Raw genomic sequence first — 71,357 nt, forward strand, 5'->3', positions numbered from 1 at the left:
CACATTTACCCCCATCTCACTAGCCACATAGAGAAGAACGCAAGTTCAACAGATTATAAATCTGGCCATTTAAAAAAATATATTTTTTCCTTTGTCTGTCTTATTGAACTGACTGCATTAACAGCAGCAGTCATGCTGCCCTTTGCCACACCAGAAGATGTATCACTAGATAAAATAGCTTGATGTTTATAGTCAGACACTATAAAGCCTGCGCTTCACGTTCTGAGATTTTTTTTTTTTCCTTTTTGTTTGTGGTCCATTGTCTCTGAAATAACATTGCAAGCATAGGATGTGCTCGTTTAAATACATGTGGCTAATGTGCTTTGCTGATATAGGGTAATTAGTGAATGGTTTAAGTGGGATTCATAACCTGTATGCTGCGTACCGCGGTTTACGCAGGGTTTTATAAATCTGGTTTTTACTTTTTGTAGGAAGGGCACTTTGTCGTAAGATCATTTCCTTTCCTGCAAGAATTTACTAACATTCTTTATAAATGAGTCTCCTGGTTCTTTCTAAAAGAATTGTGGTGCATTTATTAAATGTAAGGATTTAATCTAAGAGTTGGTTTCAGAAAAGAGGGAATACAAGAAAAAAAATGAAACTTGTCTATGTGAAGAGATTTATTTTGGCATGTTAATATTAAGTATAACTGTGCTTATAAAATATTGCAAAATATTATATGAAACTTGATCTTGGCAGAACACAAATCTAGGTAGAATTGAATAGAAAAAAAGTACTGTGGGAAATGTAACTCAGCATCCTAGAACGTGAACATTAAATGGAACCACATTTATCAAGTTCCCACTGCGCTACTTTCACATTTCTGCCTTTGGGAACGGAGGCTCTAGTTTAATCCGTCTAGGAATTCTTCTGTGGCACCTTGATGGTAACCTGAAATAAACAGTTACATTTATTAAAACGTACTTGATAGCTACACACTGGATGGCAGTTTGGTGCAGGTTGATGTGAATAGGTGTCATTTTCATGGGCAATTGCTTTGTCTAGAAAGTCTTTGACCAAAAGTTTGTTTTAATATCTTGAGTATCTGCCAATCAGTTTCACAAAGACATGTATAGCTAAAGCTACAGCTAGTTTTTTTTTTTACTCCTAGCAGTTTCACAGAGGTTTCACGTTTTCTTAAGTTGCATTACTCCATATGAGCATGTCTTATTCTTGGTCTCACCGTTTTCACTTCAGTGTAGTTGTCCAGACCATATTCTCCCAGTTCTCGGCCATTCCCAGAGGCTTTGTAACCTCCAAAAGGAGCCTGGACCCCAAATACGTCATAGCAGTTTATCCTAAAAAAACACAGGAAAGACGTCAGTTCAGTGGACCACTTGATGTGTGAATGGAAATGGATGTTCTTACCCAACAGGTCCAGTACTTAATTTGAATAATCTGGAAAGATGTTTTTGACGATGTTTCAAACATTGCTTGCCAAAACTGCACAATCCCGTTCAGGGAAGTGCTGATTTTTTCAACTGATAAAACGTTGGAATGGAAGACTCGTTTATAAATGCACAAAAGGCCAGTTCTCTGGCTCTCAGTCGCCTGGCCTACCATACAGTGCCTGCACGGAGACTCCCAGAGATGTAATGGGCTTTCTCTATGTCTTTGGTGAAGACAGCAGCCGCCAGTCCATATTTGGTGTCGTTGGCTCTCTCCACAACTTCTTCTATGGTCTTGAATTTCAGAATCTGCATCACCGGTCCAAAGATCTAGAGGAGGAAAGAAGTGATGCAGGAAGAGAGAGAACTTGCTCTTTAAAAGGTATAAAAGAACTGTGAAAGATGGAGGTTAAGGACATGAAGGACAGCAGTTCCGAGGACAAAAGGGTTATTTCTGTTGTACCCTTGAACAAGGTAACTAAGTTTCCTCAGTATACATACAGAGCTGTATAAATGGATATCCTTTTAAGTTGACAGCACAAAATTATAACTGCAAAAGCAGCAGAGAACAGTGGATTTGAAAGGAAGACAGCAGAGATCAGAAAGGAGGCCTGGTACCAGACAAGGTACCAGCCGCTCTTACCTCCTCCCGAGCGATGGTCATGTCGTCCTGGACGTCCCCAAAGATGGTGGGCTGGATGAAGTACCCACGGTCAGCTGCCACTCCTCCTCCGCACATAAGCTTGGCCCCCTCACGCTTCCCCGAGCTGATGTAGCCCAGAATTTTCTGGAACTGCTCCTCATCCACCTTTTCAGACAGGCAGAACTGATGAGGAGGAGGGTTCTATGACACGGTGAGGATCCACACACACGGCCCTGGGGAGCCCATACACAACCCTCACCTGAGGCCCTTGCTCTGTGCTGAGGTTGAAGGGGTCTCCCACCACCCTGCGCTTGGCTCTCTCCACGCTGCGCTCCACAAACTCTTTGTAGATGCTCTCCTGGACGAAGGTGCGAGAACCAGCACAGCAACACTGGCCCTGGTTGAAGAACAGAGCAAAGTGGGCCTGCTCCACCGCCTCGTCCACTGGCAGTGAGAGATGGACACAGACAGACACACAGACACAGAACCCGGTCAGCTACCCTGTGGCTAGTGGCGGCTGCCAACTCAAATCATTCTGTAATGCAAAACTCTGACCTGACACCCCCATATAATCTAAGATCTGATCATATACAGAGATGAGCAAAAATACATCAAAATGTATTTTGATACAAAATACCCTAATTGTAAGTATACCAAAATAAGTTTCAAAATACAGAAATGATGCAATGCATCCATGTTTTTTGTATGACAGGATTAAGTTATGGCGTACAGTGAACCCCCCCCCCCCCCATCTGCAGTGTCACTTCCTGTGGTTTGCTGCCCGCAGTCAACTGCGGTCTGTAAATTGACAATTCCAGAAATAAACAATTCATATGTTCCATTGTTATTTTGTATAGTTTTTTTTTAAATATGTATGTTTAGACAAAAACATGGTATATATAATGTTAAGTACTACTGTACAAGTAAAATTAATTAAGTGACTTGATTAAAATATGAATAGGCTACACAGCTTTACGTTGCCGTTTTGCTCTACATTACTTGTGGAACATATACACACAAACAAATGCCATAACACTGTCACAGCAGAGAGCACATACATTAAGTACCAATAATTTTTTCACTATCATCATGTCCCCGAAATGCCAGTTCCTATCAATCCTAGAATGATATTGCATCAACCAGCCTTTTCAGAACCTCAGTTTTTTCTCACTGTGTCATTTTATTTGGCTAACTGGAGATGCACACCTTTGTTGATCAATTTATCAATCCTCATTTGAGTTGCCACTTTCAACCTGAAGAAATAAGGTATACGATTCCCCCGATGGTATAAAAAAATCACGGCCCATATTGGTTCTATACAGAATGATTCTGTAATATACGGGATAGGTGCAACTCTGATTTTATTTGCAGTATACATACAGGATTATCTACAATGAACAAGAACAGTATTTACAAATCAAAATATTGGCTCTTTTACTTCAAGTACATCAACACGCTGTCCACAAACCGAGAAGGAATACAGGTGAACAACTGAATTTATCTTGCCTGATGGCTGAACTCAATCATCTTTGAATCAAAAATGTGTGAGAGCATACATAACTGGCAAGACTAGGTGAGGAACTCCTCACCTACACACACACACACACACACACACACACACACACACAGCAATCGGTACGAAGCAGGAGCCAACCAACCACTGCAGAGTGCACAGGCTGTCACACATATCGTCCATTTAGGCACTCTGATTCACTTACGTTGCATGTTTTTGAACAGTGAAAGGAAACCAGAGGATCTGCCGAAAAGCCACACACACACACTCACACACACACACACACACACACACACATACACACACACACACACACACAGGGTGATCATGCAAACTGCACAGACATAATGCGATGGAGTTCAGTGACTGCACTGCCCACTGTGCCACCCTCATCTAATTGTTTTTGCATGTTAACATCGATATGGCATTTCATGCACATGCAACTGTCATATTGCACAGACCGTGATAGTCTGCTGGTTTCAAACCATCAATAAGTTGCTCTAAAACATTTTTACGGTCATAGGAAACAAGATTAATTGATACTTTATTGATCCCCCAACTTGCTCTTTGTAGGGAAGAGTAAGCTGTCCGCGAAGGGCAGCAGCCTGTTGCGGCACCCAGGGAGCTGGGGGTTAAGGGTCTTGTTCAAGGACGTGCCGAGGCTCGAACCGGCAACCTTCCGATCACAGGCACACTGAGCCACATGCTGCAACTTTGGCATTTTAATCATGGTTTTCAACATTATGTAGTACGTTTAAGAAAACAGTCTAACGTTGACCTCCACAGCGTTTGCATGAGCTCAGCATGTGCCCTATGAGACAATCATAATCTTTCTTGTCCTTGCTGTTGGAATCAGTCACAGATCGTGTGGCACGTTTATGAGAATTTTAAGAAAAATTTGTAAAGGAATAAGAACTGGTTGCAAAAAGACATTTGTCTTTGGCTGTATGGGAATATTTTGTATTCTATATAGATGATAGTGAGCAAAAGCAAGTGCTATGTGTCTGTTGGCACAACTAACAGGAACAGCACCAACTTATGTGACAGTCCCTTGATCTGTAGTGTCATTTCCTTAGAGTCACTGTGGTTGTGCTGTGGTGATATTAAAGATCTGTTTCGCAATACTGACAGACAACTGCATTTTCATTCACTTTAAAGATGAACTGCTCCCCCACAAATGATACTTTCGCTCTTCATTTGAACCCTCATCCACTATGCGCCGTCTTCTTTCCACCATATTACCAAGTAACTGAGAAGGAAAATTTTAATCGATGCTTTTTAATAAAAGAGTAATTGAGTTTAATTGAGTGATCGTGACAACTCTAATTGCATTACTGTAATTAAGTAATTTTTCTGGATTTCACATTCCGCACCCTCTGGAAAAAAAAATAATTTGCGAGAAACATGCAGCAAACATGTGTTTAAGACTGCATGATTCTGGGTAATATATGAATCACAATTTATTTTCCACTCAGAATCAAGATGACATTTTTCTCTACTATTCTTGAATAATATTCAGACAGTCCTCACTTAACAACTGAGTTCCATTCCTACGACTAGGTCGTTAAGTGAATTACGTGTGCCGCAAGCCTCACATCACCAAGCACAATGCCAAGCAGTAAATTTAGTAGTGTAAGTAACATCACCACTGGACTCTGGAGCAGTGCAAATGTGTTCTATGGAGTAACAAATTGCGCTACTCTGGCATTCTGGTGGACGAGTTTGAGTTGCAGATGCCAAAAGAATGTTACCTGCCTGACTGCATTGTGCCAATTGTAACATTTGTTGGAGGGATAATGGTATGGGGTTGTTTTTCAGGGGTTTAGCTAGGCCCCTTAGTTCCAGTGAAGGGAATTCTTAGTGCTACAGCATACAAAGACATTTTGGACAATTCAACATTGTTGGACTAATTTGGGGAAGGCCCTTTTCTGTTCCAACATGACTGTGCCCTAGTGCACAAAACAAAGTCCATAAAGACATGGTTGACTGAGTTTGTTGTGTAAGAACTTGACTGGCCAGCACAGGCCTCTGACCTCAACCCCATCAAATACCTTAAGAATGAACTATAACAGAGATCGCGAGTCAGTGTCTAACCTCACAAATGCTCTTCTGGATGAATGGGCAAATATTCCCACACACACACTCCAAAATCTTGTGGAAAGTCCTCCCAGAAGTGTGGCAGCTGTTACAGCTGTAAAGGGGGACCACCTCCATACTGATGTCTTTCTTAGTATGTGGTGCTGTGTCAAATGTTTATGTGACAATTGACTTACTGTTGGCATCAGACATGATGATGTTGGGACTCTTCCCCCCCAGCTCCAGGGTCACCTTCTTCAGGTTGCTGCTGCCGGAGGCCTGCTGGATGAGGTGGCCCACCTGAGACCAATGGGAAGATCCGAATCACTAACGGCGACAAGCAGCCAAGCACACATTCCCTCAACGACAATTCTGCTTTGGGCACTAGTGAAGATTGAGTGCCATTAAAATCTATTACAGGCTAACATGAAATATTTTTAATATTATTAAGCTTAGGTGCAGCATTAATTTAACACACCTGATACAGATAATCAGGCCCTTCAGCGGCATCTCAGTGTTAGGGCCAGTTATGCTGAAGCTAAGCTCTACAGGGTGGTAGGTCTGCAGGAGCAGGCATGAGCAGCCCTGTTTGACACCCTGTGACTGGGCACCTTTGGAAGGGCTTAAGTTTCATTTTAAGCCAGTTCTGGCAACCCAGTGTACCTACAAATGTCTAAAGACAGAAATTCAGGTACCCCTAACTGGACTGATTTGCTAAGCCTAGACTTAACATCTACCAATTAAATACCGGAATGGCTGCAGGTTTACGTCACAAAGGAACTCAGCTTTTGTACCAGATGTCAATAAATCAAACTAGTGCAGGACTGTGAATTAGTAAATTATTATTATGCAATAATATAAAAAGGTTATTCTGTTTGGATCAAGGTTCGCTGACTCCCAGGTACTTTGGCAATTATTTCTATGCATCACGTTCTACAAGCTATGTGGGGAAATCACTTTATTGGTATGAAATTGGGCCTTTACTGGTGTTCACCTTTGCCACTGTCTTCTGTTGATAGTGCCAAGTTTAAAGTATTTTTCCCACCCACTTTCGGTATCCCTTTGAAATAGTTAAAAATAACATTAGATATTTACTGTTTACAGTAATTTTGCTCTTTTTCAGACTCTAACTATTTAGGATGATATTGGAGAAGTTTGTCTTTGGTATCCACTTGCTATTTATGTATTTCTACATGTATATGTGAGACTACAAGTGATAATGTATGTAATGTACCCATCTTTGTATGTATGTTTAGCAATGGATACATAGAGGCCTACAATGTACGCGGCTTCCCCTTTTAGTTATTATCTCTGTCATTTTTTACTAATGTTTTTTTTGGCCCATGTGAGCAAACCCTATGTTATGGGGGAGAGGTGGGGGTTGTTCGCTGTTCATACCATGTTAAAGGGAAAAATGGGGAAATGTCTGCAAAATGCTCATTGTACTCAATTTTATTGACATTTCCAATAAAAAATAACATTATATTACAAATCCTCATATCAAATGACAAAACCCCAAAACAATCTGTACCATACCTGACACTAGTTTTGTTCTGTGCAATGGCTTAAACAGTTTGTGTGCATTTGGTGCTATGAAATAAGATTCTCGCACATAATCTAAAGATTTGCTTAGCGTCCTGAGGCTTTTTGCACAGTAAAGAAGCCCTATATCTCACTTTTGTTCCAGAGTTATCCAGAAAGCACCTGGAATTTTGTTTTGACGGCCTATTTTCATTCTTCTAGGAAAGGATCAGGTATCCAGTTTCATAAATTTGCATAAAATATGTGACTGAATGGTATTATATTTCAGTTGAAAGATATTAACCAACTAACAATTAGACAGTTTACAAATTCTCACAGGTTTATAAATTCCTATGCATTCTCCTGAAATGTATTTTTTTTTAGATTCTGAAACAAGTCTGCTAAAAATGTTCATATCTATTACCACTGTGAGCATATAAGGTCTTCTGGCACTGATCTGGGAACAGCGTTTCTTCGTACATTGGACTGTGGGTGCACTGAACTTTCCAGCGGAGGGACAAAGTTGAAGTTATCCAACAGAATTCTGGATAGTTCATAAGTTACTGGCTGCAGATTTACACAGGCGATTTTAGTTAAGATTATTGCCAACAGTACAGCTAATGAATGCTTGTTGTTCATAATGTTTGACTGGAAATCACTATCATAGATGTTTTGTTTACTGTGCCTTGTCTTCCTGTGTCTGTATTTGGGTTAATTTTTTGCTGTAGATTATCATGCTACTACTGCTAATGCCTTAACCTCCTTACTAATCAGTGTGGGGTCAACACTGTCAGTATTTGCCAAAACGTATATATAGCCCATGTGGTAATACTGCAAGCTACACTTGCTCACATTACAAATAGTTCATGTGTGTGGAGCTCACCTCTGTGGAGCCTGTGAAGGCCACCTTGTCGACGTCCATGTGAGAGGTGATGGCCGCCCCGGCAGTGGGACCCATCCCAGAGATGATGTTCACCACTCCAGCTGGGAAGCCGACCTGCCAACACACAGGGAGTCACCCATCCTGTCATTTCAGGTGTCCATCCAGAGCTGAAACTGACTGGAAATACTCATATTTCCCATGAGTCTCAGTAAATTTACGATAAAATGACCAGTGTTACTGGATATCATGTCAAAGTGCCTTTCCATGCATGAGAAACAAGACTTACAAAATGGCAAAACAGAAAACAGTTGTAAATGTACAATTATGTATGTTTTTCAAAATTTAATGCCAAGATAGCATCTATCGCTGTCATGACAAGAACTAGGTTCAGTCAATAAATGTTCATATAGCGATTTGAACCAGATGAAATTGGACACACACACATTCATATTTTACAAACAGATAAAAGAACTGATATATAAATGGATAAATATCAAGATGTCTAGTAAAATTAAAAAGATAAAAATGCTTAAATAAAATACACAACAAGTGCAACACTAAGGCATGCAATAAAAAAAGAAGAGAGAATTGTTATCTAATGGAATGAATGGCAAAAGTCTTCAGTTATCAATGAGTGTTAAGCCAGTAGTAACATTTCTTCTGTCATTGTGCTCATTACTGTCACTGTCGTGTAGATTAATGCCCAAGCAGCAAAGTCCAGCTGGACAACAGAACAGGAAGGATTATCAGCAGATGAAGGCCGGTGCCGTTGGCGCTCGGCCAAAGGGGAGCCGCCCCCCCCCCCCCCTGGTTCAGAGAGACGCCCACCTCCTTGATGAGGTGAGCCACATAGAGAGCGGTGAGGGGAGTCTGCTCTGCCACCTTCATGACCACCGTGTTCCCCGTGGCTAAAGCTGGGCCCAGCTTCCAGGCCTGCATCAGCAGAGGGAAGTTCCACTGCAGAGATGATGGGGGGGGGGGTCAAATCAACAAGCAGACTCAATAATAATAATAGCAACAACAATATTAATAATAATTTATTATAAGTTGCTTATTATAATAATATTAATGATGATAATATTAATAACAATAATATTAATGTTATAATTATATCTGTACAATTGGATATTTTAGTTCTGCAGCCTAAACGCAATGGCCATCCCGGGACACAAACCATCAACCTTATTGTTACCAGTTACACTACGACACACATAAAATTAATGTGAGATTGTATAATAATATTGGGCCACCGTTTAGGTCAGCAGGAGTTTGTGCTAGCGTGCAGTAGGATGTGGGCTCGGATCCCTTGCCCGCCAATCATACCACTGTTTGGCCCTTTGGCAAAGCCATTAACGCCAACTGCTCCAGAGGTACGGGAGGTTGGCTGGGCCTGTGTTCTGATCCCTAGATTTCTTCACTGGGACGTCACTTAGTTACACAGATTAATGTGAAGTCTGTGCTTAGCTGCAGTCTCTCTAGCTCCTCCATGTAAACCTGCCCCCCTGTGCTCATCCTGCTGCCACGTGCTGGTTTTTGCGCTGGTGCTTCAAATGGCTTCACTAAAGCAGAGTGCAGTATAACAGCTCCCTTAGTACGGATCTCCATCCGATGCAGAGAGACACAGCAGCACCACTTCAGATACAGAGACTGACCAGCAGTGGGATGATACGAACATGGCTGGCAGGGTGAAGCCACGCTATAAATACACAAAGAGGAATGCACTGCATGATGGGATGGCCACTGGCCATTCTCCTGAGCCAGATCATATGCTGGCACCCCATCACCAAGCACCCAGATATCTTACTGGGATGATCTGGCCACAGACACCAATGGGCTCGTGTCGGGTGTAGCAGAAGTAGTCCCCGTCGATGGGGATGGTCTTCCCCTCCCACTTGTCTGCCCAGCCAGCATAATACCTGCAGCATTACAGATATGCGGTCAGGCTACCTGATGTCTTTACATGGTTTCTTCTGGTTAAGGATACGGCTGGGTGGGGGGCCTGCCTCAGTCCCCCATCACCCTGTACTGGGTTACTGATTGCAAGATGGCTGGATAATTATGATTACTGACAATATCAAAACAATTTTTAAGCATACACTCAATTCCAGGGCGGCACAGTGGGGCAGTGGTTAGCACTGTTGCCTCATGCCTGTGGGACCTGGGTTCAAGGCCCTACCAGGGTTCCATGTGTTTGGAGTTTGAATGTTCTTCCCATGTTGTTGTGTGGTTTGCTCTGGGTACTCCACCCATGGTCCAGAAACATGGTGAGACTATGTGTGAGTGTGCCCTGTCCTGGGTTGTTCCCTACCATGTGCCCATAGGCTCTGGACCCAAACCCTGAATAGCAGTTTCAGAAAATGGATGGACAGCCAATTCCAGAAAAATGGGCACCCTTCATGTAAAAATGAATACATAAAAGTGACCACACACGATATTTTGTGCTTCAGCAACTGGGTAAAGCTCCATGCTTTTCAAACTTCTTTATTATGGCCCTGATTGTGCTTGCTGGTAATGCCTATTTTTTGTAGCCATTCCCCAATCTATGCAGCTCAACACCTTTTTTCTCATTTGAATTGAGTGCTCTTTGACTTCACCCATGTTAAAAAATGACAAAGGATTTTACCTGTGTGTTACCTCATATTTTTACCCCAGTGAAACAAAAAATGGCCACAGACAACACTTCCTATACACCAAAAGTTCCTAGACACTAAAAGCAACATTAAACATTTTTTCCCCAAACATTAAATTTCATCCATCCATCCATCCATCCATTTTCTCCCGCTTATCCAAGGTCAGGTCGCGGGGGCAGCAGTCTCAGCAGGTAAACCCAGACTTCCCTCTCCCCGGCCACTTATCCAGCTCCTCTGGGGGAATCCCGAGGCGTTCCCAGGCTAGCCGAGAGACATAGTCCCTCCAGCATGTGCTGGGTCTTCCCCGGGGCCTCCTCCCAGTGGGACATGCCCGGAACACCTCACCAGGGAGGCGTCCAGGAGGCATCCTAATCAGATGCCCGAGCCACCTCATCTGGCTCCTCTCAATGCAGAGGAGCAGCGGCTCTACTCTGAGTCCCTCCCGAATGACCGAGCTCCTCACCCTATCTCTAAGGGAGAGCCCAGCCACCCTGCGGAGGAAACTCATTTCGGCCGCTTGCACTCGCAATCTCGTTCTTTCGGTCACTACCCACAGCTCGTGACCATAGGTGAGGGTAGGAACGTAGGTCGACTGGTAAATCGAGAGCTTTGCCTTTTAGCTCAGCTCCTTCTTCACCACGACAGACCGATGCAGCGCCCGCATCATTGCTGACGCTGCACCGATCCGCCTGTCAATCTCCCGTTTCATCCTTCCCTCACTCGTGAGCAAGACTCCGAGATACTTAAACTCCTCCACTTGGGGAAGGACCTCCTCCCCGACCCGGAGAGAGCATTCCACCCTTTTCCGGCTGAGGACCATGGTCTCAGATTTGGAGGTGCTGATTCTCATCCCAGCCGCTTCACACTCGGCTGCGAACTGCCCCAGTGAGAGCTGAAGGTCACGGTCCGATGAGGCCAACAGAACCACATAATCTGCAAAAAGCAGAGACCTGATCCAGAGGTCACCAAACCGGACACCCTCAACGCCCTGGCTGCGCCTAGAAATTCTGTCCATAAAAACTATGAAAAGAATCAGTGACAAAGGGCAGCCCTGACGGAGTCCAACCCTCACTGGAAACAAGTCCGGCTTATTGCCGCCCATGCGGACCAAGCTCTGGCACCGGTCATACAGGGACCGAACAGCCCTTAAAAGGAAGCCCGGCACCCCATACTCCCGGAGCACCCCCCACAGGACTCCCCAAGGGACACGGTCGAATGCCTTCTCCAAGTCCACAAAACACATGTAGACTGGTTGGGCAAACTCCCATGAACCCTCCAGAACCCTGCCGAGAGTATAGAGCTGGTCCACTGTTCCACGGCCGGGGTGAAAACCACACTGCTCCTCCTGAATCCGAGGTTCGACAATCCGGCGGACCCTCCTCTCCAGAACCCCCGAATAGACCTTACCAGGGAGGCTGAGGAGTGTGATCCCCCTATAGTTGGAGCACACCCTCTGGTCCCCCTTCTTAAAGAGGGGGACCACCACCCCGGTCTGCCAGTCCAGAGGCACCGCCCCCAATGTCCACACGATGCTGCAGATGCGTGTCAGCCAGGACAGCCCCACAGCATCCAGAGCCTTAAGGAACTCTGGGCGGATCTCATCCACCCCCGGGGCCCGGCCACCGAGGAGCTTTTTAACCACCTCAGCAACCTCCACCCCAGAGATAGGGGAGTCCACACCCAAGTCCCCATACTCTGCTTCCACATTGGAAGACGTGTCGGTGGGATTGAGGAGGTCTTCGAAGTACTCCCTCCACTGACCCAAAACGTCCCGAGTTGAGGTCAGCAGCACCCCATCCCCACCATAAACAGTGTTGATGTTGCACCGCTTTCCCGCCCGGAGCCGCCGGATGGTGGACCTGAATCGCCTCGAAGCCGTCTGGAAGACGTTTTCCATGGCCTCGCCAAACTTCTCCCAAACCCGAGTTTTTGCCTCAGCGACCGCCGAAGCCACACCCCGCTTGCCCTGCCGGTACCTGTCAGCTGCCTCTGGAGTCCCACAGGCTAGAAAGGCCCGATAGGACTCCTTCTTCAGCTTGACGGCATCCCTCACCACTGGTGTCCACCAGCAGGTTCGGGAATTGCCGCCGCGACAGGCACCTGCCACCTTACGGCCACAGCTCCGGTCAGCCACCAAACTCCAGTCCTGGAGGGCCGGAGCCCTACACATTTTTGGGTTCACCCTCATTTAACACACCTGATTCAACTCTTTGCACCTCCTTGTGCTAATTACCGCACAGCCCTCGAGCTGAATCTATTGAGGTGGAACAAGGAACGAACAAAGGAAAACAGGGCTCCATCCCCCCAGGACTAGAGTTTGACATCCCTGGTCTATGTGTTTGATGATGACATTACAAATACGGAAAAAAATACTGGAAAGGTTTTTTTTCTATATTGATGACATCACAAATACAACTGATTACGAAGACTGGGGCACGATGGTCAGTCTCACCTGAAGCACTTCACTACATGAGGCAGGTCTACGGAGTAAGCCACTGCATACGGCTTGCCGTTGTCCAGAGTCTCCAGCTCCTTCACACAGAGGAAACAGCTTTTAAGAATACACAGACATAAAGGCCACACGGTGGATTAAACAATGCAAAATGCAGAGAGATTTGCAGGTTTGGCTGAAATACCTTGCAGTGTTTCCCCTAGGTCTACAGCTTTGGGGGGGGGGGGCAGTCAGACAGCGACAGGATTCATGGTGTTCATGTGTTTCTTTTAATGACAGCAGTCAATATAACAACTGAACTAAACATCAGAACATTTATTTTTATGACAATTATCCACAGTGTGCAGCTTTTGTCACTGCAGTGTAATGCTTTTCAGGTGGTTGACGCGACATATTTTCTGACGCGCGCTCTCTGTCCACTGGTGGGAGTGTGCTCACCTGTGTGTGCACGAACGTGTCTGTGCACACGCATCGGGGCGAAACTCCGCCATGCGCGATACAGAAAGCAGAGGAGGATTGTAAACATGCAACCGTGTAGAGACAAAAATGACAAGCTGTGGTGTAAATAAGATAAATAACATAAGGCTATTTAGTTTGTTTAATAAAAGGACAATGTATGGACCTGTTCTATAGGAAAGGTAACATTAAATGACTTCTGTTGTGATCTGGCGCTATATAGAAAATAAAATGAAATGAAATTAACTTGACCTTCAAGGGGGGTGGAAGGTGCCATTAGGGGGGGGGGGGCACCCCCCTAATATAATGGTAGGGGAAACACTGCCTTGAGAGTTTCATGTTTGGTCATTTAATTTCCTCTATAATTTTTTCATAGTCAGATTAGGTCTGGTTATAAAGTCAGAACCAATTAACCACAAACCTGGGCTGGTTTCAGTTCTGACCCACTCAAAGACATTAGAGCTGTATAAGGACCTCAGCAAACCTGGCACCTCAAAATGCCGGGTCACCCTGATGGACAGTGTGGATCAGGTTCTAGGCGACGTGACCTTACAGACGGTGCCGTCACGCCCCGACTGGCTCCCAATCCATCACGCACGCACACACGCACGCACGCACGCACGCACGCACACACACACACACACACACACACACTTTGGGCTCACTGTCAGGGTTCTGTATACAATGCGAATACTAAAATGGCAACCTTGGATTCTGCACTTAAACTGGAGTTCTGCCAAATAAACTTTCCCTCTGCACTTTTTGCAGCCAGCAGTTTCAGGAGGAAAACATGACAATCTTTGTCTTCCACCATTTCTATAATCACACTACCTGAAATAATCTATGAACGAGATAGAAATAGTGGTCCGGCTCCTATTCTTATCACAGACTACCCCTGATCCTGGAAGATCGTGCAGATCCATTGGGAATCCCTGCCCTCAGGCTTTCAGAGGGACGGCCCAGAACTCTTACGGCCAGGTAAGCGGCGTCCTGCTCGATTCTGTCGGCCAGGCGGTTTAGGAGCAGCCCTCGATCTGAGGCATCCATCCGGCGCCACGGAGACCCGAGCCGAAAGGCATCCTTGGCTGCTTTGACTGCCTTATCGACATCCCCCTGAAAGAAAAGAAAAATCAAAGCATAATCTACAGACAAAGTCCATTTCATTTAGCCGATTCCAAAAGTAAAGCTGCCATTTAAAAGGTCCCTTCAGGCAAAGCAGGGCAACTTTATCTGTACAGCACACTGAATACACAGAAGCAATTCCAGGTTAAGTTAAAAACTACAGCAAAAAACAATTAAATACATTAATAAGGCATGATAATAGGTTATTAAATATAGCACAAATATAGTAAAAATAAAGTGCAGTGCAGCACCCAAATTAATAAAAGGTAAAGATGAATAAAACGTTTTTCGTCTTAATTAAAATGTGTCTACTGTTGCTGCACATCTAAGCTTTACTGGGGAGCTGATTCCAGCTGTGGGAAACACAGCGGCCAAGAGCCATGTCACCATGCCTGAGTCACCCTCACTCTGGGCACTAGCAGCTCATCAGCCCCTGGAGACCTAAAACACGTAGTATGTTTTACTCTCCCAGTATGTCTGAGATTGTGGGACTTATACATGAGAAGCCATAATTAATCATGGAACTAACTGAGGGCCTGGCAAGTGCAGTGATGCGTTCACTTTTCTTGGATTTAAGCAGCACCATTTTGAATGAGTTGCAACTGTTTAATAGTCCTATATTAATGTTAGTGTCAATACAATAATGCATATATGTAGTTAGATGCATAGCAAGTCTTTATAACATAGATGAAAAACATGTCCATTGGACATAATTCACTGTAAGACAAAACAATGCATAAAAGCAAAACATAGTGGTTATCAGCTCAGCCTTTACAATGCAGTAGAATCTAAATTAGTTTCACTGAAAAGAATTCTCTGGAACTTTCCAGAATAGAGACCAAACACCATGTGACTGGCGAGCACAGACCTTGTCCCCCTCTGCCACCTGGCAGATGACTTCGCCGGTAGTTGGGTTTATGGTGGGGAAGGTCTTCTTGCTCACAGAATCATGCCACTCGTTGTTGATGAAGAGCTGTGGGAAAAGTCCAACATATAAATCTTTTACTGAAAAGATGCATTAAAAATCCAAGACACTCTTTGCAACTCTAAGAGCTTCAGGGAAAGAGGAAACCTGACGGCTTAGTCCGAACTCTTCAAATCACTCCCCTTCCCCCTCAAAAAAAGAAAAAGAAAAAAAGAAAAAGAAAAACTGAAATCAAAACAAAAACTAGAACACTTCCTTCATTATCTTTGGGGCAAACTTTTAAATCATACGTGCATGAACAGTATTTCCGCAAGTGCGAACGGGAAGAAGGGGAATATTTGATTAGGATCTTGTAACATGTTCCTTAGGAATTGTCGTAGTCGAATCTAAGAAGAATCACAAATACAAAAACATGATTCTATCTTTACTACAACTTAAGTATATATAACTACTGTATATGTACCTTCAGGGCGTTCCACAAAACAAGTTTACGAAACTACGGTCCAAATGTCTAGAGCTGACAATCGAGTGCGTTCGAATATTTTTACTGCGCATAAGTAGTTTGGTATCAAGTCCAAACTATACACTACATGACAAAAAAATAATGCATGATGTCAAAACTGTGAACCGCTGTAAATAAAATTAATGGTGTACATTATGTGTTTTTTTTTGCCGTGTTTGACTGTTTCTAGCATGTCGGCAGAAACGTGCACGCAGGCATTATCGCATTTTTAGCAGTAAACATATGTGAGCTGGCGTACCTTGTTGAAATGCACTGGAGGCTGGGTGCTGGGGGCTGGAATCGCCGCCGCCGAGTAGAAGCAGGCCGGCATGCGCGCGATGGCCGGGGAGATCCGCGATAAGGTGCAGCGCAGCATGTTTTCCTCTCTTGCAAAGACGTCAAAATGCAAACAGCTTCGTGTGAGAACTGGTAAAAATATTTTGTCACCCAGCCTCGCCTCTCGTCCTGCCTCAGGTCAGATTTGCCGCGGGGATGACAGATAGGCAGCCGATCCGGGTATTTACGAAACGTCAGGGCTTTCTGCACATTCACCGCTGGCGAAAACACGATCGAGTGTGTCCTATAGATCAAATTTCAGAAGTGCATATATCACCACTGAAATGGAGCCCACGTAACACATATCTGCACTCATTTTCGCACTAAATACTTTTGTCGGCATAGCAATGTGGCGGCTTTTAGCTATTAGCCATGCTAATAGTTTTCTCCAGGGATCATAAATCTGTCGTGGCAATGTGAGGTGTGAAATGTGCGGTAAAAATAAACTATGTAGGGCAAATTTTTGAATACCATGAGCGTGGTTAAAAAAGAAAACACATTTTGATCTAAACGGCAGTCAGAATTCGTTATTGTGTTGACCCCTGGTTGTGTTTACATAACTGTCTTGTCCGATATCAGTCTTTGCTGCTGCGAGGTACAGTTTGAGCTCAGCATTGTAGCCTGGGATGGCGATCATGTCGGGGAGTAAGGTCAAAGACACGTACTGTTCGTGGATCTGTGTCAGACAGGGGCGTCAGAAGCATTTTGAATGTGTGTGTGTGTGGGGGGACACACACACTGGCACAAAACTAATATTTTTTGTTAAATGTGAGGGGGTCCAAACGAATTTAATGGCATGGTGTCGGGCGACATACTTGAAGAGATCTGTCGTGATTTACAAGTTTAACATCTAATTCCTTGTCACTACGTTCACTATCCCTATACCCTTCTACAGTAAGTGCAGTTGGGGCTGCAAATATTGTTGTTTCCGGTAATGCATGTAAATGCATAACACAAAAATTGACTGCCAGATGGTATTTTGTAAAGACACATTCATGTTTTCTAATTTTCATGAAATATTTGTTTACCATCATGATTGAATAAACCTTTTCATTTCTCAGCCCAAGGCTTCAATGGTTTGCATGTATTTCTTGCATTTTGAGAGCACAGAAGTGTCCAGCGTGCTCCAAAGATCACGAAACCCATCCAAATGTCCTCAACTGGAAATTTCATCTGAGGGAAGGGATTAATAGTAATTTGTTAATACTTACTCAGGGTAGGCAACTTTGGTCAGCTGGCTGGTGTGAGATTTTCAGTTCGAGACAAGTCTGCACACACATTTACATGTATGTAACAGTTTTATTACCTTGTAGTCTGTAGGGTTTGCAAACTACCTCAAAGATTTTGATGTAGCTAGTTTTAAGTTTATAATAGAATAATATAGATTTGCCACAAGATTTCTTGCGTGAGCATCTGAAAGCGTGTCACGCCAGATGCGTGAGAGATGGCAGCCCTGCTCACGGGAAACACTCACAATAGCCAAGAAAATGGTAATAAGAAGGTTAGAAAGTCAGTGATAATTGGGAATGTAATAGATAGAAGAGAACAAAACCCCCTTTGGCTGTGCTGCAAACAGGCTTGTGCAGAAAGACCTGAGTGACCAGAGGAGGAAGCAAGATTGTTGAGGTCTTTATGAATAACATGATTGCATTACTTAACAGGAAGCCATTGGAAATGACGAAAACAGGACTGAGTGTCATTGAGTAGAATGGCGAATGTAGCTTAGGGAGCAAGCAGGCGCTCATAGCCACCTTGTTTACCTAAAGAACTGTCCAGCAAATAATAAGGTTACAGCTGCACACAGATGTTGCAAATAAGCACCAAAATGTCAAAGGAAGCATGCAAAAAAGCCAAAATTTCAGGATTACGTATTTAGCAGATACGTTTATCCAAAGTGACATACAACAATGGTGGGATCATTCAGCCAACCATGGGATAACTGAACTTCCATCATTTTTTTACTTGCCTGTTGCTCCTCTAAGTGGGTGATCGACTATTTGGGCTAACCTGTATTAAAGATCTTAAGAAACCAATTCCGGGTACTTTAAACTATGTTGTTTCTAACTCTGTATTTCATCAGGCAACCACTCAGTCCTTTCCAGCATATGGAAAAAGGAGTCATATAGCATATAAGGCCCAACAGCTGCTTAGACCTACCCATGGTCCTTTGCAACCTGAATATTATTACTGACACCGAAGCTTGGAAAAGTGTCAGCTGAGACAAACTGGAGAGAGACAAAGAGCCAACAAAAATGAAGAGTATAAAAGGAACAGGCCAAACAGTCATGCGAAACATTGCAAGAATAAGAATAGTAATTCATGCAAAAAAGGTAAAGTAATTCATTTACTTTAAGTAATTCAAACAGGAAAGGCAGGAGGAGAGGACATAACTGAAATGCCTAACAATACATTAATATGGGATTAGCTAACATTGTACCTGGGAGCATGATCTTGGATTATGGGAACATCACGAGGGAAGTGATGGCTGCATAAATAGGGGGCACTATTCATTCTCTGAAACTGCTTGTCCTATACTGGGTCACTTAAAAATGCAGGAAATTAATAGGAAATATAGCTAAATCAATAGGAATTAGCCATTGACAAAATGAGAAATAATCATTTTTGAAATTAAAATAATAGTTGTGTTCTTTAAACTTTCACACTTCAAGCTTTTGTCAGAGTCCTCCATTTGCAGTAATTACAGCCTTGTAGACCTTGGGCATTCTACATGTCAGTTTATTGAGGTAACCTGATGAGATTTCACCCCGTGCTTCCTGAAGCATCTCCCACAAGTTGGATACACTTGATGGGCACTTCTTACGTACCATTCAGTCAAGCTGCTTCCATAACAGCTCAATAGAGTTGCGATCCGGTGACTGTATTGGCCACTCCATTATACACAGAATACCAGCTGAATGCTTCTTCCCTAAATAGTTCTTGCATAGTTTGAAGCTGTGTTTGGGTCATTGTCCTGTTTTAGGACGAAACTGGCTCCAATGAAGCGCCGTCCACAGAGTATGGCATGGTGTCGCAAAATGGAGTGATAGCCTTCCTTCTTAACGATCCCTTTACCCTGTACAAATCTCCCAGTTTACCATCACCAAAGCAACCCCAGACCATCACACTGCCTCCACCATGCCTGACAGATGTCACGCACTCCTCCAGCATCTTTTTATTTGATCTGTCTCACAGACATTCTTGTGATCCAAACATCTCAAACTTAGATGCATCTATCAATAGCACTTTTTCCCAGTCTTCCTCTGTCCAGTGTCTGTTCATTTGCCCATCTGTGTCTCTTCTTTTTATTGGCCATTCTGAGATATAAGAGGGCACCGTAATAGCCCAACCCTTTGTTGTCTGTATTTAAACGCCAGGAGTATTAGGAATAAAATTCATGATTTAGAGGCTTTTATCTCATCGGACTCTTATGATATTATAGGAATAACTGAAACGTGGTTGAGAGAAAAGGATGGACAAGAATATAATATGGATGGTTACACGTTGTTCCGTAAAGACCGTATAGGTAAGAAGGGAGGTGGTGTTGCAGTATATGTAAAGGAAAACTTGCAGGCAAGGGAGCTTACTGATATAAGTAAAAGTACGGAAGCTATATGGGTAAAATTAGATGCTAAAAACTCAAATAGCCTAATTGTCGGTGTTTGTTACAGAGCACCTAATGTAGCTGCTGAGGAAAGCAGATTGTTATACAGTGATATTAGGATTATGAGCAATAAAAATGATGTGGTAGTTATGGGTGATTTTAATCTACCGGGAATGCAGTTGGACATTGTTGCTGGCTCTTCTGAAAATGAACTGGAGATGGTGGAATTAGTACAGGATTGTTTTTTTACTCAGTTTGTTAACACCCCTACCAGGGGAGATGCCATTCTTGATCTTGTTTTCTCTAATAACCAGGACAGGATTGGTAAATTAGACGTTTTAAAACCACTTGACAGTAGCGATCATAACATGGTTAAATTTGAGGTTAAGTTTAGTGCCCGAAGAGCAAAGTCCAAATCAAAAATATATAATGTTAGGAAGGCTAACTTCAATTGTATGAGATTAAAACTAGAAACTGTGAACTGGATGGAGATAAATAACAAAACTGTTGAAGAGGCATGGGAATTTTTTAAAAGCACATTATTGCAAGTGCAAGAGGACTTCATGCCTGTTTCCAGCAAGAATAAATCTAGGAAATTGCAACCTAGGTGGGTTACTAGGGAAATAAAGTATAAAGTAAGGAGGAAAAGGGCTTTGTTCCAGAAATGGAAAATAACTGATGATGACAGAATAAAGCAAGAGTATCTAAATCTACAGGCTGAGTTAAAAAATGACATTAGACGAGCTAAAAGGAATGTCGAAAGGAAGATCGCATTGGAGGCTAAGGATGACGTTAAAAGTTTCTTCCAGTATTTTAACTCTAAAAGAGCTCTAAAAGATGAAATTACTAATCTGCAGGATAGTAAGGGTCTTATAATTGAAAACGATATAGTAAATGAGTTCAATGATAGTTTTGCACAGGTATTCACTGTTGAGGACACTGAATAACTGAAGCTGATGTTTTGCAAAGCCTAGCTAAGCTCAAAATAAATAAATCACAGGGCCCTGATGGCATCTTACCTATAGTGTTAAAAGATATGAGGGATATTATTTGCTGACCCTTAACTTTACAGTTTCAAAAATCCTTATCTGAAGGTGTGGTGCCTTCTGATTGGAAGCATTCCAACATAACGCCCATTTTCAAAAAAGGGAATAGAAGTAATTTGTCAAACTATAGGCCAATCAGTCTAACTTGTATAACTGGTAAAGTTATGGAGGCTATAATCAAAGAGAAAATGGTAGATTACCTGGACTCAAATAACATTTTGAGGGATAGCCTATGGCAGAGTAAAAAAAAAGAAAAGAAAGACCTTGGGGTCCTGTGGGATCATCTCCTTTAGTCAAAGACCAAAGTGGGCTGCGAAGGGACAGGTGAGTTTGAGTCATCATCTTGAAAGAGCTGTTCTGCTGGTTGGCTGATGGGGTCTGAACTTTCTAACCTGTCTTCAGGCATGTTGCTTTCACGTTTCCCTGACATACACTACCCAGTCAAAAGATTTTGCACACACTGAGATTTTCTACATTTGCATGTTGCTCACGTAATATTTACTGAAAATACCCTCAGTATTCAGTCCTAACAAACAAATTTACAGTGTTCATTTGAGTACCTTTATTAGCAAGAAAATGTAATATCTTTGATTCGTCAATGTAACCTCTAGCAGTAATAACAGCAGAGAAAATTCAAGGCATTCTTTGTACAGGGGGCATGCTGTCTGGTGGTTGAGTCTAAACCTCAGACTGAAAAAGCTGCTTGGATGAGCAGTGAAACGTTTCAACCTTACAAGAAAACTCCAGTTGCCATGAATCAACCACCAGACAGTTTCACCTGGATGACTGAGCATCTTCACAGGCATAAATGCTGCTCTGTTGCATGGGATGAAACGGTTAACTAGTGCATTTAAAGTTAAAGGACAGCCTTGAATTTGACTATGACATCACCACACAACCAGTTAATAGGATGTTAGACATGCACTGTTACATGCTCTTTCAATGATATAAAGGAAACTTATTTTGACATATTTTCATTTATAGTTGTTCACTCTACTTTCCAATACTTAACAAGAATAAAAAATAATCTGCAGTCTATGAAATAAATGGAAAAATGGTAAAAACCTGTGGCGTGCAAAAACTTTTGACTGGTACAGTACCTGGGTGTGTTAGTGGGGGCTGATAGGATGTTCCTATGTTTTCCCACACGCCAAAAAGCTTGGTCTTCAAAACAGCCCTAATCTGGTAATCTGATACATCAAATTCCAGACAAAAAGGTTTCAATGGACTGAAGATAAAACTACATGATGTCAGCAGAGACCCCAGATATGCTGCAGTGAATACATCTCCCAAGAGTTTTGAGGATGGATGGATGGATTGATTCATAGCAAAGTTCATTTTTTAATGTGATTTACGACTTACATTTTCCAGTAATATTTTGACACTCACTGAATCATTATACTTTGCAGTTTTAAGAAATTAACCCTTTAAAGAAAAGCATGTTGATTACAACCTACTGGGGGTGGATTCATATTCATGTAAGCAGCTTTGTGTCTCTGTGAAATGATCACACCGCAAGCACCTGAGGGGGTCTGATCACATGACCAGCCGCACTTGTGGTGTTTCATCATTAGAAAACGGGGGGTGGGGGCACTGCGTCAGCTTCAGTATTGCCGCTTTAGCTCCATCTTGGCCACGCTAGCCTGATGGACCTCGTCTGGCCCGTCCGCAAGGCGTAGGGCTCGGGCCCAGCTGTACAACAGCGCCAATGGGTGGTCGTTACTCAGGCCTGCAGCCCCAAAGGCCTGGAGGAAGGACAATTGAAATAACGAATGAAACAGCAGAATCACATTTCACAGTCATCTCAGCTGTAGGAAATGTTTCATTAAGCTGCTATTATAGTCAATATTATGGTGCTCAGTTTTAGTACTTTATACTGAGAGGTATAAAGTTAAGGATGAGTTAAGGATGCAGTAACCATTAGATCACAAGTCCTTAACCACCCTGGCCCGGCTGACACTGGCCAGGAGTACGCTAGTCTTCTCCTACCTGGATGGCCCGATCGATGACCTTCAGGGCCATGCTGGGGCACACAGCTTTGATCATGGCGATCTCTGGGGCGGCCACCTGTCACGGTGAGCAGGACTGTCAGCATAACAGCAGGGTAAAGGCGGTGACTACTGCTCAGCTACGGTGAAAACCAGCACCTGCTGTGGCCTGAGAGGCGTAGAATTCTATGTGAAGGTGTCATAAAATATACCTGCAATGAGTTAGTGGCAGGGAGGTTGAAGGCAACATGAGAACCAGGCCACCTTGCGACCCTCAATGGGCCAGGTTTTCCCACTTCTGCCTTATGGGGCAATGGCCCAAGATGCAGGCCTGCTCACCTTCTGCCTTATGGGGTCATGGCCCACAGATGCAGGCCTGCTCACCTTCTGGCTTATGGGGTCATGGCCCACAGATGCAGGCCTGCTCACCTTCTGGCTTATGGGGTCATGGCCCACAGATGCAGGCCTGCTCACCTTCTGGCTTATGGGGTCATGGCCCACAGATGCAGGCCTGCTCACCTTCTGGCTTATGGGGTCATGGCCCACAGATGGAGGTCTGCTCACCTTGTTCCCCACTGTGTCCATGAGGAGAGCAGCCTTGAGCACCAGGAGCCTGGCTTGTTCAATCTCCAAGCGGGACTGGGCTATACTGGCCAGGATAGTGCCCTGCTCCACTAGAGGCCTGCCGAAAGCCACACGTGTTCTCACCTACAGAAATATCAGTGTTTGAAAGGTGGTAGCCAACTTACTGTATAATCCATATAATTCGGTATCATAGCTGTTCAAACAGCATGAAAGACAGGAATAAACAGGCTAATTGTATTGTAAATGAAAACTAAACAACTTGTTGGCTTTATGCTTTGTGATTTTTTTGTAACACTTTTCTTGTCATTCCTGTTTATTTTGACAGTAGAAACAATTGCCTCATTTACTGCTTTATGGTAACAGATATAAATATGTGAATGAGAGAGCCAATCACAATGCTGGGAGGATAAATGGCCCCGCCTTCTCTCACCCGCTCCTTCATGAGTGCCAGGGCCCTCTCGGCATGTCCCACCAGTCGCATGCAGTGGTGAATACGACCTGGCCCCAAACGACCCTGGGCAATCTCAAATCCCCGGCCAGGACCCAAGAGTATGTTGCTCCGTGGCACACGAACATTGTCAAACTGGAGCTCGGCGTGGCCCCCTGGTGGAGAGAGAGAAAAGTACTCCAAAGTACTATGCTGGTGCAGTGGGTCCTGGGTTCCTCCTGGTGCGCGACAATGCCCGGCCTCGTGTGGCGAGAGTATGCAGGCAGTTCCTGGAGGATCAATTGATACCATTGACTGGCCCCCATGCTCGCCTGATCTAAATCTATTAGAACACCTCTGGGACATCCAACGCCACCAGGTTGCACCTCAGACTGTCCAGGAGCTCAGTGATGCCCTGGCCTAGATCTGGGAGGAGATCCCCCAGGACACCATCCGTCGTCTCATCAGGAGCAGCCCCGACATTGTCAGGCACGCATACAAGCCTGTGGGTGCCATACAAACTACTGAATATGATTTTCAGTTGCTGCAATGAAATTTCGGCAAAATGGACTAGCCTGCCGCACCATTTTTTCACTTTGATCTTTGAATTCAGCCTCTGTAGGTTGATCATTTTCATTTCCATCAAACGACGTAGCATCCTTTCATTTCTAACACATTACCCAGTCCATATCAGTACAGATTTTTTTCCCATTGAGATTTAATATGTTTACAAAGTATTCCTTTAATTTTTTTGAGCGGTGTACATGATTTCTACAGGGTACTGCTCTCGACCACTCACGTGTTAATACGGGAATTAAGGTGAACTTTGAACCATCAAATAAACCTTTACAGCACACTTTATCACGAGAGATACGCTAAAGTGTGCCTCAGTGCTGCACATGTGATAAGACAGTGCCCTTTCAGTGCCCTGGCCATACACATGCAATTCAAAATGCAAAAGAATGTCGATAACAAGGAATACTAATTAGTAAATGGACTGTACCATATGGGGCAAGCGGCCTGTCTGTAGAACCACAGACACATCTGTCTGCAGCACAAATGGGAGATGACTGTACCTTTATAACAAACTTCAATACATTCATCCATAAAAGCTAGTCCACTCTGACATTAAATCAGCAACATATGCCATTAAAAACCACAACTAAAAGCTGTTTTTCATATCAACTAAGCCACTGTTACTATCAAGTTACTTATAACAGAATACTTCATTGTCATTGCACACAACAAAGGCATTCTTTTCTATTGTTTCTATAAAGCTATTTAAGATAATCTTAATTCCATTACAGTTTTACCTATATCAGAAATATGTTCTCTGAGATGGTCCCACAGTGAAATCTGAAATGAAGTTCTGCTGTATTACTGGATAGGATTCTCACCAGGGGGGTCCTGCATCCCATATACAGACAGGGGTCGGAGCACCGTCACCCCAGGGGTGTCCATGGGAACAAGAACCATGGACTGCTGTCGGTGACGGGCAGCCGAGGGGTCCGTCTTTCCCATGAAGATGCACAGCTTGCAGCGAGGGTCCAGGGCACCTGTGGGGGATTATGGGAAGAATTCCATTTGTATTGAAATAAGGGAAAAAGTGCATCTCTCTGAGCTTGATCCTATTTATTAAAGACCAGCATTATAAATATTATAAATACTGAATTAAGACCTCAATTTTGTGTCCACCAATTTCAAAACAACTAGGAAGTAAGAACACAAGATGCTGGATTTTACAACTCAGTTGTTTACTTTACTTTAAATGGTCAAAAAGCACCTGAAGTCCACCACTTGCGTCCATTGAGAATGTAGGAGTCCTTGTCCTCTGTGATGGAGGCTTGGATATTGGTTGCATCAGAAGAAGCCACCTGTTGCATGAAGAGACACGCCTGTGTTAGACGTGTGTGGTTTAGGAACTGAACATTCAACCAAAAGACTGCAGCTTGCAATCATGAGAAGGGATCGTCTTTTGGACCTTCGAATTACATGCCTAATCTAGCACACTATTAATACGAGATATTAATCTCATTTTGGACAAGTATCAGATAATAATAATGATGTGTGTGCTGCTGTTGGCAGGTGGCGCAGAGATTGGCACTGGAGCCTCATACCTCCAGGATTCTGGGTTCTTGTGCCCGGTCGTGTGTGTGGAGTCGGCGTCGTCTCCCTGTTTTGGTGTGTGTTTCCTCCCACAGCCCCAAGACGTGTGGTTGGATGGATGAATGTGTGTACCTGCCAACACTGTGTGAGTGCCCAAGTGTGCCCTGTGACAGATGGTCATTCTATCCAGGGTGTCCCTCTGTATTGTGCGCTGGGCTCCCCTGCACAGACTCCACTGGAGTAGTGGTTACGGAAGATGGGTGACTGGATGGATTCTGTTTTTGTCTTTGCTTTTTAAACGGTATCTGTGCCATGCAGGAGATATCAGACCTCAGACTTTTGGTGGAAGTTTCAGTGCAGAGTCAAGATAGCGCAGTATGTCAGTGCGTTCACAGGGGGGAGGGGGGAGTGATATCTAACATTGGGCTCTGTCATGGCGAAGCAGGAGCGGATGGTGCCGTCCAGCAGGGGGTGCAGCCACTGCTCCTGTTGCTGCTGGGTCCCGTAGCGAATCAGCACCTCCATGTTGCCGGTGTCTGGGGCAGAGCAGTTAAACACCTGCGCGCACACAGACAAATGCGTTGCTTCAGCTGAAAACTTTGCACCAGACTCCGAATAAAACAGCCTTGAGGTTCAAACCATAAATTAGAGAAAGAAACAGCAAACCATATTAAAACAAAAAAACTCAACTGAAATAAGACAGATTAATTATTTTCATCCATTCATTTAGGGGTACCCAACTAAGATGCCATCATTAATATTTATAGTAACCCATCAAAATAAAAACAGCCAATTATGGCGAGGAGTTGTTTTCCCATAATACCTCTCACCTCAGGAGCATATACCGAGTGCCCCATGATCTCGGCCAGGTAGGCATACTCCATGTTTGTCAGTCCTGCCCCATAGTGACCCTCGGGGTCCATCTCGACAGGGATAAAAAGGTTCCAGAGGCCCTGAGCCTTGGCCAGTCCCTGCAGAGAGACGGCAAGAGTCTGCTCAGCGGTTACATGAATAGTGTGTTTCGTTAATGATGAATAGTGTTGCGTAAATGATGGCTGTCAATAAAGAGAGCAGCCTTTATTAAAATGACTCAACCACTTCCACAATGCATTTTTTGGCCTCTTTGTGTGTGTGTCTGCTGCATGGAAAACATTCTGCGCCCTCTAGTGTTGTGGAGTTTGTAATATTGACTATCATCCCCCCCCCAAACAATACATTTGTTTAATGGAATGTTTCCTGTTTAACACACCTATTGTAATCTGATTGTGTGGTTAATCTTTAGCAATGAGATGATTAACTTCTTATGTGTTCCTGTAAAATCAAATTCTTATAAAGATAAGATTTGGTGTTTCAAAAAATTTTTGCCATATATAGTTGCTGAAAAAGTGGGGGGGTCATCTATTATTCAGCCTAAAGCAGAACAGAAGTAAAAGGGCAAAAATTAAATACCTCGATTTGCGAGCATAATTCGTTCCGGAAACGTGCTCGTAATCCAAAGCACTCGTATATCAAATCGAATTTTCCCATTAGAAATAACGGAAACTCAGATGATTCGTTCCACAACCCAAAAATATTCATATAAAAATTATTAATACAAAATATAAAGTAAAGATACATAAAACAAATTAACCTGCACTTTACCTTTGAAGAGAATCGTGGATGGTGTGAGGGAGATGAGAGAGGAGAAGAGGAGGGTTTTTTTGTAGGACGACTTTCACTATAACTAACGGAATCACTGCTATCAGTTGGCTCACTGGAATCTTTTGTTTTTTGTGCGACTTTAACAAGGAACCCATCCAGTGACAGCTGCTTTTGCCTCCTTTTCGATTTCGCGGAAATGTGACATTGCATTGTCGTTAAACAGATTCATTGCTCGCACTGCTACACCCTTATTCGGGTGGTGCTTTTCTACTAAATATTGACTATTCGAAGTGAAGGACGCCGACTGAGACCGAGCATGGGAGACGATTACCCACAATCCCGCAGCGAGAGAGAGAGAAGAACCATCGGCTCAGTTGTGATTACGTGACGCTCGGCAGACAAAGTGTATGTGTAATACTCGTATTGCAAGACCTCACTCGTTTATCAAGTTAAAATTTATTTAAAAATTTTGCTCGTCTTGCAAAACACTTGCAAACCAAGTTACTCGCAATCTGAGGTTTGACTGTATGTCATATTATAAAATGGCAATAGCCAAAAAAGCAAATGATTACCAATGGGAAAATAGCTGGTGGAGTTTATAGCACCCCAGACGTGGAAAACAAAGCGAGCCGAGACGCACCTTCAGCTCCTCAATGAGGGGGTGGGGGCTCCACCCATCAGGGGACAGCTGGTGGTCTCTCAGGTGCTGCTCCATGGGGAGGATTCGTTCGTTCACAAACTGCCACAGGTGACGGTGCAGCTCCTGGACCCGCGGAGGCAGACCCTCAGGTGAGACCACTAAAAGACCAGCGGCTCCTGAGCAATGCTGGGGCCGAGAGGGATCCCTAGGGGCGGAGCTCATATGAGGGGGCGTGGCCTGTGGAGATCCCACCCTGGTACAGAAACTCCGCCTCTGAGAGGAGGGGCCATCCCCTGGTTGGGGCCCCCGGGGCAGAGCGTTGAAGATGTGGAAGCCCTCCTTAGTGGCAAAGTCCCAGGCCAGATCTGCCATCTGCTCAGCCAGCTGACCCACACTTCCAGCACTGGCAGAGCTCGCCTGTCCTGTATGTCACAAGCAGAGTGACACACCGATCACATCTACACACAGATAAATATCATACACAGAGTCAACTGGACACACATGCTGCAAGACACACATCTACTTACACATGAATATCACAAGCAGAGTAACATGGGAGCATGCTCTTCAGGAGAAAAATAAAAGAACATAGCACAAATTCCATAACATTAGTGAACTGGTGTGTGGTTCCCCTATCAGTTTCAAACAAATGGAAAACTTGAGTCCTAATTTTTCAAGTTTGAATAAGTAAAAATTTCAGATACCGCATGTTTAGAAACGAGGAGCTATTTTGGGTGCAGTGTGACTTACTGGAACGCTACTACTGGTTTGCCAATCACAACTCTGCAATGCCAGCCTGGGTGACTGATGTGACTGGCTGTTCCCACACGGGTACCTTTCAGGGAGCGCTGGTAGACACCCTGCAGGATGGCTGCCACCCTGAAGAAGGAGAAGGCCATGTACAGCTGCCAGTCATCTATGCTGCCCAGTCCCATGGCCCTGGCGTACTGGCTGAAGATTTCCTCTGCTGGGGGGATGCCCATTTCAGCCAGGTCACACTGGCTAATCCCTAGGCAAGAACAGAAGCAGCAACAGCAGGGTCAGTGCTGCCCACAATCCTCCAGTGGGTAGCACCGTAGGTCCATAACTCCAGGGTTGTAGGTTTGATTCCCCTTGGATCTGCCTACATGAATCTTCACTAGGTAATCTGCTGCTTTTATATTTTATATATTTTATAAATGCTTTTACCAGAAAATGCCACCCTGACCACATGCCCATCTTACCCTGCTTGCCCTCCACGGGCTGCGACTAGACGCCAATGCATCTGTCCACCATGTGGTTAACAACTTGCCGATGTTCAAAATGTCAAGCAACTTTACACGCTGCATTTTACTTTCTGCTAACATTTTGGATCCCGAGTGAACTAGTAACAATGTTAGGCAAATATTGGCAAGTCAAGAAGGTGAGAACATGCATTTCCCCATTATGAGTGTTTTAAACTGCAAGGTAGCCCACAACAATATACCTTGCTGAAGATTAATCGAACGCACACCCCTCAGACACACCCCCACTGCTTGGTTTCGGATGCTGCTCTTCACTGTTTGCCCTGTGCACATTCTGATGCTGATGACAAGCTCAAACTGGTGATGTCATCAAAAGCATCAATAAGTGAATTAAGATTTTTTTTAGAACACACAGTAGACGAATTTGCTGCAATTTACTGGAAATATTTTCATACTTTCCTTTTTCCATACTTATCCAGACTCAGAAAACGCAAAAAGCGAATTCCATACTTTCCCATACTGCGTAGAAACCCTGGTTACTGCACATTACTGCACAGGAACTGAGAGTGTTTCAGATGACAAAGAGCAGAATATCTCGGAAATTTATCTGCTAAGAATGAACATCATATGTATATGTAACAATATTTCACCTTCATAAAAACTTGCATTTTATTGCAAAATTTTAAGATGATAGACTGATAAGCATTACGATTGATTTGCCATAAATCCAAATTCCACAGCACTGCTTTGATTTGTTGTACGTTCCTAGAATCTGGATCGATAATGTAGTTTAAGCCCCCCCCCCCCCCCCCCCCCAATACCTCTGAGGACAGGGAAGTCTGGGGGGAGGTAGTGGGCCATGCAGCTGGAGGCCAGGTCAGCGAGGGGGTCCCCCAGTGTGGACAGCTCCCAGTCCAGGACTGATACCACCTCCGGCTTCTCAGCGTCAAACACCAGGTTATCTAGTCTGGATAGACACAGATGCCTGCTGTGTCAGTCTGTGTGTGCATGTGCCTGCTGTGTCAGTCTGTGTGTGCATGTGCCTGCTGTGTCAGTCTGTGTGTGCATGTGCCTGCTGTGTCAGTCTGTGTGTGCATGTGCCTGCTGTGTCAGTCTGTGTGTGCATGTGCCTGCTGTGTCAGTCTGTGTGTGCATGTGCCTGCTGTGTCAGTCTGTGTGTGCATGTGCCTGCTGTCAGTCTGTGTGCTTGTGCCTGCTGTGTCAGTCTGTGTGCTTGTGCCTGCTGTGTCAGTGTGTGTGTTCTTGTGCCTGCTGTATCAGTCTGTGTGTGAGTATCCAGCAATATTTATAGTTGGGAATACAAAATAACACATTCCTGTAGCTTCATTAAGGTGAGAATGAATGAGCAGCCCCCAGTAAAAAGAAATGCAGAAATATATACAGTACGAATGTGAGTATGGGGGGTGTGCTGTGGTATGAGCATGTGCAGCTGGCACCTGAAATCCCCGTGCACCACCGCATTCCTCTGCAGCCTCGGCAGGTGTTGTGGGAACCACTCCATCAGCCGCTCCATGGCGGGGATACGCCGCGTCTCGCTGGCCCTGTACTGCTTCGTCCACCGGTGCACCTGCCGTGCAACGTACTCACCTGGGGGGTGGGCAGGGGGGAGTCACTGGTAAAGCTATTGATCACCGGTCTGCTGGAATGGTCACGCAGGTCAGAAGAATGCCATGCGGGGGTGCCCTGCCTGGCTTGCCGAAGTCGGACAGCCCCGCAGCCTCAATGTCCACGCTGTGGATCTGACAGAGGACGCGTGTCATAGCCTGGTACACCTCCCCCCGCTCCTGCGGGCTCAGGCCTGGCAGGGAGGGGTCCTGGAACACCCTTCCTGGGCAGTACTGCATCAGGTAGAAGGGGGTGCCAAGGACACTGGACCGGGACAGGAGGAAGAGAGATAGTAAGGAGAGACACAGCGATGAGAGGTAGTGAGGAGAGAGCGATCAAACGCAGAGAAGGAGCACAGCTAACAGCAGCCAGCAATATAGCTCAAAACGTGGGCTTCGGGTCTTCAAGGTCCACAAAATCGCGCAGTGATTTATCCTGCTCTAACAAAAGGGATTTACGTAGATTTTCAAAAGTAAATCTAAAGCTAAAAAAATGTCAATCACCGATAATCAATAACACACTGATAAAATGACTGTATTTATTGGGGCTGTTCTTTAAGTCACTTTCCTCAATGGGACTTTGTTAAGCTTAGATTTCAAGCCGTTTCTTCAGTAAAATACAGATATACGGCACACACATATATATGTGCATCTGTAAATTGCATATTCATACAAGCCAACAAGAAAAGTCCCACTAACAATAAAAGGCTATTTAGCTCATATTGCTTGTAATTATATTTAATTCTCCTACACCCAGTGTGTACAACTGTAAATCCTAAGAAGCTATCGATCCATTTTCCATAAGCACTAATCACAGGGATCATGGCAGTGAGTCTGAAGCTTATCCAGGAAAAAGATGCAGGAAGAATTGGGACAAGCTCACCTTGCGTCCTCACAGAGGGCGATGACCTCAGGGACAGGCACGCCAGCGTGCCCAAGGGCCTTTAGGACCCTGCGGAGTGAATAGCACAGATCCCTTCCTTCAAACTAGGACTAAGAAAACAGACCCGAATGCCCCAATGAAAGCCAGAATGGGAGCCTGTTGCAGAAGGTAAGAGGGGGGAATTTGGAGTATGTGAACGTGCCTGAATTCCCTCTCCACGGCATGAGCTGAGGGCAGCAGCTTCCCCGGCGGCTTCTTCCTGAGAACCACACGTTGCCCCCCACAGGTCACCAGGTAGGTGGGGTTGGACTGCCCGTGGCAGAACTGGCGCAGGGTCACCGGCTCTGGTGCACAGGAAGCCACGGGGTCAGCAATGGCCAATATACAGTGTACAAATACCTACAATGGCCAATATACAGGACATATATGCCCACAATGCTTATGATGAACCCTGTGATGGAAGGCATTATCTCCCAAGAAGGACATTGCGACTGTGTCAGGCTGACTGTCCATATCATAAAGCTGACATTGCGACTGTGTCAGGCTGATTGTCCATATCATAAAGCTGACAGTGCGACTGTGTCAGGCTGACTGTCCATATCATAAAGCTGACAGTGCGACTGTGTCAGGCTGACTGTCCATATCATAAAGCTGACATTGCGACTGTGTCAGGCTGACTGTCCATATCATAAAGCTGACATTGCGACTGTGTCAGGCTGACTGTCCATATCATAAAGCTGACATTGCGACTGTGTCAGGCTGACTGTCCATATCATAAAGCTGACATTGCGACTGTGTCAGGCTGACTGTCCATATCATAAAGCTGACAGTGCGACTGTGTCAGGCTGACTGTCCATATCATAAAGCTGACATTGCGACTGTGTCAGGCTGACTGTCCATATCATAAAGCTGACATTGCGACTGTGTCAGGCTGACTGTCCATATCATAAAGCTGACATTGCGACTGTGTCAGGCTGACTGTCCATATCATAAAGCTGACAGTGCGACTGTGTCAGGCTGACTGTCCATATCATAAAGCTGACATTGCGACTGTGTCAGGCTGACTGTCCATATCATAAAGCTGACATTGCGACTGTGTCAGGCTGACTGTCCATATCATAAAGCTGACATTGCGACTGTGTCAGGCTGACTGTCAGTAACATCAGACTGACATTGTGATTGTGTCAGTTTGAGCGAATCTAGTGGCTGTATCATAAAGTAAACACTCTATTAGATTGAGTGCCCATGTCATATGGTGAACATTGACACATGGTCTAGTGCCTGTATGGAGTGGTGAATATTATGACTGTCAGCTTGAGTACCTGTGTAAGGTATCTGTGTGTGGTAAAAGACTGTGACCATTTCAAGCTCAATACTCATTTCATGTTGTGGACACCAGGTAGAAGACAATGTCACTATATATACCGGAGACATAATATTTAAGGATTTATACTTAACTTGTACATAAATGTACACCAGCAGAAAATGAAATCTTGTAATAATGTTTCAAGGGCAGCAGTAAAACAAACATTTCAGGACATTATTTTGCTTCATTTTGGAAGAAAAACATCTACAAAATAAGACAACATCTAGCCAGCTAGCCAGAGAATGGGCGACCTAACAAATGAGTATGTCTTGATGTCAAGAATGATGTGCTCCTGTGTAACAGGGGCAGGTTACCTGTGCTAGGCAAGTGGAGGACTTCTTGGAGGTAATGAGTTAGCTGGTCCATAGGCAACTGCATGGTCTTCCTCACATTGCGGGTCCCCCTCACAAAGCCTGCCAGTGGGAAGCCTAGCACTGCACTGAGCTCCTTTATTGCCGAGTCAGGCCCCATGACCTGGGGAGTCATAGGGTAAGACAAATGCTTACCCTCTTTCTCTGACGCGTGTACTGTACACAATATTGCACAAGAATATCAGCGTAGCAGGGTACAGTATCACCCTGTATTGCACATTGCTAAGGAAGCAAACCCAGCCGCACAGCAAAGTAACTCAAGTACCTTGATTGCATGCAGACCCAGCTGGGCGGCAGCCTTGGCATTGGATCCAATGTCATCCAGAAACACCGCTTCCTGTGGCAAGACTCCAAGTCTCTCGAGGCACAGGTGGTAGATCCTGGGATCCGGCTTGCACACAGCCTCCAGACATGACTCCACGATCTCCACAATGAGAAGAATGATATGATACAACACAACACAACACAACACAAAGGGACTGTGCCCTTAAAATTGCTAAATTGTAGCTAAGCTACAGAACAGCCTAATCAACTAACCAATCAATCAATCAATCAATCAATCAATCAACTTATCACGATGTTGGTAGGACTCATTATTAATTAATTTGTTGGTCAGAACAAACAGCTTTTTTTCTGAATTGCCATTTATCACTCAGGAACTGTTTCTCCTGACTTTATGTCTCTCTATGCATTTCATGCTACTACACAGATTACAGTAAAAATGTAACTTGCCCTATCAGGCTGCTCAGTCTCATACGGCTCTCTGCTGTCTGGCTTAACCTTTGCTGTCCTGTAATGCACACTGTGTGTTTCTTTATACTGCCCTGTATACATGCCGCACTTGTATACTGTACTGTAGTGCAGTACATTTATAGGCCATTTACTACTGTCAGTTTACAGACTTTGTTCGATCTATTGCCTCTGTATTCTTGCATTTAATACTGCCTAGCTGTGCTCTATCACCTCAGGCGTTCCCTCTTCTGTAGTAAAAGTCTTTATCTGCACTAATTAAATAAAGCGAGAACTGGCTTATTTGTAAGGCAGTTACAACACATCCTTGTTCACACTCGATATGGTCTTAAAGTGAGGCTGAAGCTCACCACGTCAAACAGGGAGCGGTCAAGCGGCAGGTACGAGTTTCCGTCTGACAGGAAGAAGTTGTTGCTGAGGACGGCAGTCCTGAGGCCCTCGGCACGGATGCACTGAATGGCCTCCATCATGGCGGGGTGTGTCTGAGCCATGGGCCCACTGGTCAGGGCAGAAACGAAGGAGGCAGCAGAGACAGGGCGGCCAGCCTTGGGTGGGGGGTTTACGGGAGGATTAAAAAAATGATGAGTAAGAAAACACATACAGAAGAGTAATCTCAAACTCGGCCTCTAGAGGGCAGATTACACCTGGGTTTGCTTCATTTCACAGCCTCACTTGCTCCATCTGTAAATCAGTGCATGTACCAGCTGGACTTTGCTGCTGTGAGCTTATTACTCATCAACAGACCTATCTGTACAGCTGCTAATATAGTATAGACAACTCAGGACAAGAACTGCTTAAAAACATAAAAAACTAAATGCTACCATGTCCCATTAGAGGACACTAACGTACCAAGTCTGCACACTCCTTGCTGAAGGCTTCCACAAAGAGCTGTGCATCCATCTCTCCACGCATGAACTTCCTCCAGGAATTGTTCTCGCCACCGGTTTTGATAGCCTGGGCGATTGTCCCACCTGGGATGCCATTTTCCTGCTCCCACTCTTAACAGGAAATGATTATTTTTAAATCAACATATTTAATAATTTCAACAAAAAATTAACTTAGAACTTCAAAAATAACAAGGACACACCGAATGTGTGGTAGTAACTGATAATACAGGCTCACAGAAAGTTTTGGGCTGCTTACTTAATTCTGTGAAAATGTTGCAAATTAATTAGTTTCATTACAAGTCCATTGATAAGCAATGTTTAACATATCTGCACATATCGTCAGCACAGACACTTTCTTTTTTTATCAATGGCTCCCAAAGGGATACTAAACACAAATGTTTGGTGTTTTATGTTACTGCAAAGGTGTTACTAATTAAAAGGCTCCCAATGAGACTACTTGCCAATGAACCATTAAACTCGATAGGACAGCTCTTTTATACCTGTAATTTGGATATTATTACATGAAATTAATGTTTTACTTAAAAGTACTGGTTGATTCAAATGTGATATATACGTTTTAAACAAATGAACAAAGTAATGATTCTTGTTAGAAATCCAATACATCTGCAATACTTTTACTGAATTAAGCAGGCATCCCAATACTTTCTGTGAGTACTGAAAATACCAGAAATTATCGCATTTTCGGCTGCATCTCCACATTTACCTGTCGCCTTGTGGAAAGGTGACGGCAACAGGACGCCACCCATGTCAAAAATGACAGCTTTGTATCGCGGTGTAGCTGTATATCTCCTGTGACATCCTGCCAGAAGGTGCCATGGTAGGCGGCTCCTGCATACCACCGTACACCCCAGGGAAACTAACCCAGTCGCATATATCATATCTGTAGACCATCTGAGTACATATACATAAAAAAGACAATGGTTAATGAACTGGTTAGGTTTCAGTTGCAAAATGTGCATTTCGTGTACATGAACAATATTAAACATTATATTTGTTGAACTGACTATGCATTACGACGAGCTACAGATAGTTTTAACACGGATTTTAGCTGTCATATTTTACTGGAGTGTTTTACTGTCATATTTAGTACAGTGCATAAAGTTAAAAAATTGTCCCAGTGTGAAAGCCGTTTTATTTAGCAAATTCGACTAAATGTGCAACTGAATTGTAATATACTGAAAATGATTTATATCATAAACGTTAAAGAACAAGGTGATAGGCATTCTCGATAGCATATGCGCTATAGCGATTAGCCAATCATCACTAAATTAACAGTTAGTTTGACGTACTGGCAATGTTATTTTACCTGCCACTTTAATATAATTTGAAGATCATCAGTTTTCCTTTAAATTGTATGTTTGTAGTAAAAAGAAACAGTTTAAACTTATCTTCTGGTTAAGAAACCTAACTTCTCACCAACAAGACAACCTTTAGACAAACATAGCATAGAGACCATGCTGATCATGTGACCAAAATGCAACGTCATTTTTATGTCACGTGTTATGGGCTACAAGAAGGTCGCAGAGAATTTGGAAATGTACTGAGCATTATATGAGACAAAATAGCGACTGCCAGGGTTATAGGAAGCATCTATAATGTAATAATAATAATAATAATAATAATAATAATAATAATAATAAAACTCCGTTTAAACTAGGTCAATTGTATTTTAACAGGACATAAAAATGCTGTAATAATTAGGGCTGAAAATAAGACGCCATCTACTGTTTAAATAGATCAATTTTCTGTATGATGGGAGTTACAACGTGTTGGAGCCATATATAGTTCAGGTGCTTTAAGTTTTTTCTTTTTACCTCTCCTGTAATCATTTTATATTCATCAGTGTGTGTTACAAACCTTTTTTTTCCACATTGAGGCATATATGGAGTAAATGACGCATCCACCAAGTATCAAAATATTTCAAAGTAGAATACAGATTGCACCAATCCTACGGTATTGTGCTTCCACTGAGCTATCATGTTAACATCTGAATTGGTACTTCAGTGACAACTGACTGTTGTTTGCTGTAACAGCTTTTGACAGTGTTATGACAATGTAGTATTGAAATGGACTTATTCTTCCTTATGTCCATCACTGAACTACCATGGATCCTACATAATAAAGTAACCTATCATTATAATTTGTAACAATATAATGAGAATCAAACAGGCCTGTAATACTGGCTTTTGTTCAGCCATTTTTTTACATGCCTACCTACATAGGGACACAAGGATGATGTTCAAGATTTACACTAAACTCACCTTTAATGGAGGGCTGGGATAGTATGTGACTCACTTGGTTAGATTCTGTGCAAGTAATCAGAAGATTGCTGCTTCAAATCCCATGACAGGCACAGTGATCAAAATTGCACCCTTGAGTAAGGCCCATAGCCTCAGACTGCTGGCTGACCATGTTTTCTACTGTACATTATTTCCATTATAAAGTGGATCTTTAAAACTGATTTATAAGGAAATGTTGGTGATTCTTAAGGACAGAGAAATTCTAAGACTACTATACTAGGTTACATACACTATTGGCCAAAATTGTGGAAACACCTAGCATTTTTGGTAGTAATGTCAACAATCAAAGAATGTTTATAAATAACTTACATTGGACGATTAAATAAGTAACTGGAACAACAGTTGAATAAAGTTCTGCAATCTCTAAAAACTGGAAGTGTTTCCACAATTTTGGCCACCAGTGTACACCCTGAATACCCCAAAACACAGCCTTACATCTGGCATTTGGTCTATATTGTCAATTAACCCCAAGTTACACTAACCAGCTCATTGGCTGCTCCTGCTTACTATGCGTTTTTGATTATGCTAAATACAGGCACACAAATTGACTAATAGAATACAGACGCTCCTCTACTTAGGAACTTTCAGACATACGAACGAAGAGGACTGTAAGTCCAAATTGTGTTCCTTGGGCTCCCATTTCCTGTCCACAACATCAGTTTTTTTTTCAGCGCACCATTTCCGTTTAGTACCACTTCTGGCCGCTATTCCCGCCGCGCAGCAGCGTAGCGTGTGTACTCCCAGCAGTGTAGCGTGCGTACTCCCAGCAGCGTAGCGTGCGTACTCCCAGCAGCGTAGCGTGCGTACTCCCAGCATCCTAGTTCTTTGTACTCGTGTATACCCTTAAAATGATGTTGAATAATGACTTATGAACATTTCAAGTTACAAACGGCCATTAGGAACATAACTCATTCGTAAGTAGAGGAACGTCTGTATAGAGAGTCCTATTAGGACAAACTGTAAGTGTATTTCATATTATCTGCCTGCCACCTTAGACTGAAGCTTTATGAGTCAGAAATACAAAATCAAAAGAAGATGCCCACTATTGCTAATTTAACCATATAATGTTGAGTTTAGTGCAACTTAACTTCAGGGATCCAAGCCCTCATCTTACAGTGTGACATGTGTTATTTAAGTTTCTTTATATTTATGTCTACATTTGTTATGTCGTTTTCTATGCTGACAATCCTAGAGGTGATAAGCGATCTTTCGTTTTATGATCTGTTCTGTTCAGTATAAGATGACTTGCTGATTATCTTCAAGCAGTATCAAAGTAAAAACTCACAGAAAGAAAAGGAAATATACTCATTAAAATTACTTATACTTTAAATAATAAACCATATGGACATCTGTCTGTAAAGAGGGACTGCATACAGAATCAGTCATTTAGGGATTTGAATTCACTAGAAAAAGCAGTTCAAAAAGTTCTGAGTTGGTATCCAATCAAAACAAATAAAACTGACCCAGTTTTCTTTGTCCAGACTGAGAAAAACAATGAAATGAAAAGCGAAGTGCCACACAAGAAAAGGAATGCTGCAGAGTGTTTAGGCAGAGAGAAATGGCCTAGAGGCACAGTTGTTCTGACAAGAGCTGAGAACTTTTGTTCAGCTCCAGCCATTCGATTCGGCAAAAAAGTGATAAAGTGGGGCTTACATCACTAAAGACACACCCCTTGGAAGTGTGAATTTGGCTACCCTCTCCTGTGCAATGGGGGTGAAAACAGTTTCTTGAAGACTGTGCTGGTGCTTAACCAGTGGTACAGCCATGCAAACTGTTTGCCTGAAACACCCTTTAGATCCACTTATGCGTTTGCACAGCAGACTGCAGCGTATGTACATGCTGCTCTCAGCAGCGATACAGCACATCACCTGCATTCACGTTTTACCAATACAAATAAAGGTGCAGACGTATGACAGAAATGCTACAGAGTCAGGCTTAGGCTAAAGTGGTCACTGCGGTCTCAGATCCTTCCTCAGGTCATTCTCTTCCTCTCTAATTCCCCCGGTCCGCTGCCCATTAAGAGCCAATGGGGATGTGGGGATTGCCACAGAGGCCTCTGGATAGCAGTCATCTGGCTGAGAGCCACATTGCATTGCTGTTTTAAAAGGGGGATCCTTCGTCTGTTGTCAGACACAACAGGGAGTCGCTGCAACAGTTCCTCAACCCATTCTGATCTTCCAAACTGGGATGGCGCTAAAAGGGCTGCGTCCATCGATAAGCTCAGTGGCGCCCCCTTTAGGTGTTGCTAACTTCAGGGAACAGGGCGGCGTAGCCCTTCTTCTGCGCGCGCAGCAGGGGCGTCTGGGTGTCCACGTCGTGCATGCCACGCCTCCTCAGCGCCCGGAAGTGCCGCTGCGTCCAGCCGTACACCAGGCAGTTGAGCAGGCCCTGGGAGGCAGAGGTGAAGGCCTGCGGGGCGAGGAGGAGTGGGGAGGAGGAAGGGTGGAAACGTGGACGTTACCAGTCCAGTTAGACTCAACCGAGGAGCATGTGGCACTGAGGTGAGAATGATGATTTCTACACTGGAGGAAATGTACCGTCAAAAAAAAACACTTAAAGTAATGTGGAGTCTACAGGTTATTCGTATGTTCACGTTTGTTTCATTCCTCGACACCTGAAGGTAGCGAAGTCTTTAAGGAGCTGGACCTTCTAACTGGAAGACCATGCCGCCGTACTCTATATGCTTTATAATTAAAATCTATCTGCTTATGCATATTAAACCAGATGCACTGTTGTGTAGGTGGGCAGGTAGGTGACACTTGTAGGATCTACAGAGAAGCTGAAATGATGTTAAATGACACAGAGCTGATGGTGCGTTTACCTGTAGGATGTAGAGAGAGACGCCCACACCTCCTTCCAGCAGCCTGGGACTGAACAGGATGGCAGCGGCGAGGAAGATGGCTGAGTGGCCGCAAAGCGAGAACAGCGAAGGTCAGTCTGGGTCAGCTGGCTGGCTGAATGACGACGGCTGGCCTAGTTATAATCAATTGTTCCTCGGGCTCCGAAGTCCAAAATTTAGACAGTAATATAAAGTAACAATTGATCCATTTTCCTTTCTGTTTATCTAATTCCACCATTGCAACAGCAGTACTGCAGCATTATATTAACATGTAAAAGGATGGTGACTGAGTTGAGCTGCTCCATGAAGTCTAGCAGAATACCATGCTAAAGGGTTCATAAAGTTAAAACAGCGATTATAGCTATTTGTGTCTGGATGGTGGTCATGGAGGTGGTGGGGCGGCCTTACCTGGGGCCCAGCAGAAGAAGAAGGCCGAGGGGTACAGGAGCATGCGTCGCTCAAGGACGCGGAGCGTGGCCCATTGCTGGCTGCCACAGAAACCACTGGAGCTGATGCAGCGGCAGTAGAGGGAGCGAGCCTTTCCCATGAGCACCTGGGTGAATGACGCCACAGTGATCCTGAGCAACAGACCCCACAGGGCATGTGCGATATTGGCTTGGCTAGGGGCAGATCTGATCATGGTGTGAATTATTAACAGGTAATACATATTGACAAAATCAGAATTCATATATTCATCCATATACAAAATAACAACTAAAGACTCAATATATTACAGTTTATCTGTCCTGGTATCTCGTTTACTCCAGCACTTGTTCCTGTAAAGTTGTGCAAAAGTGCTAGAAATATTTTGGAGATTTTGGCAAAAGCCAGCCAGATGATACGCACCACGACGCCCACAAACGTGAAGAAGAAGGCAGCCAGGAAGATGGCAATAGTGTAGATATGAATGAGACGGCAAGGCAGGGGCTCCTCGGAGCTCGTGGAGGCTGGGTACAGTGCTTCTGTGTGCATTAGGAGGCACCTGACCAATTAGAGGTAAGAAGGAGAACAGTCAACAAATTGGTCAATCTAATTGGACCTTTCTTATGACAATGAGAAGCTGCTTGTTAACACTGAGTTTGTCATCATGAATCCATAAACTGTGAATGTAGTCTTCAAGACATAATGAAGAAAGCACTGAGCAAGTATTACTTCATATTATTATGCTTTCTTGAAAAGATTCAGAATTTTAAACTGGAAAGGCTACAGTTCTAGTTACAGATAGATACAAGGTACTGATGAACTTACTTGTAAGGCTGACTGAAGTTGGCAAAGCACTGGTCAGAGTTGCTCACAGCAAACACTGGTATCATCAGCAGCACAGGGACCACGCTGCAAGCAGACAGAGATAAAGCTATACAGCTGGGAGCTCGGCCACCATCTGGCCCTATTAATGCAGTAGTACAGAGTACAGGCGACAATAAATGAGAGACCTGAATGACCTGAAGACTGACCTGAGTGTCAGTGAGGGCAATAATGTTGTACCACTGAGAAAATCCATTTATTAAGCTATAATTTGCAGGTTTTTCGAATAGAAACAAAAGTAAACCTGTAAAATATCTTATTGCCTTTCAAAACTAAGTATCAAGTATGTGTGTGTGTGTATGTGTGTGTACAGGGGTGAGAGAGGGAACATGCAATCATTATCAAATAATAGCCAATGAATAAGAAAGGTAAGACATATGTGATAAGGGATAAGTGTTCTCTTAAAACTCCACATTTAAATATTAACAAAATTTTAGCAAACTGACATCTTCACATTCTGTGTTTTTATAACAGTTTTGTGTAGATTGATATGCAAAATGATTTAGATAATTTCGCAGCAGGATTGGGGTTACACACATCGTTACAAGCAAATTAGGAAATTAATATGTATGGATTGAAAATAAGCCAAGTATTACTGTCGCTCTAGATGTTACAGGACAGAACATAAAGCAATCATACTTCCACCACAGCAGGTATATTTAACGTATGGTTTACTGTAAATATGTTTAAGAAAAAAATCTCTCCTCACCATGACAAGATAACCATGATCCTGCCAAATGTGCCTTCAGGCAACTGAAAGGGAGGTAAAATAAACCATGTTAGGACCGTGGTTTAGGGAAAGGAGCTTCCCCATTTGTGTTGTCTTACACGTCATGCAGGCACCAGTCAGAAGGGCATCTTAACTAAAAGGGAAAGCTGCTGCACTCGCCACAGAAAGGACCAGCCCAAACAGGAGAAGGTTTCACGGGTTCTGCGTTTGTTAACATTACATGCACATAGCATTTTAAATTAATTTATAATGTAAAAACAAAGACCAGTTTAAATAGCAAGGAAAAACCCATATTTAGGTTATATTAACAGTGGCTGAAGAAGTTAAGAGCATTTTTTGGATTGTAAAAATGTGGTATCCCTGTATAAACCCACACAACGCGCATGCAGACTGAACCTGGCAGCCACAACAATGGAGGTATGAGGAAAAACCTTTGAAATACGACATGATTTTTCTTCACGATTATGCTGCATATCAGTGACTCTCTGCGCTAAACATGGCGGGTGACAGGCTGGGATTTCTTTGCTGTTCAGTCACACAGTGCAGCAGGTTGCTGGTCCTACCTGTGCGGGGCAGCCATTCAGCCTTCTGCAGTACTTCTCCTTCAGACCCCTGTACAGCACCCACACATAATTCAGGGTGTAGAAGAAGGAGGACATGTAGAAGATCTGTGGACAAAGATACCATGTAAAGGACACACAGGTGAATGTGGATTATGACATCATTATGAAAGCAGCTGGGTTCACCATGATTGTTAAACAGAAGACCTTCTCAGAAAAGGTATGGTAGCTTCATAAATGGAGCCCTAAAGTGAATTCCAGAAACGTCATAGCTGATGACCTGTGCGTGGTTATCTAACCGGCCCTGAAATAATCAGGTAAGGGAATCTGCAGGAGCTCCGTAGACACAGGTCTGGAGAGCTGATTTCACAGACACCAGCTGCCAGGTGCCATTTTTGTTCTGCATTAGACTGCTTCAGTAGGTATGAGATGTTTATTAGCACGAAAAACATCAGGTTAACTGCGACCATGCACACAAGACAGAAATCGTTCCAGTGCCATTAGAAATGTCTCCACTGCACTTGCTCCTGGCAAATAAAAATGGCAATTTTTTCGGGCTTTGGCGTACCGTGCAACGCGGCGTTTCCCAGTATCTCTGCTGCAAACAATTACACACCCAGCAGGAAGCTGGAAACGGCGTGTCAGAGCTTTGGGCCGTCTCTGCCCCTCACCCCCGCAATGTCTCTGCCCCTCCAGGGAGTGAGGTGTGGGCACAGGATATCCTACTGGGGGGGCACGGTACCAGCACAATGCAGAGGGGACTTGTCACTGTAAGCCCTACGCTTCTGTGTCCAGACTTTAAAAGCCAAAAGTTATTCAGGGACATGTTAGCCACACCCACAATCATTCAAATAGGGGGGGGGCTGTTTCTACCCTCTTCCCTTTGTGAGATCATGCAGAATGCCTAGAATAATAAAAATTCACACATTGTATAAAATATCCATCCATCCATCATCTCCTAACTGCTCAGGGTCATGACAGGTCCTGGTACCTACATTCTATAAGAATACATGTGAGTAACTATAACTGAAATATAATTAACTGTCACATTTCAGGCTGGGTGTCAGAGTCCTACAAATCAGCAGTGCTATGCAACATAAACATGTTAGCTGAATATGAGAATTTGCCAGCCTGCGTGTACTAGGGTACAGCATGACTTAGTCTGACACCATATGCCAAAACATCTTGGACATTTCCTTCATGGACACTGCACTTTGCCAGCAAAATCAATTCCAGTGAAATTATTGAGAAAAAAAAAACTTCCAGTGACTAGGGGGACAAACATATTAGATGCATCCCAGTGACTAGCGTTGGAATGACCCCGGGACTTTTCAGGACTGTCAGTGACGTCTGGAACCCCTTGATAAGAACTCAGAGAGGAGAGTCGTTCGCATGAGTGCCAGCAGAACGAGACCAACCAGAATGATGAGTGCCATTCTGCTTCACATATGATTAACACCAGCATGTGACGTGATATTTTCACATTGCATACATACAGGCATGTATTGCATGCATGTTGGGTTGATGGAATCTCACTGACAGAGCAAGAGTTACATAAGCAGTAAGTCAGTAAAACAGCCAGTGCATTGGGGATGCTATGCTTTTCTAAGACTCCTGCACCTTTTAATCTCTTCCTGTTCACACTGCTTTCGTGGCAGTGGAGAGCACATTCAGTGTGCTGTCACTATTTTTCGCATATTTCCATCCTGACATCTTTCCGGCGCTTCCCTGAATCTACAACTAGGTGGCCCTAGTGAAAATGGGGCTGTGATTGGTTCATACAGGAGGCCTGCAAAGGGGGTCAGCAACATACACCTCTTCAGTGCCACCATCAAAACGTGAGTGTGGGAAGGGGCACAGATTTACCGCCTCACTTCATTTTGCGGGCTGCCCTACTTTTCTCTTGCTGGGTGGTGGGTGAAACATCTTTGGAAATATAACAAAGTGGATCAGACAAATGGTTGTACCAAACATAAAAAATAGACAAGGTCTGTATGATGTGCTTGTTGCATTTCTCAGCTGATTATACATGTCTGGCTACGGTCTGCTATTAGTTTTTTAGCCAGCAATATCTTGGAAGGCATTTCACGAGCTGCTAATAGGTCATTTTCAGAGATTTTATACAGCTTTATAGCATTATTATGGTTAAGTTACATTTAAGTTATAACGTTTACACACATTCCAGCTTCCATTACATGTGACTCTTAGTGCAACACTTAGTGAGTCACTGGACATGGAATCCATCTGGTTAAATCCAACACAGATGTTCCCAAAACCAACAGCGTCCAACACAGCGCAGTACCACACCACACACTACAGCACCACCACAAACTCGCAGCCTGGACAATTATATTCTTCTCTGAGTGGGAAACAAACAGAGGCACATATTTCAGGACAACTTTCACAGAGAAGCAAAACTGTTAACTTTTATCATTAGGTTATCAGGCCAGGAGTAGAGCAAGAATAGAGGAAAATAATATAGTAATATATTACAAAGAAAGTTTTTCCCAGTTTTTCCATCATTTACGTGGCCTAAGTTGCAGTTAAAAAGAGTGAATGTGAATGTGCGACTGGGGCCCACTGACCTGTTCGACAGTGTGCAGGTTTTGGCAGGCACAGGGACTGGTGTGGGGCTGTGTGAAAAGCAGCGCCCCGACGAGCCAGCTCAGAGCCAGCAAGAGATCCGCCAGGCAGAGGAAGAGCAGCGGACGGACCTGCAGGTCGAGTTAGAAAATGAAAAGAGAAACCAAGCCGATCAGAGTCGCCCAGCTCTCACTCCTGCATTCTCCTCATCCTACACATTTTCTCCCAACAGAGAGACATCAGTCAGACAATTCCTGTGCAGAAACCACCTTCCTTTAGCGGCAGTAAGCTGAAGACGTACTCCGGCAATTGCAAAGCGGAAAGCCTAAATCTCTAAAACATCTTCTGCAGTTTTGTTTAATTGTCATGTCTGCTTTACGAATTTAACTAATTGTTAACCCCATGAGTATCAATGCAAAAATTTAATATTAAAATGTATAAGATGAATTTAACCATTTGAAGCATTATGAAACAAGGGCAAAAAAATGAGGAATCATAAGAATAACAAATCGTGAATAACGAACATTGAACAATATTTATGACAGCAAATACGCAGTAAGATTTCATACTTTGAAGATGCATTTTTGAGAAAGTCGGAATTGCATAGGGAGAAATTTGCTACGGGATGAACGCAGGATTAACCACCATACATGCTTATCACAGCAGAATCATCGTAGAAACTTCAGAAAGTCAGTTACCAACCTCACTTGTTCCAGTTAGATTCTGGAAAGTTGTGTAAACAATGATGGACCCAGAACCACAAATACTAGAAGAGAAAATTCGAACAATTAATTTCTAAAAAAAAAAAAAAAAGAATAGTCCTATATGAAAAAGCTATATTTATTTCGTGGTGCAACTTCTTTACCTTAGTATCGCCATGATCAACTGTATCCATTGTACTGCCGCATACGCCTTGACAACAGAAAATAAAAATTATGGTAAAATACTTAATTGTCAGCAAACATCCTCTTTCGGCAATTTCTCACAACCGTAATAACAATTAAAAATGGATCATAAACACGGCAATACACCTAAGATTATCAGAAAACGTCTGTTTTACTGCTTGACATGGTAATTGATAAGAAAAACATATTTATGGCACGATCGACATTGCATTCAAAAGCAACTGCAAAGCTGTACTCTAAATAGAAACGGCGGCACGACGATATGCGACTGTGTTTTAAATTAAATATATATAGTTCTAAACTTGAAAAAATAAGAAATTGACTGCAAGTGCTTCGCTTCCGATAACATTTCAACTGCAACTAATTCAATATGATCCCGATTACAATAATTAAACTTTAATTAATCTTCCTGACTGACATGCATAAACACTTACGTTTGTCCAGTCCTCCACCGGCAGTGTTATGTTTTGCAGTGTGTCGTTGGAGAGAGGTGCTTGCATGGTTCGCATTAACATATAGTCTTTGCCTGTTTCAGTGGCACGAAAATCACTGCCGATAAGCAAAACTTGCTTTTACATTAAAAGCACGGCAGTGATCGGTGATCAGGATTTAAAGCTTACACAGCTCCGTCATGTAACGATCTCAGACCCACTGAAATGTTTATACTGTAGTTTCCCTCCCAGCATTCAGATGCGCTCTAGTTAAATGCAAATGCCCCACCCACAAAAGTCCCGTTGGTAGTGGGGGGAATTTCCTTCATACTAAGGGCAATTCGGGTCAACAGCGCTTTCATCTGATCTCTAAAGCCGTAAAAGTACATGCCGATTTTGTACTGAAATGTATGGAAAGACATAATACTTACATATACTCTAAAATGATACTCACCCTGTCAGCCATTACATCTTTACATTTAAGTGATCAAGGCCACGATCTAAGACGTAATATTTTACAAGTGAATGTCCATATTTATCCGCCCATCTGTCCTGCAAACACTTCAGTGCAGGGTGATGGGTGGCCGGGAGCCTAGCGCAGGGCAAGATACCGGTATGTCACAGGACACCCCCGTTTAGCAAAGCATCTGTTTCTGGCGAAGCCACACAAACTCCACACAGGGAGTTTGGGGGAGGGGGGATTTGATTGAACCATAGAAGGGTTAGGATTAGGCAGCAGTGCAGCACACAGCCACCTCTCCATGTTTATCAAATGTTCAATACTTTGATAATGGCACAGGTATCGCAGAACAATCGCTAGTTAAGGCTTGGAAATGGATTATAATATCTGTGTAGAGTGTGCGGACATTGGAGGATGATGTAGCTTCATTATATTAGCATTGACAACATTCTGGCTTAAACATGCTGAGTTTGTGCACTGTAAAAAAGAGAAAGTTAAGACAACTTAAAATTTCAAGGCAACTTACCACACCAGATTTTTTAGTTTTGAGGGCAACAGACGTTTTTATGAAAATCACCTATTGTTATGCCAAGTAATTATTTTTCGTTCAAATAATTTCTCTTTCATATCTATAAAAACTTCAAATGTTTAGTTGTACATACTAAGGATTGCTAACAACAAAAGTTGGTCCAACCTATTGTCTTTTCTTAAGATTTATCTTTCATATGTGTAAAGACTTAAAAACATGAGTTTAGTATATGCTAAGGCTTCACCTGTTGCAGTGCCCAAATATGTGCTGGACTTGAACTGACAATCTTTTGGTCAGAGGCACAGAGGTTTAACCCACTGAGCTACATGCTACAGTACCTCTTCTGAACTGGGACGCTGCCAAAATTCTGAACAGTTATAAAACTATAAACAGTGTTTTTGTGTCAGCACCTTATTCAGCTTATGCATCATACACTTGAGCATGTGGCTCTGTGAGCTAAGTCTTGCTTCATGGAATAAAGATCTCCAGTTCAAACCCAGCATCAGCACATATGGGGGCTCTTGAGCAAGGCCTGTGACCCCCAGCTACCTAGGCACCACAACAGGGGCAGGTTTGCTATCATTCCCCACAGGGATCCTCAAAATGTGTGTGCTATCATAAACATGCTAATTGAACTTTTTTGTAATCTTCATTTATAATAATGAGTTAGCACATATTTTGCGGTTTTGAATTTTTAGCATGTTTAATTTTAAAGTTTTTACGCATATGAAAGATAAATCATCTGAACAAAAGAGAATAAGTTGGCTTGGCACAACTTTTGTTGTTTGTAATTCTTAGTATATAAAACTAAAAATTAGAAGTTTTTATAGATATGAAAGATAAAGTACCTGAATAAAAAATAATTTGTTGTCACAACAATAAGTTTGAGTCCTCAAAATTCAAAAATCTAGTGCAGTAAGTTGCCTTGATATTTTAGGTTGTCTTAACGCCTTCGTTTGTACAGTGTGGTGAGCGGTACTGCCGCACTCAGAGGGGAGGGGAATCTAAAATCTCCTCACGGTGTTGGAATATTAACAGACCCAGAAGCAAAAACAAGGGTCCAAAGTACAGCTCTGAGGCGGTATCACTCTCATCCGATGGCTTTATTTGCAGGTATGCCTGGCATTCGTGAATTTCCTGAAACCTTCAGCTCTTATCCTTCTTAAACTCCTTACTTAAAGAAATATGTATTCATTCTAATGTCTGTAAAGACTAGACTATACTGGACTGAAAGGTTACATTGAAAATAATACATGACCACCCCAAAGCAGGGAACCATTCTCACAACAATGTTTAAGGCACTTTAAGGCTTTATTTTTGCTTATCGCAGCACGTGCTAGTTCCACCCACCCTGTATTTTGAACTATATGTCAACTATATTATTTATGTTTATTGTTATTATAATGAAATGAAAATGGGTCAAGTAAAATATTCACCTGACATTATCACCTGTGTTTGTTATGCAGCTGAAAACAGTTATTAATAAGGAATTCCCATTATATGGCATATTCTGGGCAGTGGTGTCTTAATGGTTAGGGAAGCACACTCAAAATTGAAAGATTGCTGGTTTGAATCCCTGACCAGCAAGGCACCACTGAGGTACCCTGAGCAAGGTACTGCTCCCCGGGCGCTGAATTAGCTGCCCACTGCTATGTCACATATGGGTTAAATGCAGAGAACACATTTCGTTGTTGTGTCAACAACGACAATTAATCACTAAATTCTATTACCATGATACACGAGTCATAGTTTATATGTCACCGTCACTGCATGGAAAAGTAGTAAACAAATTCCTCTACTTACAAATGATTTACGTTCCGAACGGCCGTTTGTAACTTGAAATGTTCATAAGTCGCTATTCAACATAATTTTACGGGTATACGCAAGTATAAAGAACTAGGATGCTGGGAGTTCGCACGCTACGCTGCTGGGAGTTCGCACGCTACGCTGCTACGCGGCGGGAGTAGCGACCAGAAGTCGTACGAGGCAGAAATGGCGTCCAGAAAAAAAATTGATGTTGCGGACAGGAAACAAGAACCCAAGGAACACAATTTGGACTTACAGTCCTCTTTGGTCGTATGTCTGAACGTTCTTAAGTAGAGGAGCGTCTGTACTGTATTACTGTTCATTGTATTTATTTTATTCATTTTTATGATATAACAGTCAAAGAGCACGGGAGTTTTAGTTCCTGGAACCACAAAACCTACAGTCACGCCCTCCCCCACAAAACTCATTATTTCATAAAATGGACGAACACATGCGATGTGTTGGGCCTCCAACACAATGCTGGGAAGAGAGCACAAGGCTGGTCATGTTCCACTCCTGCTCCTTTATTAGCCTGGTTGTCTTGGTGTATTTAAGTGCCTGCCCTGCTCGGTTCTGTAGTCAGTCATTGTGTAGATGTTATTGTTTGTGGGTTTGTGCTTACTTTATGCTGCCTGGTTTCTACTTTTGTTCCTGGTATTGCGCTGTTTTCCATGGTTTTGTTCCATTTGTCTGCTTAGTTTCTTTATGGTCATTAGTTCATGGTCTTAGTTTAGTCTGTTTGGTTTCCTGTTTGTTTTGATCCTGCCACGGAAAGGGAGGGAGAGAGACATGGATCCTGGTATGCAAGGACAGCCGATGTTTATTAAGGTGAGTGACAGGTAAGTCCGGACAGATAGATCTCCCGTACCGCTCCTGAGGGGAGACACAGCCGCTCCTGAGAGCGAAGCGGCTGTGCAGAAGAGCGGGGCCTCTCTTGAGGCGTAGATCCGGCACACAGTGTTGAAGACGGTGGGCGAGAGTCGGGGTTGGTGTTCAGAAGCAGGGTTCAGCAGCTGGGAGGTCAGTCCTACGGAGATGCACAGGACGGAGGAACAGGAGGGCTGGAGGACGGGAGATGCCGGGTTCAGCAGGACGGGTGATTTAGGGATGGGAGCTGGGCTGAGGAAGGAAGGCACAGAAGGTGAGGGTCTAACGGTAGGCAAACAGGTAAGGAAAGGGAGATTGGGAAGACGGACGACAAGAGAATGCTCAGCAAGGCGTCTTTTCATCGGCTCAATACTTCGCAATTAGCCGAGTGTTCCTTCCGTCTTTTTAAAGGAGAACTAATCGGCTAAAGAGGAGTTGCCCCTGTCCATCCCCGCCTCCGTGGGCGTAACAGATCCCTTGTGGTCCCTTTATTCTCTAGTTTTCCCGGGGTGAGTTCGCTTCAGTTGTCCAGTACACCCATAATGTCTTAGAGCCGCTCAGTGAATCATCCCTCTTCCTGCCTGCATGTAAAGTAGGCTCTACAAGAGTGATAAACATTTACATTAATTTTTATTTAGTAGACGCCTTTGTCCAAAGCAACGATAGCAGATCATGCTCTAACAGGAGAAGCAGAGAGCCCTTTGGCAGACCAGTATGACGACTCAGCACTCATCTCTGGTGGTTTTCTGTCTGTCTCACAAGAAGTCAGGCTGCAGCTGCAGTGCACCATATCCGCTACAGCACAGCTACAAATGCACAGCAGGTTTCATTATTGCTCTCCAGGTCACTGCTGGCCAACTCACAGGTCTTACTGATCCCATTCCTCCACTTCATATCTATCTGAGGACATAAAACTCATGAAAAAGGGACATGTTTTGGGTGAAAGAGTTTTGTGGAAGACATGAGGGTGTAGCTTTATTGCCTGAAACCTAATACTCAAGTGCTTTTTCATCTTAGCTTTCCAGACCATATATACAGTATAAGCTACATACTGTGTACCCTGTACATCGTGTAATACAGTGGTACTGCTCCATTGCAGTAAGTTGAGTTGTCGTGTCATTTTAACATCTCAAAAGATCAAAGTGACAGGTATATTAAGTATATTGGCCTACTGTAAGAACAACTGGCTGATTAACTAATGTCCCCTGAGTCACCTTCTGACTTAGGGTGGTGCTATTTGTACATCACTTTGTGTCCATTACCAGTAAAGCCGCTCATTTTTGAGTTCCTTACTCAGCCCCAACGATTCTAAACTACCCATATCGAGACTATTCTTTGTTTATATTGTCATTTTCAGGGCTGAAATTGGGCTAATCTAACATTTCAGGCCCTTTCTGCACCCCATTTCCAACAATGGAGTGTATTTTCGTAAATTTTGTAACACTGGAACTTGTATGGTGTTACGCATAATCATTTTATATGTCTTGTGAAATCAGAGAGTGCTCAGTTCGGTGAAAAAGTGCCGTAAGACACAGACAGTGAGCTTAAACCAGCATGGAGGCTGTTCCTCAATGTTCCATGCAGCTGTGAGGGTTGCTGTTTGGGCCAGACCCTACGAGGTTCTGCCATGCAACGGAGCGTATCGAAATGAAGTTGCTCAGTCCAGGGCTTGCAGCTGTCAAACTGTAACAGGAGTGTGTTCACATTTGGAAATGGCTCCGAAGCAGGTACACCTAGAGTGGCAACATAGGGGATGAGGAGTCTGCATTGTAGCACCATATATGTACAGCTTCTTCACATGTGCAGCTTGTATGTTCTCCTCAAGCTTGTTCCTGTTCCCTCCTGGCATTTAAGCTGCCTCCCACAATCCCAAAAATGCAAGTGATTCCAAATAGGCCATGATGTGTGATTGTGCGTGAGTGTGCTCCTCGATGGACTGGTGCCCTGCGTGAGTGTGCTCCTCGATGGACTGGTGCCCTGCGTGAGTGTGCTCCTCGATGGACTGGTGCCCTGCGTGAGTGTGCTCCTCGATGGACTGGTGCCCTGTCCAGGGTGTGGTTGCTGGGAGAGGCTCCAGTCTGACTATGACTCTGCACCGGATAAAAAGTTATGGAGGCTGAACAGATGGATTCTTGAAGCCATGAAGCAGAAAAAGTTTACCACAGTTTTACTACAATTTCTGTACATGCTGACTTGTAAGTGTAGATGTTTAGCTTCATAGTTCATAGCTCATTTAGGGCACCGAGCGACATACTCTGTGACGTCTTTGTGAGCAATGACTCAATAAACCCAAACATCTTGCCGCATGTTATCAGCGAGGGTCAATACAGTAAGAGCCTGAGCAGGAAGATGTGAGCGCAAGCTGAGTGAACATTAACCCAATGGCTGTCAATCAAGGCATGTGCAGGAAAAACCAAACAGGAAGCATTTTGCCTGGTCTACTGTTGGAGCAACAACAAAGGAAAACCACCGACAAAAAGGAAGTGAAAGCAGAGAAAAGTAATTTACATATAACTAAAACACTATTTTTAATCCGACCTACTTTAAGCAGCTGTTATGAAATGACTTGTAATGCTTATATGTAATACGTACTCAGGAGTTAACTGAACTGTCTTGCATACATCTGTGTGGAACAGGGCTTGTGGTTTTCATATGTAGCTTTCCACAGAAAGCAGGAAATTAAAGAGGAACAGGGCAGTAATCTGTAAGGACAGGAGGTGTGAGAGGAACAATAACAGCAAGCAGGAGGAGGTTGGGAGGGTCCTCACCACCCCACCTGCCTTTCCATGCCAAGCCTCACTGCATGTCTGTCGTTGGGTTTTTCCAGTGGTGTCCACTTCTTCTTCCTTGTGTGACTCCACTCTGGGATGGCACAGTCTCATAAACACAAGGGTGCATGAAGACGTGGATTCTTCAGGTCCAGAAAGTAAACCAGTCCAGCATAAGGTGTCACAGTCACAGAGAACTCAGCTGGGTGGTTGAAACAAAATCTTGGTCTTTTTTAACTTTCTGGACTTGAACTATTGTGCCAGAACTGCTTATTGTTGAGGAAAGCATAGAGCATGAGTAATGGTGTAGGACAGAGTTTCATGGGGAGGGGGGGGGGGGACCACAGCTTAATTATTTAGGTACAAACATCTATTTATAGAGGGGTTAATGAATCCAAATTTAAATATTGAGGGGTTCACGTCCCCCTGCCACCCCAGTTCCTATGCCCCAGGGATCAGGGCAGGCGGCACCGTGGATCCTTGGATGAGATACTAGCAGTTATCATGCTAATTATGTTGTTCTGTTGCAAGTTCAGCATTCAGTTATTGCTCTTGTTTTAAAAACAATTTCAAAATTTTTCCTAGTAATAACTTATATTTCAGTACTATTTGAATAGGGAACAGTAACTATGACATTTATAGAGTATTTTACAAAGAAAAATACCCAGAACAATAAAATCTGAGCACACAATAATGAAAAATTCCCAAATAAAATTAAACCCAGACATAAAGGCAACAACGTTACGTGCTTAACTTGGGAAAACATGGGAATTCCTCCCACATGCCACAAATAGCAGCAGTGCGGGTGAAAGGGCACCTTTAGTACATGGCCATACAGTACCTATAACACCTGACTTCTTTGCAAAGCATTGCTTAGTGGAACTGTGCCTATGAAATGAGGAAACAAAATACAAAATGCATTTAGACTAGAGACTCGAGGTCCAGACCTATTTGACGGATCGGGTATCGGCAACACGTAATCCAAGCCTCAAGCCTTTTCCTTATAATGAGCGTCAATGGAGGGGAAAACGCTTAATGTGTGGGGAAGATGGTGGCACAGGAGGTAGTGCTATCGTTCGGTAACTGGAAGGTTGCAGGTTCGATCCCTGGTTTCTCCTGACTCCATCAAAGTGTCCTTGAACAAGACACTGAACCCCAAATTGCTCCCGGTGTGCAGGTTGGTGCCTTGCATGGCAGCCTCCGCCACCAGCGTGTGAATGTGAGGCATAAATTGTAAAGCGCTTTGAGTACTCGTAGGAGTAGAAAAGCACTATATAAATGCAGTCCATATTCCTAGCATTTCGGTTTAGATTTTTTGTCAGGTGAAAGTCTTTATGACCAGATATATGCGTGAGAATTTTGGTGATTTTTGGTGGCTGTCTTGGTACTTAAAGTTACATTAAGCATTTTAGAATGTCCCGAGTGGAGCCGGATTCTGTGACGTGATGATGAAGGGGGGAAGAGAGAGAGAGGGAGAGAGAGGAAAAGAAAAAAGAAAGAAAAAAGGAGAGAAAAGGAAAAAAAAAACAAAACAGATAATCTGCTTCCATGTCTGCTGAAAAGACAAAGACAACATACAACACCTGTACTAACCACAACAACCATCAAACTTTAAATGTTATTGAACAGTACACACAACCCGCATTACAACACATGCCCAGAAGCAACAGCCAGTCAAGACAGTGTGTGTCCGTGAGCACGTGTCTGTGAGCACCTGTGTGCACACCTGTGTGTGTCAGCGCGCTGGTGTTCCTAAGGTTTCTCCATGTAACTGTCTAGTAGTGTGTGTGGGGAGCCACAGCCCCGCCCACCCAGGACATGAAGCCGACATGGAGGAGACCCGGGCCCCAGACATCCAGAGGCCCCTCAGGGCACGGGAACCCCAGGAGGACCACCGCAGGGACGATTGCAGCCCCCACCCAGAAAAAGGCAGAGGAGTGCTCCGGAGGGGGGCCATCCGGCAGCCACATCGCAGGAGCCCCAGGGGGCCGTGGCGACGAGCACGCAGGCTCCGTCGGCGGCCGGCCACACCAGGGCAGACCGGACCCCGGGCCCAGAGGACCAAGGGCCCCCCCACCCCCCAGCCGGGACCCGACAGAGCCGGAAGGACCAGGCCCCGACAGGCAACCGCTGAGAGTGAGCCAGCACACACCAGAGCATCCAGCCCCGGACATCGAGAACCACCAACGCATCGGCAGCCGGGGGCCCCATCCACCAGCAGGGAGTGTGGTGGGGGGGAATAGAGCCTGAGATGTTATTTCAGGTGGAGTCTAAGACCCAACCTGACACATGCGTATAGACAAACAGGCGCACACATACACAAGCATATGTTCCCGCCCTCATGCGCACATAAACAAATATTCACCCATGCGCCCAACATGAAGACACAGAAATGGACGCCGTACACACACTCACACTCCCCATATATACTCTATACTCCGAGATCCAGGCACCACCACCCCCAGAGTGGCAAACCGCCACCAGACCCCGGAGATGGACCCCTTTTTTCCTCTGGCGTGGGGACAAGAAGACCACCCCGGACCCTGCAGCAGCCGAGAAGCCCACCAGCCCAGACCCCGACCGGACGGCCTGCTCTTCATAGCCCCCGGCTCCAGATGGCGAACAGAGAACGGGGGTGTGAAAAGACCCCATGCTTCCCTCCGCCCGCTCATATGTGGTGTTGGTGCGTGTTGTTCTAAAGTGCTTTAAAACAGGGGAAGGGCAAGGTGCTAACCACCCTCTGCCAATCAGCAGCTGGTGTCAGCTCGGCCCCTCCCCAGAACCCTCAGTGTCTATGTGCAACTTAAAATTGAGAAGTGGGCATTGGCACCAGAGGTAAGGCTGAATGAACAGACCGCCCTCTGGACGCCATTCCGTGTGCCCACCCCCAAGGCCCTAAATGTATGTGTCATGAGAGAGTAAGTAATGAGAGTGTCTAAGTTGTGATGTGTGATTGAGATACAGGTGGTCACAGGGGGACAGAGGAGGAATACCTCCCCTGCATCCCAGCGACACACCTGCACCTCAAAGCCCTATATGTGTGTTGGTGTGATGGAGCGGAAGGAGGGAAGCATTTACGGATGGGGAGGAAAGGATCGGGGGGGGGGGGGGGGCAAAGTACCCCCCCTCTGGAGCCAGCTCCACTGCTGACCCCCATAAGCACCCCCGTTCCCCGAAATCCACCCAGGGCGGGGGGCCCAGGCCCATCCAGTCCGGGGCCCAGAGCAGCGGCACCACCGGGCACCACAGAGCCCGGGGCAGCCAACCAGACCCCACCACAGAGGGAAAACTACACCCACCACACCGTTCAGTCAACTCCCAGACTACATAAGACAATAGACACCCAGGTTGGGTCCATTCTCCTCCTCTATTGGATTCCACCCCCCCTCCCCACCCACAGAGTGGATAACAACCTCCCCGCCAGCTAAAGAGGCCCTCAGCCTCACCGACGTGCCGAAGGCCCCTGCGCCGGGGCCGGGCCCCAGTGCACGCGCCAACCCACACCCCGGCGACACACCCACCAGGACCCAAGCCCCCCCGGCCCAGCCGGAACCCCAGCCCGGAGGCAGAGTGCCCCCAGAACCCCAAGCCCGCCCCAGACTCACCCAGAAGCAGCACGGCCAACAGGCCGGTAACCTACGTCCGCCGGCACAGGCTACCCCAGCAGTGCTGCATGCAGCCGCCAGAAAGACGCCACCCAAGAGCCACCAAAGCCCCATCCAGGCCAGGGCCGCAGTCCTGACACTTTGATAAGTCCTCACAAATCCTGCGCCAGAACATCTGAGCAGGTGGACAGAACCAAAGAGCATGGATGTAATTGTCAGGTGTATCCCCTTGACAGCGTGAGCAGTTGTTAGAAGACGTAAAACCCATCCTGAACATCCGATGCCCTGTATAGTGCACTCTATGCAAGATTTAGTATTGTATTAATTGTAAACTGGGACTTTCAATCAGTTCAAAGGTTTTTAAACATATCTTAGACCAGAAATTGTGGTCCCAGCTGATTGATAAATCTGCCTCCCATCCTAATATCTACTTCTAAAGATTCAGCAATGGATAGGTTAAATGCCTGGAGAGATGACATAACTGAAATGGATTGGAATGGGGCCTGTTTAAAGGCACAAACACAAACAATAAATACAAGGTTTAAGCTCCTCCAATATAAATGGTTGATGAAGACGTACATGACTCCTGTCAAACTTCACCATATGTCTGGCAACATTCCAGATGTTTGGATAACAAGGGAACCCTTCTTCACTGTTTATGGGAGTGTCCAAAGATTCAGAAGTTTTGGAAGGATGTTATAAATTGTCTGTCAGAAGTCTTTTGTATTAACATACCACCAACTGCTAAGCTATGTATACTTGGAATTTATCCATTGAACTTTATAAAAATGCAGAAACAGACTAGGCTGCTGGACTTTGTAAGAGTGTAGAGGCACCTTCTATGAAACAGTGGATAAGGGGACTGTCAGAGTGCCTTGGTCTCGAAAGACTAACATACATTGCTAAGGGGAATCAGAAAGAGTTTATTCATCTCTGGGAACCATATATGAGTATTATAGAATCTGGAATGTAAATTATTTATTTATTTTATACATTTATTTATTTATTTGTTATTATTTTTTTTATTTTTAAGGGTGACCCTTGTTACATTGAAGTTTACGTAGACCTATTTTATTTTATTTCAAACTTTTGCATTGATTTTATTTTGCAAAATTATACATTGAAATGAGGATTGTGCAAATGTGTGTGAGTGTGTGTGAGTGCGTATGTACGTGAATGTTATTGGTTCTGTTTGTGATGTGTTGCAATAGTTTCATTGTTTTGTAATGCAAACAAAAACCCAATAAAAAAATTATAAAAAAAAAAGATGTGAAAGACTGATAAAGTCATACAGAAAATGATTGCACTAAAATGAAAAGGGGTTAAATTGTCATTCTTTCAATGTGTAGCTGTATTTCTTAAAATGTAAAATTTCACAAGTAAAACATACATTGAACAGTAACACAAAAAAAACATACAAACGGCTTATCCACTAACTGAAGGATGGGCAAAGGGCCCCTGCAGATTTCTGGGGCTTTGGCAAGGGTACTGAGCTCCACAGAATGGGACTCGTCAGTGGTCTACTTGTTAAAGCAGGGTCAGGGTGTATCCTAAAGAAGGACCTCACGATTGACCCCCCTCGCTGTCTGTCTGAGGAATATGATCTGACCCCTCCTCCGTAAGATGATTTACAAAGGGATGGCCTGCATCCCTCCCTCTCTGCAGCGCCATCTGCTGTTGGCTGCAGGCTAAACAGCGCACTTGTGGGAAACACAGAGGCCTCCTGGCATCATCTATATATCTGCCTCACAGCGTTGCAGCAGAGGGAGCAACTCAGCTGGTCCCTCGAGGCAGTGAACTTGGAGATATCTTCAATCGACAAGAGAACCCAGAAAAAATTTCACAAGCCTGCAATTAAAAAAAGACAAGTGCAAGCTCAGAGTAAAGAAAAAAAAAAAAACTTAAATTTTAAACAAAGCACTGAGAGAGAAAAAACATCAGTGTACACTCTACAGTTCCACTACCACCTTCACCAGGTTGAGTCCAGGGATTGACTCACACCTCTGTTCACAATAAAAAGCCTCAGAGAGACTCCTTGACTGCATAATGACTGCACACTTCTCATCATGCATCACCAGCTTAACCGCTCTATTAGGTCAGCCTCTGCCCTTGAGCTGGCTAGCCCTCCCCTCACATGTCCAAATTTCACACATGAAGAGAAAAGAGGTCTGCCCACCAGTACTTAATTAACATGAGGACATTCCATATAACTAAATGCTCCCAATGTGTGAACACTGCACTGTGATCCAAGTTAGATGTGTTAATTTAAAGAGCCCCGATTGCAGCTGGTGACCCAGGACAGCACCCATTGCTGTATGAAAGATAACCTGCATTACTGCATTACCCGTGGGCAGATATTCCTCTAACATAAGTGATGTCTGCATGGCAAAGATGAGAAACTTTAATAAAAGGGGAATTCCTCAAGGATAGCATTTAATATGAACAAATTTTAAATATAGTACATTAATCACAAATCTTCTACTAACTTAATTCACTACAGTATAAACAAAGACTATGTAAGAAACTGTAAGCAACATTGGTATGTTATGCAGACCAAATCTGATACTTGACAAAGCCATTACTTCCAACAGAAGTAATGCATACGTGCAGTAGCCAGCAGTTAAGATCAATATCGCGTAAAAGGACAGGTTTTAATGAGTTCTTACTTAATATTAAAAAGGTATCAACCCCCTTGTTTCTCCTTCATATAAATCTGGCACTTCTCCAACAGGGGACATGAGCATTTTTACTGTTTCTTTCCCATGAATTTTGAACTCGTAGTCAATGAGCTGCTTCCAGAAGCCGGCATTGGGTCTGATGATCGGTCGGAGAGACTTGACTCGACGATGGGCCTCCACGAGTGTCATGCCGCTGTGTCTCATCAGGTAGGCGAGGCAGAGCGCCGCCGAACGGCTCACACCAGCCTTGCAGTGCACCAGAGTACGTCCGCACTGCTCTGCAACCCGCTGGATTTTATCAGCCACCGTGTCGAAATGATCGCCGAGCCGGGCGTCCGGCGAGTCAGCCACGGGTACCCGGACGTATTCAACTTCGGGTACGGGGACGCTGGTGGCGTCTTCGGTGGCGTTAATAATGCAGGTGATCTTGCATGCAGACACCATCACGATGTCGTTTGCAGCCCTGCTGTTGCTCAGGTACAGATGATCGGTTATCTGCACCAAACCCGCCAGCTTTGGCGTACCCGAACGGACCGTGGTGCCGGTGGTCATTGAAGTAAGCAACTAGTACTGCAGGTGGATGGGCAATCAACCATGCAACCGCGTAACGGTAGTCAGGCTGCTGAGGCTGGTAAGCACATTGTTTCTCTAAAGGAATTCCAGTTTATGCAGTTCACACAAGACATTCATAGTACAAGCAGGCGCAAAGTAACGTGCATTTGTACCAAAATGAATTGGAAACATATCGTAGAGTCACTTCACATAAAAGTAATTTTACTTATAAGACGCAACTTACGGTATCATTTTAGTCCATTGAACAAAGAAGTTAGAAAACATAACCTGTTTGCTTACAACGTATCTTATTCATTAACTACGAGATCTGCAAAGGTTCAAAATTAGTTAAAGGCGTTTTCGTTAAGTCTTAATCAGTGAAACATGCAGCATAAACCAGACTTGCGCGACCACAGGGGCCGTTTTGATTATTCTTTTTTTAAAATTATCATTAAATTTAGCAGATTTTTAATAGTGATAGTAATACATTATGTTGCGTTTCAGTAACCCAGATACGCTATATAAGAAAACAAGGCACAGTGAGTGCAATAAACACAGAAAACAACAAGCAACAAGGAATAAAAGCAAAATGCCATAAACAGTTAAAACGAGCTAACTATAGATTAGACCCAGATTATACATTCTTTCCTTCTCATCACATTCTATTTATTTGAGCACCGTTTATAAGCCTTACATTCAAGCATCACAAAATGTGGATTTTCACTTCTTCACAAACTTTTTGTATGACCCTCCGTTTTTTCCTACTGTAATGTTCGTATCTAATACAGGCAATGCTGAACACATTGGCAAAGCAACAGCATGTCAAGCTATCTGCAAAGTATATGCTTAGGGCTCAAAAGGTTACTGATATTTCTGAGGTTTTTTTTCCCTTGGACATAAACCTCTGAATAATTAAGGAAGAGATCCATTAAATTGCTGGCCTGTCATTTATTAAAGACATGTTTATTAGTGCTTAGCTATTTTGCCCTTTGAAATAATACATTTTGTCCAGTGAATGCCTTGCTGCAGTTAACCTACAAGAGCACGGGGCTCTGCCATGGGCGTAAATCCCGGGGGGGACGGAGGGGACATGTCCCCCCCTATCCGAGGGTTGTCCCCAGGGGCGGATTAATCCGCCCCTGGTTGTCCCTCCCCCCAAAAAATTATATATATATATAAAAAAAATCGCACTATCTATGGTGAAAAATATATGTATGTATACCTAAAATAATTCTGTAAGTAGAAAAAAAAAACAAACGCAAAAAATGCATTAAGAAACGGTTGAGTTCCCCCTCCCCTTCCTCATAGTGGTTTGGCCAACTGCCTGCTTTCCCAGTTCATCTCACCTACTCTACACACACGAGTCAGGTGTGTGGCTGCGGCTCAATTAATGTTGAACTCCAGTAAGTAGGGTATTTTATTCACTTTAAATAAAGCGATTCTCTTTAATGTAGTTGATGCAGACTCATTCATAAATTAGTTGCGGCAAAAATGCTGATTACCGATGTAATTTTCCATGAATCTGCTATATTAGCGATTAAAATATTACTTATCTAGTTAACGTTAGCTTGTTTACAATAGCTTGTTGCATAGTGCACTGCAACTAACACGCCAAATCCGTTTCCCATGCATTGTTTTATTTGTGACGACTTGGCATAATGTTAACTTAACATTAACGGCCACAATTAGCATATTGTTTAGCTGTGCATTTACTAAATGAGCACTGTGCTACGTCCGAACTGACCCCACTGTATTTTTTTGTATAATCAATTTCTATTATGCATTTAAACAGTCATGTTTAAATTTTATTGTATGTTGATGGCTTGACTGTAAACAACATGACAAACAATGCAATAAATAGTTTTGAAGAAAAATCTGCTTTGTCATTGAACCTGAGGAAAAACTTTGAAAATAACCATAATGACGCAGTCTCCATGCTACAATAATAATGATAGAAGCAAAGTTTTTCATTGTGGGGACATATCTTTATAAGTACAATTTGACTGTATTATTTGTGTCCCCTTCAAAAATTGCTCATGAGAAATTTTATATTTATTGTCCCCCCCTACTGTTAAATGAAATTTACGCCCATGCTTTGAAAATATCAATGTGAAAAAAATATAATAAAATTATCTGATAAGAACCTTCAAAACCCAGGTCAGAGAGGGGAGCAGCTGCGGTGAGACGGGCAATTATAGAAAGAGATTCTGCAGACATAGTTGATGTTGCCCATTATCATGATGTATGTAATATGTCTACAATAACTTACTCATCAATATATGTACAATATGATTTATTTAAGATTCCTTAGAATGAGAATTGATTTGAAGTTTTAATGCTTTCACTTTTCACTCTGTTGAACAATCATGGTATATGTTTACATTTAGTATTGGTCTGCTATTTAACTGTTTGCTTTTTTTTTGTCCACATTAATACTTTGGGTATAAAACATAGTTTTAAAATGTTCATTAAAACTAATTCTATTGCAGTTGCATTCCTACACCAGTGAGTCTGAAGCCAGCCTGAATGGGAAGCTGGGTGGAAAGGAACAGAGAATGGAGCAGTTACAGAAACAGCTTAGAAGCGTCAAAGACAGGAACAGAAGAGACAGAAAGAAATTAGTGAGTCTGTTAACTGAACTGAAAGAGAGAAACATGCTTAATGATGAGCTGTAACAGAAACTAGAGCTTTATTCAGGTAATTTTGTGAGGAAAGTACATTGAGAATTAAGTTATAGTCCTTATGGCTATTAAGTTATAGTCCTTATGACATCAAAGGTCAATTTTCTACAAGCATATTGCGCAACATGAGCACATGTACTGTATGTTCAGAACAAAATTAAATTCAAATGAAGACCAAATTGACTGCAGTTCTCTTCACAGATCTGGCTGACTACATGACATCCCACTTGTCAAAGCTACAGGGGAATATAAATTTCTGCTCCCTTCTGGCTGTACCACCAAGTTTTTGTGGTGTGGGTAGTTTCTTATGCACATCTTCTATAGGGATGAGTCCTTCATCGTTTTCTTTGAAAGTGAAGATGGGCTTTCCATCCACAGACCTCTTACTACTTCCCCTTCTCCACCTCGTTCACTGCTCTGTCCATGTCGTCTAGAGGAGTGGAAGCCCTGCCTGTCTTCCTTTTATAACTCCGTGGCATGATGGTCTATTTCTATTTTTGGTATAAAATTAAGAATGCCACATAGTTTTAGTGATAAAATGTAAGAATATAATGTACAATTACAATAAAATAATATGTTTAAAATATTCACAAGTGGGGGTGAGTTATGCCACTGGCACAACTTAACCCAGACCCTTTGGCACAAATCACCCCAACACCATCCTTTTGGAAAAAATGCATCATCCAGCAGTTTTGAGCTAACATCATGCTAGCTGTATAGACTCATAGTGTAGCTTACCAAAGCACTAAAACATGTGTGAAATGTTTTCAAACTTGTCTATAACTGTTCAGACACAACAATCAAAAAACCTTGATCATAGAAAATGTACTTTGAAAGGCAAAAAACTGTTTTTTGAACTTAAATGTGTTTACCTCTCATGCAATTAGGCTCTCTTCTTTGCAGGATGAGTAAAATGGCTGACTCTTCAAAATGTGTGGTCACATGACCAATTTCTTCTATGGTTCCCTAGAAACAGGGGGTGGCACAACTTCCCCCTTGGCACAAATCACCCCACTCTCCCCTATGGGCCAAAAGCCTATAATTACTTGAGGAATACTGTTAAGCTGCCTCTTCTTCTTCCTGTTACATTACAAAGGCTGGTATCCTACCATAGGCAAATACTGCATTATCATTGGGTCAGAAACTGCACTGCATGGACAATGTCCGGTTGCCTAACACAAACTGTATCAAACAATTGGAACTTCACTGTTGCACAGTACAGGCATTGACTAGACTGTATTTGAACAGTAGATCTATCTACCAGTGGCCCCAAGATAAGCTGTATTAAAGGACGCTAGAAATAACATGTGATTGACAGTGTTATATAGGTGCTTCCAGTCAGTTGATACAAGGACCAGGTATAAATGCAGCAATGCTCAATATTCTAGGAGAGAATGTGAAGAAAGATCCCCAAATGAGCTTGATGGGATGAATGGCCTCCTCTCGTTTGTAAATTTCTTATGTTCTTATGCTACAGCAGTATGGCCAAGTGTGTCTTATTACAGATATAACGACACTCAAAAAAGAAATCCAGTATGGTGTTCAAAACCAAAAGATAACAGATCCTGTGGACCTTGATGGAGCTGCTGAGCATAATGTAGCATCTGAGGCCCTTGTGATGATGGTGGTTGGGCTTTAACTTTGACACTTGACTCCCAGAAAGATTTAACTCGCATACCGGAAGCACTCCATTACCAAGGGGTCACAGTAAACCGTATCACAATGGATGGGCATGCAAGTAATGTGAAGATGCGTCACATGCTAGGATGTCAGCTTATGGTTGGTGCTGGTAATGAGTCTCTTCTAACGCACTTACCCTACCACAGGAAAACATGTATACATACGTATGCATGCTTGTCACATGTTAAAACTTGTATGTACTGTAATATGATGCATGCTTACAGTCCCTTAGTTACTTCAGATGGAGAAATTAAATGAAAATATTTTTATCACCTCAACAGCATTCGGGAATAGGAAGGTTTGCATATGGCACAAGGTTACCATTAAATATCTACTGTTTGAATCACAAAATGAAAGTTTCCCTTGCAGCACAAATACTTAGCAAATCTGTGGCAACTACTCTGTGAGTGATGAAAGATGTGGGATACAGCAAATTTCACGACTGTCTACCAACTGTGCGACTTATTGAGGTAAGCTTTTGCTTTTAAACCCTATCTTCATATGTGCAGTATACAAATTGTTGGCAAATAGGTTAAGAAAATACATTAAAATAGAAGGTATCTCAAGTCTATGATTCTGTCAGGGAGTAGATCACTTTTTTGATATTATGAACAACAAGAATCCATTCGACAAAGGGTCAAAATATCCATTGAGTCATGTCACCTGGCAGGAGTCCTTGAGCGTTGTGAGAAAGGCTAGGCAGTATCTCTGTGGTCTGACCCAACTTGATGGTACTCCCATCTGTCACACAACAACGTGAGGATGTATCTATTGATAAGGGTGTGTTTTTGTTTGATGTAAAATATTCTATTTTTCTTGTTACATTTTTTCTTTTAGTTACATGTAAGCCTGAAACTGATATATGGTATATTCTTGTGTTTATTTATATAAATGTTTTCGCAAAACATGAATTAATTCTCAGTGTCTTCCATTTTGGTGTGAATGTATGTGTGTGTGTGGATTATGTTTATATTACATTGTGGGGACCAAATGTCCCCCACAATGCCATAAAATACAAATATTTTGACATTGTAGAGACCATTTTTCAGGTCCCCACAAAGATTGTGAATGCAATCAAAAATCCAGAAATACCAAAAGTCTCATATTTTGTTTGGTTACTTATGGTTAATGTTAGGGTTGGATAGGGGTTAAGGTCCTCATGTTAGGATTAGAGTTTTCCCCATAGAAATGAGAGTGCCCACAAAGATATAATTACAAACCTGTGTGAGTAAACTTTTGGAAATCTAAATTAACTTTGAAAACATATTTTTAAAGAAACACATTGCAAATAGAACAGTGTCTGATGCTGAGATGTTGATTTCTTGTAGAATGCCACATTATTCTGTATATGACACAAAGCTTGTGGCAATATTTGAATAATGCCCACAGAACACACTTTTGTATTTAATTACAGGAACCTCTTAGTGCTGGGGTCCATAGTAAACATCGACACTTTAATTCATATGGTACTAGAATTGCTGGAGTCTCAGCAATACATCGGCACGTATCGTGTTAGCCAAGATCACTTGCTATTGCTATTCAATTCTATCACAGCATCAGGTAAACTTCACAAAATATATTTTGTACTGTATAGTCATAAAATTATAGTTGTTAATACATGTACCTTGTACTACTGCTTATGTCACAGAAAACCACCTATTTTGAAAGAAAGCATCTTGCCCCGATGATGAACTTCTTGGATGAAGGATGTCATTTTTGGAGTTATGTAATTATTTATATGGATTAAATCAATCCTTGAGGAACTCCACAAGGAAATGGTGCTACAGAAGATGAGTGCTCAACTAGCTGAACTGAGAAACTTCTACCAGTCAGGAAGGACCTAAACCATTTCAACGCCATGCCTTTGCTACTCACACATTATTCTAGATGCGATAAAAGAATCCTGTGATAGTCAATTCCAGTGATAACAAAATTGTAGAGTTCCCTGAGTCAATACGTAAAAGATGATCATTATAAACTCTTAACAGAGCAGTGTCACGGATCGACCCCAGGGATCCCCGACTGACGTCACAAAGATCACGCCTCCGGGGATTCCTTGATTCTACCTTCCCCGTTTTTACGAGCTGTCAGCTCTACGCCGCTATATTGGGTTGTCCGGTTTCTCCGGTTCTCTCTGCATCCACCTACCACAAGCTGTTGCAGATCATTTCTAGATTAGGGAGACTATTTTAGTTATCGGTTCTTGCACCCTGATGCGAGATCTTCAAGATTTACTCCTGAGTTCGAGCGTTTTCCTGGTTTTGTCTCTCCATGTTCTCTGATCGTTGTTTTGCTGTTTTGACCCCGAGTTTCTGTCCAGCCCCTTTGATGCCCGACGTGAATCGCCTGACCTCCACCTGTACCCCGACTACGAGACCTGCCCAGCCCCCAAGACAGACTCCGTACATCGCCTGACCCCAGCCTGTTCCACGACTACGATCCAGCCTGCTCCTTCTGTTTATTCTGAACGACACGTCCGCCAGTAAACCTTCTGTTCTTCAGACAGTTTTCGCTCATTTATTAAAGTCACTTGCACCTGATTCCGCGACAGCGTCCTCTTTGCCCCTACCTAACCCGTCACAGAAAGATCTCGCCAGAGTAAGATGGACCCAGCGGATCAGGTGAGCGTCCAGCAGCTGGCTGAGGCTCTGGCCAGACAAGGCACTCTTCTGAGTCGTCAGCAGACGGACATCGGTGCTGTGGGGGACTCCATGGATTCCCTCCATGTGGGCTTGACAGCGCTGGCAACGGAGGTACAGCGCATTCAGGAGACACGCCCCACCGCTCCGCTGATCCCTTCTAGCGAGCCGCGTATTCAGCCCCCTGGTCAATATAATGGGGAACCGGGCTCATGCAGAGCATTTTTGTCACAGTGCTCCCTCGCCTTCGAGTTGCAGCCTTCCGCGTTCCCTTCGGAGCGCTCTAGAGTGGCTTACATAATCATGGCTCTGACCGGCTCTGCGAGAGAGTGGGCAACTGCTGCCTGGGACGTCGGCGCTTCGTTTTGTAACTCTCACGCCCAGTTTCAGGAGGAAATGAAGCGCGTCTTCGACCGTTCAAAGCATGGAAGAGAGGCAGCACGTGAAATTATGCAGCTTCGCCAGGGTCATCGCACGGTATCCGATTAGTTCCAGACCCTTGCGATGTCCTGCGGCTGGGATTCGCAAGCCTTATTTGACGCTTATTATAACGGGCTGGCGGAGGAAATTAAAGACGAACTCACAACACGGGAACTTCCTGCATCCCTGTCTGCACTAATCGATGTAGCCCTAAGGGTGGACATGCGGATTCGTAAGCGTCGCAGAGACCGACGTCGGCTGGAGGGGGTACCTCGCACCTCATTCCCCAGCACTGTTTACCCCTTAGACGCCGGACCAGAGCCGATGCAGGTTGATCGGACCCGCCTTTCTCCAGCCGAACGACAACGGCGCCTCTCTGCCAGGATTTGTTTGTACTGTGGACAGGCTGGTCATTTTATTGCCCAGTGCCCAGTAAAAGGGCACACCCACCAGTAGGGAAGAGGGTACTGGTGGGTGTGGTTCCGGTCGATTCCTCTTCTGTGCAACGGACGTTTCTCCCAGTAGTAGTTACAAGGGGGTCCTCCCAGCAGTCTCTGGCCGTCCTAATTGATTCCGGGGCAGATAAGAACTTCATCGATTCTACACTGGTTCAACAATGGGGAATCCCCACCACCCGCGTCCAGGCAGAGCATACGCTCTGGACGGACGGAGAATGGCAACTATCTCCCAGGTTACTGTTCCGGTGAGTCTGTTGATAGGGGGAGCTCATGTTGAGACCCTTTCGTTTTATCTGATCAACTTACCCCAGGCACCCCTGGTGCTGGGGCATCCTTGGCTTGTCCGACATAACCCTCATATCGACTGGGAGAGGGGCACAATAATTGCTTGGAGTTCATTTTGTTTTTCCCAGTGTCTGCATGCTAGTCAACCACTAGAGGTCCCCACACAGGATGAGGAGTTCCCGGATTTGTCAGGTGTTCTGGCAGAGTACCACGACCTGAAGCAAGTTTTCAGTAAGTCCCAGGCCGCTTCTCTTCCGCCGCATCGGCCTTATGATTGTGCAATAGATCTGCTACCTCGTACCTCCCCTCCCAGGGGCCGTCTCTATTCTCTTTCGGGCCCCGAAAGAAGGGCTATGCAGGAGTACGTCAACGGAGCTTTGGCTACAGACATTATCCGTCCTTCTTCTTCCCCTGCTGGGGCTGGTTTCTTTTTTGTTGATAAGAAGGACGGCTCTCTTCGTCCATGCACCGACTATAGGGGTCTCAATGAGATCACCATTAGGAATCGTTACCCCCTGCCTTTGCTGTCCTCGGTCCTAGACCTTCTCCAGGGAACCAAGGTCTTTACGAAATTGGATCTCCGTAATGCCTACCACTTGGTGAGGATCCGGGAGGGAGACGAATGGAAGACAGCCTTCAACACCCCCACTGGTCACTACGAGTACCTCGTGATGCCTTTTGGGCTAACTAATGCTCCAGCTGTGTTCCAGGCCTTGATTAACGATGTCCTTCGGGATATGCTTAATAAGTATGTCTTCGTATACCTAGATGACATCTTGATATTCTCGCAGAGTGAGCAGGAGCACGTTCAGCATGTTTGGGCGGTCCTTCAGCGCCTGCTGTCCCATAGATTATTTCTCAAGGCTGAGAAATGCGAGTTCCATAGACGTACTATTTCTTTCATGGGATTCATCCTTGCTGAAGGTTCCATCCGGATGGATCCAGAGAAGGTCAAAGCTGTGGCAGAGTGGCCACAGCCGAAATCACGGAAGGATTTACAACGTTTTCTGGGTTTTGCAAATTTTTACCGCTGTTTTATCCGTGGTTATAGCTCTGTAGCCGCACCTCTTACGGCTCTGACCTCTACTAAGGTCTTGATTCAGTGGACTGATGTAGCCCAGAGAGCTTTTGCTGACCTTCGAGACCGTTTCACCTACAGATCAGTGCCCGACCCGTCACTGCAGTTCTTAGTGGAGGTTGATGCCTCAGGAACCGGGGTTGGGGCAGTGCTATCCCAACGCTCCTTGATGGACAACAAACAGCATCCCTGTGCTTTTTTTTCCCGGAAGCTCGCTCCTGCTGAGAGGAACTACAATATAGGGGACCGGGAGTTGCTTGCCATCAAGCTCGCATTGGAGGAATGGAGACAGTGGTTAGAGGGTACCTCTGACCCTTTTTTAATCCTGACTGACCATAAGAACCTGGAGTACCTGCGGTCCGCTCGACGGCTCAACGCTCGCCAAGCTAGGTGGTCCATGTTTTTTAACTGTTTCTGATCACCTACAGGCCCGGCACCAAGAACGGCAAGCCAGATGTCCTGTCCCGTCAACACGAAGTAGGTGAGGTGGAGGAGAAGCCCAGTCTTGTTCTGCCAACCGCATGTTTTGTTGGAGCTGTCACATGGGGGATTGAGGAGGCAGTCCGGGCGGTCCAACCTCTCATCAGATCGCCAGAGGGGTGCCCATCTAAGTGTTTATTCGTACCGAAGTTCTTGCGCTCCCAGGTCCTTCAGTGGGGGCATTCCTCTCTCCTGGCCTGCCATCCAGGGGTTCACTGCACTCGGGCTCTACTTGGGCAAAGGTTTTGGTGGCCTTCCATGGTTCGGGATATTCGTAGTTTCGTGGCCGCGTGCGAGACCTGTGCCCGGAGTAAGAACCCCTCTCGAGCTCCGACTGGGTTCTTGCTCCCTCTTCCCGTTCCTAGTCTTCCCTGGTCTCATGTGGCGGTGGATTTTGTGACCGGTCTTCCCCCCTCCTGGGGATACACAGGGGTCCTTACGGTTGTGGTTCTCTAAGGCAGCCCATTTCATACCCATTCCTAGCTTGCCATCCGCTAAGGAGACAGCGCAACTGTTGATCGAGCACGTTTTCTGTCTCCATGCTTTGCCTTTGGATATCGTGTCCGACAGGGGCCCACAATTCGTTTCTCGTTTTTGGAGGGAGTTTTGCAGGCTTCTTGGGGCCACAGCAAGTCTGTCCTCTGGTTTCCACCCCCAGTCTAATGGGCAGACGGAACGGCTCAACCAGGACCTGGAGCGGATGCTACGTTGTCTGGCCTCCCATTCGCCTGCAACATGGAGTTCCTACCTGACCTGGGCAGAATACGCCCATAACTCGTTACCGGTTTCATCTACGGGTCTTTCTCCCTTCCAATCCTGCCTAGGGTACCAACCCCCTCTGTTCCCATCCTTGGAGACAGAGGTCACGGTCCCTTCCGTGCACCAGATTTTACGCCATTGCCATCGCACCTGGAGGATCGCCAGGACTTCCTTGCTGCGCTCCCGAGCCCGGATGGAGAGGTACGCTAACCGACGTCGATCCCGGGCACCTCCCTTGCGGGTTGGGCAACAGGTCTGGTTGAACGCCAGGGACCTTCCCTTACACGTGGTTTCACGGAAGTTGGCTCCTCGTTTTGTGGGACCTTTTCCTATTGCGAAGATCGTTAATCCC

At 44.1% G+C, this 71,357-nt stretch overlaps 4 protein-coding genes across 5 annotated transcripts; all 4 read right to left on the reverse strand.

The window, feature by feature from the left end:
* Positions 1 to 602: 602 nt before the first annotated feature.
* Positions 603 to 16,818, reverse strand: LOC111850581 (aldehyde dehydrogenase 2 family member). Its single transcript, XM_023824608.2, has 13 exons — positions 16,371 to 16,818; positions 15,553 to 15,657; positions 14,535 to 14,675; positions 13,107 to 13,186; positions 9,829 to 9,940; positions 8,853 to 8,981; positions 8,025 to 8,138; positions 5,818 to 5,920; positions 2,291 to 2,475; positions 2,032 to 2,196; positions 1,561 to 1,718; positions 1,184 to 1,298; positions 603 to 891 (listed from the first exon to the last, which is right to left on the reverse strand). Exons 1-13 carry the CDS (start codon positions 16,485 to 16,487, stop codon positions 859 to 861), a joined length of 1,557 nt encoding a protein of 518 aa, XP_023680376.1. The 5' UTR covers positions 16,488 to 16,818; the 3' UTR covers positions 603 to 858.
* A 5,597-nt stretch (positions 16,819 to 22,415) lies between these two features.
* On the reverse strand, positions 22,416 to 37,071 carry LOC111850555 (acyl-CoA dehydrogenase family member 10). Its single transcript, XM_072709144.1, has 21 exons — positions 36,914 to 37,071; positions 36,311 to 36,498; positions 35,549 to 35,697; positions 35,050 to 35,244; positions 34,215 to 34,373; positions 33,893 to 34,052; positions 32,415 to 32,556; positions 32,213 to 32,281; positions 31,413 to 31,594; positions 31,162 to 31,312; positions 30,526 to 30,671; positions 29,317 to 29,490; positions 28,482 to 28,903; positions 27,031 to 27,171; positions 26,621 to 26,758; positions 25,878 to 25,968; positions 25,492 to 25,650; positions 24,098 to 24,270; positions 23,647 to 23,790; positions 23,084 to 23,161; positions 22,416 to 22,839 (listed from the first exon to the last, which is right to left on the reverse strand). Exons 2-21 carry the CDS (start codon positions 36,483 to 36,485, stop codon positions 22,699 to 22,701), a joined length of 3,189 nt encoding a protein of 1,062 aa, XP_072565245.1. The 5' UTR covers positions 36,486 to 36,498; positions 36,914 to 37,071; the 3' UTR covers positions 22,416 to 22,698.
* Positions 37,072 to 39,215: 2,144 nt separating this feature from the next.
* Positions 39,216 to 47,918, reverse strand: tmem116 (transmembrane protein 116). Of its 2 annotated transcripts, none has more exons than XM_023824564.2 (11): positions 47,715 to 47,918; positions 46,790 to 46,836; positions 46,627 to 46,690; positions 45,927 to 46,055; positions 43,345 to 43,449; positions 42,761 to 42,804; positions 41,995 to 42,078; positions 41,593 to 41,728; positions 41,155 to 41,299; positions 40,729 to 40,808; positions 39,216 to 40,316 (listed from the first exon to the last, which is right to left on the reverse strand). In XM_023824564.2, exons 1-11 carry the CDS (start codon positions 47,724 to 47,726, stop codon positions 40,143 to 40,145), a joined length of 1,020 nt encoding a protein of 339 aa, XP_023680332.2. In that variant the 5' UTR covers positions 47,727 to 47,918; the 3' UTR covers positions 39,216 to 40,142. The 2 variants fall into 2 exon arrangements, with proteins under 2 accessions (XP_023680332.2, XP_023680331.2); XM_023824563.2 differs by lacking the exon at positions 47,715 to 47,918 and adding an exon at positions 47,264 to 47,521.
* Positions 47,919 to 58,344: 10,426 nt separating this feature from the next.
* On the reverse strand, positions 58,345 to 60,845 carry LOC111850567 (dual specificity protein phosphatase 18). The gene is made up of 2 exons (XM_023824566.2): positions 59,962 to 60,845; positions 58,345 to 59,143 (listed from the first exon to the last, which is right to left on the reverse strand). The coding sequence occupies exon 1, from the start codon at positions 60,523 to 60,525 to the stop codon at positions 59,968 to 59,970; it is 558 nt and encodes a 185-aa protein (XP_023680334.1). The 5' UTR covers positions 60,526 to 60,845; the 3' UTR covers positions 58,345 to 59,143; positions 59,962 to 59,967.
* Positions 60,846 to 71,357: the final 10,512 nt, after the last annotated feature.

This window comes from Paramormyrops kingsleyae, chromosome 2, assembly GCF_048594095.1.
Source record: "Paramormyrops kingsleyae isolate MSU_618 chromosome 2, PKINGS_0.4, whole genome shotgun sequence".
NCBI lineage: Eukaryota > Metazoa > Chordata > Actinopteri > Osteoglossiformes > Mormyridae > Paramormyrops > Paramormyrops kingsleyae.

Excerpts from the sequence above, each read along its gene's own strand:
- tmem116 (XM_023824563.2), bottom strand. The coding sequence starts at position 47,344 with ATGTTAATGCGAACCATGCAAGCACCTCTCTCCAACGACACACTGCAA. Across the intron at positions 46,837-47,263 it reads CGGTGGAGGACTGGACAAAC|GCGTATGCGGCAGTACAATG; the intron begins GTAAGTGTTTAT and ends TCTGTTGTCAAG. Across the intron at positions 46,056-46,626 it reads ATCTAACTGGAACAAGTGAG|GTCCGTCCGCTGCTCTTCCT; the intron begins GTTGGTAACTGA and ends CTCGACCTGCAG.
- LOC111850555 (XM_072709144.1), bottom strand. The coding sequence starts at position 36,485 with ATGATATATGCGACTGGGTTAGTTTCCCTGGGGTGTACGGTGGTATGC. Across the intron at positions 35,245-35,548 it reads GCAAGGAGTGTGCAGACTTG|GCTGGCCGCCCTGTCTCTGC; the intron begins GTACGTTAGTGT and ends CCCCCACCCAAG. Across the intron at positions 34,053-34,214 it reads TGGGTCTGCATGCAATCAAG|GTCATGGGGCCTGACTCGGC; the intron begins GTACTTGAGTTA and ends ATGACTCCCCAG.
- LOC111850567 (XM_023824566.2), bottom strand. The coding sequence starts at position 60,525 with ATGACCACCGGCACCACGGTCCGTTCGGGTACGCCAAAGCTGGCGGGT.
- LOC111850581 (XM_023824608.2), bottom strand. The coding sequence starts at position 16,487 with ATGCTGCGCTGCACCTTATCGCGGATCTCCCCGGCCATCGCGCGCATG. Across the intron at positions 15,658-16,370 it reads CTCCAGTGCATTTCAACAAG|CTCTTCATCAACAACGAGTG; the intron begins GTACGCCAGCTC and ends CTTTTCCCACAG. Across the intron at positions 2,197-2,290 it reads GCACAGAGCAAGGGCCTCAG|GTGGATGAGGAGCAGTTCCA; the intron begins GTGAGGGTTGTG and ends CTGTCTGAAAAG.